The sequence below is a fragment of the Triticum urartu genome, chromosome 1A, assembly GCF_056163025.1.
Source record: "Triticum urartu cultivar PI428250 chromosome 1A, HENAU_Tu73, whole genome shotgun sequence".
Classification (NCBI taxonomy): domain Eukaryota; kingdom Viridiplantae; phylum Streptophyta; class Magnoliopsida; order Poales; family Poaceae; genus Triticum; species Triticum urartu.
The window spans coordinates 564,797,794-564,868,912 of record NC_141873.1 but is presented as its reverse complement, the minus strand read 5'-3'; the positions used below and the strand labels follow the sequence as shown (position 1 = coordinate 564,868,912).

The 71,119-nt window shown below is 46.1% G+C and overlaps 5 protein-coding genes across 5 annotated transcripts; 1 reads left to right on the top strand and 4 right to left on the bottom strand.

Annotated features, from left to right (window-relative positions):
* Window positions 1-33,222: 33,222 nt before the first annotated feature.
* Window positions 33,223-35,684, top strand: LOC125529546 (3-ketoacyl-CoA synthase 4). The gene has a single exon (XM_048693956.2). The coding sequence runs from the start codon at window positions 33,539-33,541 to the stop codon at window positions 35,105-35,107; it is 1,569 nt and encodes a 522-aa protein (XP_048549913.2). The 5' UTR covers window positions 33,223-33,538; the 3' UTR covers window positions 35,108-35,684.
* Window positions 35,685-40,965: 5,281 nt separating this feature from the next.
* LOC147992801 (uncharacterized) lies at window positions 40,966-41,754 on the bottom strand. Its single transcript, XM_087539143.1, has one exon. It carries the CDS (start codon window positions 41,752-41,754, stop codon window positions 40,966-40,968), a length of 789 nt encoding a protein of 262 aa, XP_087395269.1.
* Window positions 41,755-47,416: 5,662 nt separating this feature from the next.
* On the bottom strand, window positions 47,417-53,528 carry LOC147992800 (uncharacterized). The gene is made up of 4 exons (XM_087539142.1): window positions 53,417-53,528; window positions 52,771-52,975; window positions 52,023-52,450; window positions 47,417-48,020 (listed from the first exon to the last, which is right to left on the bottom strand). Exons 1-4 carry the CDS (start codon window positions 53,526-53,528, stop codon window positions 47,881-47,883), a joined length of 885 nt encoding a protein of 294 aa, XP_087395268.1. The 3' UTR covers window positions 47,417-47,880.
* A 4,312-nt stretch (window positions 53,529-57,840) lies between these two features.
* Window positions 57,841-59,636, bottom strand: LOC125533136 (uncharacterized). Its single transcript, XM_048696896.1, has 5 exons — window positions 59,234-59,636; window positions 59,001-59,140; window positions 58,307-58,841; window positions 58,051-58,133; window positions 57,841-57,951 (listed from the first exon to the last, which is right to left on the bottom strand). The coding sequence occupies exons 1-5, from the start codon at window positions 59,634-59,636 to the stop codon at window positions 57,841-57,843; spliced, it is 1,272 nt and encodes a 423-aa protein (XP_048552853.1).
* Window positions 59,637-66,322: 6,686 nt separating this feature from the next.
* LOC125539240 (uncharacterized) lies at window positions 66,323-69,548 on the bottom strand. The gene is made up of 2 exons (XM_048702646.2): window positions 69,426-69,548; window positions 66,323-68,898 (listed from the first exon to the last, which is right to left on the bottom strand). Exon 2 carries the CDS (start codon window positions 68,563-68,565, stop codon window positions 66,559-66,561), a length of 2,007 nt encoding a protein of 668 aa, XP_048558603.1. The 5' UTR covers window positions 68,566-68,898; window positions 69,426-69,548; the 3' UTR covers window positions 66,323-66,558.
* Window positions 69,549-71,119: the final 1,571 nt, after the last annotated feature.

Below are 71,119 nucleotides of genomic sequence, written 5' to 3'. Positions count from 1 at the left end.
ACGGTCTATATGTGATTAACTTTTCGGAGCGACCCACTAAGACCGCGACATGCCTAATGGCTAAAGTTGATGTGGGATGGCTTTGGCATCGCCGTTTAGCCCATGTCAATATGAGATCTTTGCAAAGTCTCCTCAAGGGGGACCATGTCTGTGGACTAACGAATGTTAGTTTTGCTAAAGATTGTGCTTGCAGTGCCTGTGTCGAAGGAAAGCTACATGAAAAGGCTCACCCTCCCACGACTATCATTTATTCAAAGAGGCCTTTGGAGCTCCTTCACATGGATCTCTTTGGGCCTCCATCCTTCGATAGTCTTGGAGGTAGGAAGTATTGCTTGGTGATTGTGGATGACTACTCAAGGTACACGTGGGTGTATTTCTTCAAGAGGAAGAGCGAGACCCAACAAACCGTCATTGACTTTGCAAATGAAGCACAACGTCAACACAATGCAAAGATCTTGACAATAAGAAGTGACAACGGCACCGAGTTCAAGAACTACACCTTGGATGAATTTCTTAGTGATGAGGGAATCAAGCATCAATATTCCGCACCATATACCCCTCAACAAAACGGTGTCTCGGAAAGGAAGAACCGGACGTTGATGGATGCGGCAAGTGAAGGAAATATGCCCTAGAGGCAATAATAAAGTTATTATTTATTTCCTTATATCATGATAAAAGTTTATTATTCATGCTGGAATTGTATTAACCGAAAACATAATACATGTGTGAATACATAGACAAACAGAGTGTCACTAGTATGCCTCTACTAGACTAGCTTGTTAATCAAAGATGGTTATGTTTCCTAACCATGGACAAAGAGTTGTCATTTGATTAACAGGATCACATCATTAGTTGAATGATCTGATTGACATGACCCATTCCATTAGCTTAGCACCCGATCATTTAGTATGTTGCTATTGCTTTCTTCATGACTTATACATGTTCCTATGACTATGAGATTATGCAACTCCCGTTTGCCGGAGGAACACTTTGTGTGCTACCAAACGTCACAACGTAACTGGGTGATTATAAAGGAGCTCTACAGGTGTCTCCAAAGGTACATGTTGGGTTGGCGTATTTCGAGATTAGGATTTGTCACTTCGATTGTCGGAGAGGTATCTCTGGGCCCTCTCGGTAATGCACATCACTTAAGCCTTGCAAGCACTGCAACTAATGAGTTATTTGCGGGATGATGTATTACAGAATGAGTAAAGAGACTTGCCGGTAACGAGATTGAACTAGGTATGGGATACCGACGATCGAATCTCGGGCAAGTAACATACCGATGACAAAGGGAACAACGTATGTTGTTATGCGGTCTGACCGATAAAAGATCTTCGTAGAATATGTAGGAGCCAATATGAGCATCCAGGTTCCGCTATTGGTTATTGACCGGAGACGTGTCTCGGTCATGTCTACATTGTTCTCGAACCCGTAGGGTCCACACGCCTAAGGTTACGATGACAGTTATATTATGAGTTTATGCATTTTGATGTACCGAAGGTTGTTCGGAGTCCCGTATGTGATCACGGACATGACGAGGAGTCTCGAAATGGTCGAGACATAAAGATTGATATATTGGAAGCCTATGTTTGGATATCGGAAGTGTTCCAGGTGAAATCGGGATTTTACCGAAGTACCGGGAGGTTACTGGAACCCCCCCGGAAGGTATATGGGCCTTAGTGGGCCTTAGTGGAAGAGAGGAGAGGTGGCCAGAGATGGGCCGCGCGCCCCTCCCTCCCTTGGTCCGAATTGGACAAGGAGAGGGGGCTGGCCCCCCTTCCTCCTCTCTCTCCTCTTCCCCCCCCCCTCCACGAATCCTATTCCAACTAGGAAAGGGGGGAGTCCTACTCCCAGAGGGAGTAGGACTCCTCCTGGCGCGCCTCTCCTGGCCGGCCGGCCCCCTCCCTTGAAGCTTTATATACGGAGGCAGGGGCACCCCCTAGAGACACAAGTTGATCCACGTGATCATATTCTTAGCCGTGTGCGGTGCCCCCTTCCACCATAGTCCTCGATAATATTGTAGCGGTGCTTAGGCGAAGCCCTGTGACGGTAGCACATCAAGATCGTCACCACGCCGTCGTGCTGACGGAACTCTTCCCCGACACTTTGCTAGATCGGAGTCCGGGGATCGTCATCGAGCTGAACGTGTGCTAGAACTCGGAGGTGCCGTAGTTTCGGTGCTTGATCGGTCGGGCCGTGGAGACGTACGACTACATCAACCAAACGCTTCCGTTGTCGATCTACAAGGGTACGTAGATCATACTCTCCCCTCTTGTTGCTATGCATCACCATGATCTTGCGTGTGTGTAGGAATTTTTTTGAAATTACTACGAAACCCAACAGTGGTATCAGAGACTAGGTTTTATATGTTGATGTTATATGCACGAGTAGAACACAAGTGAGTTGTGGGCGATATAAGTCATACTGCTTACCAGCATGTCATACTTTGGTTCGGCGGTATTGTTGGACGAAGCGGCCCGGACCGACATTACACGTACGCTTACGCGAGACCGGTTCTCCCGACGTGCTTTGCACATAGGTGGCTTGCGGGTGACAGTTTCACAAACTTTAGTTGAACCAAGTGTGGCTACGCCCGGTCCTTGCGAAGGTTAAAACAACACCAACTTGACAAACTATCGTTGTGGTTTTGATGCGTAGGTAAGATTGGTTCTTGCTTAAGCCCGTAGCAGCCACGTAAAACTTGCAACAACAAAGTAGAGGACGTCTAACTTGTTTTTGCAGGGCATGTTGTGATGTGATATGGTCAAGACATGATGCTAAATTTTATTGTATGAGATGATCATGTTTTGTAACCGAGTTATCGGCAACTGGCAGGAGCCATATGGTTGTCGCTTTATTGTATGCAATGCAATCGCCCTGTAATGCTTTACTTTATCACTAAGCGGTAGCGATAGTCGTAGAAGCATAAGATTGGCGAGACGACAACGATGCTACGATGGAGATCAAGGTGTCGCGCCGGTGACGATGGTGATCACGACGGTGCTTCGAGGATGTAGATCACAAGCACAAGATGATGATGGCCATATCATATCACTTATATTGATTTCATGTGATGTTTATCTTTTATGCATCTTATCTTGCTTTGATTGACGGTAGCATTATAAGATGATCTCTCACTAAATTTCAAGATAAAAGTGTTCTCCCTGAGTATGCACCGTTGCCAAAGTTCGTTGTGCCCAGACACCACGTGATGATCGGGTGTGATAAGCTCTACGTCCATCTACAACGGGTGCAAGCCAGTTTTGCACACGCAGAATACTCAGGTTAAACTTGACGAGCCTAGCATATGCAGATATGGCCTCGGAACACTGAGATCGAAAGATCGAGCGTGAATCATATAGTAGATATGATCAACATAGCGATGTTCACCATTGAAAACTACTCCATTTCACGTGATGATCGGTTATGGTTTAGTTGATTTCGATCACGTGATCACTTAGATGATTAGAGGGATGCCTATCTAAGTGGGAGTTCTTGAGTAATATGATTAATTGAACTTAAATTTATCATGAACTTAGTCCCTGATAGTATCTTGCTTGTTTATGTCAATTGTAGATAAATGGCCCGTGCTGTTGTTCCGTTAAATTTTAATGCGTTCCTTGAGAAAGCAAAGTTGAAAGATGATGGTAGCAATTACACAGACTGGGTCCGTAACTTGAGGATTATCCTCATTGCTGCACAGAAGAATTACGTCCTAGAAGCACCGCTGGGTTCCAGGCCTGCTGCTGGAGCAACACCAGATGTTATGAACGTCTAGCAGAGCAAAGCTGATGACTACTCGATAGTTCAGTGTGCCATGCTTTACGGCTTAGAATCGGGACTTCAACGACGTTTTGAACGTCATGGAGCATATGAGATGTTCCAGGAGTTGAAGTTAATATTTCAAGCAAATGCCCGGGTTGAGAGATATGAAGTCTCCAATAAGTTCTATAGCTGCAAGATGGAGGAGAACAGTTCTGTCAGTGAGCATATACTCAAAATGTCTGGGTATAATAATCACTTGATTCAATTGGGAGTTAATCTTCCAGATGATTGCGTCATTGACTGAATTCTCCAATCACTGCCACCAAGCTACAAGAGCTTCGTGATGAACTATAATATGCAAGGGATGAATAAGACTATTCTCGAGCTCTTCGCAATGCTGAAAGCTGCGGAGGTAGAAATCAAGAAGGAGCATCAAGTGTTGATGGTCAACAAGACCACTAGTTTCAAGAAAAAGGGCAAAGGGAAGAAGAAGGGGAACTTCAAAAAGAACAGCAAGCAAGTTGCTACTCAAGAGAAGAAACCCAAACCTGGACCTAAGCCTGAAACTGAGTGCTTCTACTGCAAGTAGACCGGTCACTGGAAGCAGAACTGCCCCAAGTATTTGGCGGATAAGAAGGATGGCAAGGTGAACAAAGGTATATGTGATATACATGTTATTGATGTGTACCTTACTAATGCTCGCAGTAGCACCTGTGTATTTGATACTGGTTCTGTTGCTAATATTTGCAACTTGAAACAGGGACTACGGATTAAGCGAAGATTGGCTAAGGACGAGGTGACGATGCGCGTGGGAAATGGTTCTAAAGTCGATGTGATCGCAGTCGGCACGCTACCTCTACATCTACCTTCGGGATTAGTATTAGACCTAAATAATTGTTATTTGGTGCCAGCGTTAAGCATGAACATTATATCTGGATCTTGTTTGATGCGAGACGGTTATTCATTTAAATCAGAGAATAATGGTTGTTCTATTTATATGAGTAATATCTTTTATGGTCATGCACCCTTAAAGAGTGGTCTATTCTTATTAAATCTTGATAGTAGTGACACACATATTCATAGTGTTGAAGCCAAAAGATGCAGAGTTGATAATGATAGTGCAACTTATTTGTGGCACTGCCGTTTGGGTCATATCGGTATAAAGCGCATGAAGAAACTCCATACTGGTGGGCTTTTGGAACCACTTGATTATGAATCACTTGGTACTTGCGAACCGTGCCTTATGGGTAAGATGACAAAAACACCGTTCTCCGGTACTATGGAGAGAGCAACAGATTTATTGGAAATCATACATACAGATGTATGTGGTCCGATGAATGTTGAGGCTCATGGCGGATATCGTTATTTTCTCACCTTCACAGATGACTTAAGCAGATATGGGTATATCTACTTAATGAAACTTAAGTCTGAAACGTTTGAAAAGTTCAAAGAATTTCAGAGTGAAGTTGAAAATCATCGTAACAAGAAAATAAAATTCCTACGATCTGATCGTGGAGGAGAATATTTGAGTTACGAGTTTGGTGTACATTTGAAACAATGTGGAATAGTTTCGCAACTCACTCCACCCGGAACACCACAGCGTAATGGTGTATCCGAACGTCGTAATCATACTTTACTAGATATGGTGCGATCTATGATGTCTCTTATTGATTTACCGCTATCGTTTTGGGGTTATGCTCTAGAGACGGTCGCATTCACGTTAAATAGGGCACCATCAAAATCCGTTGAGACGACGCCTTATGAACTATGGTTTGGCAAGAAACCAAAGTTGTCATTTCTGAAAGTTTGGGGCTGCGATGCTTATGTGAAAAAACTTCAACCTGATAAGCTCGAACCCAAGTCGGAGAAATGTGTCTTCATAGGATACCCAAAGGAAACTGTTGGGTACACCTTCTATCACAGATCCGAAGGCAAGACATTCGTTGCTAAGAATGGATCCTTTCTAGAGAAGGAGTTTCTCTCGAAAGAAGTGAGTGGGAGGAAAGTAGAACTTGACGAGGTAACTGTACCTGCTCCCTTATTGGAAAGTAGTGCATCACAGAAAAATGTTTCTGTGACACCTACACCAATTAGTGAGGAAGCTAATGATAATGATCGTGAAACTTCAGAACAAGATACTACTGAACCTCGTAGATCAACCAGAGTAAGATCCGCACCAGAGTGGTGCGTTAATCCTGTTCTGGAAGTCATGCTACTAGATCATGATGAACCTACGAACTATGAAGAAGCGATGGTGAGCCCAGATTCCGCAAAATGGCTTGAAGCCATGAAATCTGAGATGGGATCCATGTATGAGAACAAAGTATGGACTTTGGTTGACTTGCCCAATGATCGGTAAGCAATTGAGAATAAATGGATCTTCAAGAAGAAGACTGACGCTGACGGTAATCTTACTGTCTACAAAGCTCGACTTGTCGCAAAAGGTTTTCAACAAGTTCAAGGGGTTGACTACGATGAGACCTTCTCACCCGTAGCGATGCTTAAGTGTGTCCGAATCATGTTAGCAATTGCCGCATTTTATGATTATGAAATTTGGCAAATGGATGTCAAAACTGCATTCCTGAATGGATTTCTGGAAGAAGAGTTGTATATGATGCAACCGGAAGGTTTTGTCGATCCAAAGGGAGCTAACAAAGTGTGCAAGCTCCAGCGATCCATTTATGGACTGGTGCAAGCCTCTCGGAGTTGGAATAAACGCTTTGATAGAGTGATCAAAGCATTTGGTTTTATACAGACTTTTGGAGAAGCCTGTATTTACAAGAAAGTGAGTGGGAGTTCTATAGCATTTCTGATATTATATGTGGATGGCATATTACTGATTGGAAATGATATAGAATTTCTGGATAGCATAAAGGGATACTTGAATAAGAGTTTTTCAATGAAAGACCTCGGTGAAGCTGCTTACATATTAGGCATAAAGATCTATAGAGATAGATCAAGACGTTTAATTGGACTTTCACAAAGCACATACCTTGACAAGATTTTGAAGAAGTTCAAAATGGATCAAGCAAAGAAAGGGTTCTTGCCTATGTTACAAGGTGTGAAGTTGAGTCAGACTCAATGCCCGACCACTGCAGAAGATAGAGAGAAAATGAAAGATGTTCCCTATGCTTTAGCCATAGGCTCTATCATGTATGCATTGCTGTGTACCGGACCTGATGTGTGCCTTGCTATAAGTCTAGCAGGGAGGTAGCAAAGTAATCCAGGAGTGGATCACTGGACAGCGGTCAAGAACATCCTGAAGTACCTGAAAAGGACTAAGGATATGTTTCTCGTATATGGAGGTGACAAAGAGCTAATCGTAAACGGTTACGTTGATGCAAGCTTTGACACTGATCCGGACGATTCTAAATCGCAAACCGGATACGTGTTTACATTAAACGGTGCAGCTGTCAGTTGGTGCAGTTCTAAACAAAGCGTCGTGGCGGGATCTACGTGTGAAGCAGAATACATAGCTGCTTCGGAAGCAGCGAATGAAGGAGTTTGGATGAAGGAGTTCATATCCGATCTAGGTGTCATACCTAGTGCATCGGGTCCAATAAAAATCTTTTGTGACAATACTGGTGCAATTGCCTTGGCGAAGGAATCCAGATTTCACAAAGAACCAAGCATATCAAGAGACGCTTCAATTCCATCCGGGATCTAGTCCAGGTGGCAGACATAGAGATTTGCAAGATACATACGGATCTGAATGTTGTAGACCCGTTGACTAGGCCTCTTCCACGAGCAAAACATGATCATCACCAAGGCTCCATGGGTGTTAGAATCATTACTGTGTAATCAAGATTATTGACTCTAGTGCAAGTGGGAGACTGAAGGAAATATGCCCTAGAGGCAATAATAAAGTTATTATTTATTTCCTTATATCATGATAAAAGTTTATTATTCATGCTAGAATTGTATTAACCGGAAACATAATACATGTGTGAATACATAGACAAACAGAGTGTCACTAGTATGCCTCTACTAGACTAGCTTGTTAATCAAAGATGGTTATGTTTCCAAACCATGGGCAAAGAGTTGTCATTTGATTAACAGGATCACATCATTAGTTGAATGATCTGATTGACATGACCCATTCCATTAGCTTAGCACCCGATCGTTTAGTATATTGCTATTGCTTTCTTCATGACTTATACATGTTCCTATGACTATGAGATTATGCAACTCCCGTTTGTCGGAGGAACACTTTGTGTGCTACCAAACGTCACAACGTAACTGGGTGATTATAAAGGAGCTCTACAGGTGTCTCCAAAGGTACATGTTGGGTTGGCGTATTTCGAGATTAGGATTTGTCACTCCGATTGTCGGAGAGGTATCTCTGGGCCCTCTCGGTAATGCACATCACTTAAGCCTTGCAAGCACTACAACTAATGAGTTATTTGCGGGATGTTGTATTACAGAATGAGTAAAGAGACTTGCCGGTAACGAGATTGAACTAGGTATGGGATACCGGCGATCGAATCTCGGGCAAGTAACATACCGATGACAAAGGGAACAACGTATGTTGTTATGCGGTCTGACCGATAAAAGATCTTCGTAGAATATGTAGGAGCCAATATGAGCATCCAGGTTTCGCTATTGGTTATTGACCGGAGACGTGTCTCAGTCATGTCTACATTGTTCTCGAACCCGTAGGGTCCGCACGCTTAAGGTTACGATGACAGTTATATTATGAGTTTATGCATTTTGATGTATCGAAGGTTGTTCGGAGTCCCGTATGTGATCACGGACATGACGAGGAGTCTCAAAATGGTCGAGACATAAAGATTGATATATTGGAAGCCTATGTTTGGATATCGGAAGTGTTCCGGGTGAAATCGGGATTTTACCGGAGTACCGGGAGGTTACCGGAACCCCCCCGGGAGGTATATGGGCCTTAGTGGGCCTTAGTGGAAGAGAGGAGAGGTGGCCAGAGATGGGCCGCACGCCCCTCCCTCCCTTGGTCCGAATTGGACAAGGAGAGGGGGCCGGCCCCCCTTCCTCCTCTCTCTCCTCTCCCCCCCCTCCACGAATCCTATTCCAACTAGGAAAGGGGGGGAGTCCTACTCCCAGAGGGAGTAGGACTCCTCCTGGCGCGCCTCTCCTGGCCGGCCGCCCCCCCTCCCTTTAACCTTTATATACGGAGGCAGGGGCACCCCCTAGAGACACAAGTTGATCCACGTGATCATATTCTTAGCCGTGTGCGGTGCCCCCTTCCACCATAGTCCTCGATAATATTGTAGCGGTGCTTAGGCGAAGCCCTGCGACGGTAGTACATCAAGATCGTCACCACGCCGTCGTGCTGACGGAACTCTTCCCCGACACTTTGCTGGATCGGAGTCCGGGGATCGTCATCTAGTTGAACGTGTGCTAGAACTCGGAGGTGCCGTAGTTTCGGTGCTTGATCGGTCGGGCCGTGGAGACGTACGACTACATCAACCAAACGCTTCCGTTGTCGATCTACAAGGGTACGTAGATCATACTCTCCCCTCTCGTTGCTATGCATCACCATGATCTTGCATGTGCGTAGGAATTTTTTTGAAATTACTACGAAACCCAACAGCAAGGACCATGATGGCGGAGTTCAAGTCTCCGTACAACTTTTGGGCCGAAGCCATCAACACCGCGTGTCATGCATCCAATCGGCTCTACCTCCGCAAGGGCTTGAACAAGACTCCATATGAGATACTCACCGGTAACAAGCCCAACCTCAAGTACTTCCGGGTGTTCGGGTGTAAGTGTTTCATTCTCAAGAAAGGTGTTCGGTTGTCTAAATTTGAGGCTAGAGCTCATGAGGGCATATTTGTTGGTTATGCTACAAACTCTCATGCTTACCGTGTCCTCAATAAATCCACGGGACTTATTAAGGAGACGTGTAACGTGGAGTTTGATGAGAATAACGGCTCCCAAGTGGAGCAAAGTGGCACTTGTGATGTAGGTGATGAAATTCCTCCTCAAGCCATAAGAAGAATGGGTGTTGGTTTTATCCTACCCATTGAGGAATCCCTTGTGGTCAAAGGAGAAGGACAATGCTCCACTCAAGTGGAGCCATCACCAACCCAAGGCCCACACGCTTCCGAAGAACAAAGTGAAGGCCCTCAACCTCATGAACAAGACCAAGGGCAAGATCATACTCAAGACGGTGTTGACACACCAAGTGATGCCCAAGGTCAAGTTCTCTCCCCCGAGCAAGTTCAAGATCAAGAACAAGTTCATGACGGCGCTCAAGATGATCAAGTAACCGCTCCTCAACTCACCACCGAGGAGGAATTAGAGCGTCGTGCCGCCAAGATTGCATCCAAGCTCTCCACCAAGGATCATCTCATGATAAATGTTCTTGGAAGCTTAAGAAAGGGGGTAAGCACTCGTAGACAATTAGAAAATTATTGTGAGCATCACGCGTTTGTCTCTTGTGTGGAACCCCACAAGGTCTATGAGGCACTAGAAGATCCGGATTGGCTCAATGCCATGCACGAAGAACTCAACAACTTCGAGCGCAACAAAGTGTGGAGATTGGTGCCAAGGCCAACGGGGAACCACAATGTCATTGGAACCAAGTGGATATTCAAGAACAAGCAAGATTCCCATGGGATTATCATTCGCAACAAGTCTCGTTTGGTAGCACAAGGCTACTCCCAAGTCGAGGGTATCGACTACGGTGAAACCTTTGCTCCCGTTGCTCGTCTTGAATCCATTCACTTGTTAATTGCATATGCTTCTCATCATAATTTTAAGTTACAACAAATGGATGTGAAGAGTGCTTTTCTTAATGGTCCCATTAATGAATTGGTTTGCGTCAAGCAACCCCCCGGGTTCGAGGATCCCTACTTTCCCGATCATGTGTATCAACTCGATAAGGCGCTCTATGTCCTTAAACAAGCCCCATGTGCGTGGTATGACCACCTTACCGAGTTGTTACAAGACCGTGGTTTTGAAGTTGGGCTAATCGACCCCACTCTTTTTACTAAGAAGGTCAAAGGGGAGTTGTTTGTGTGCCAATTATATGTTGATGATATTATCTTTGGTTCTCCTAACAAAGCTTTCAATGAGGAAGTTGCCGCTCTCATGACCTCAAAGTTCGAGATGTCCTCGATGGGAGAGTTGAAGTTCTTTCTAGGGTTCGAAGTGAAGCAAAGAAGAGAAGGAACCTTCATCAATCAATCCAAATACACTCAAGACATGCTCAAGAGATTCAAGCTAAGTGACGTCAAGCCGGCTTCCACTCCAATGCCCACCAAGTGCCAACTTGACTTAGATCCCAATGGTAAAGTGGTGGATCAAAAGGTATATCGTTCCATGATTGGATCCTTGCTTTACCTTTGTGCATCTAGACCGGACATCATGTTGAGTGTGGGAATTTGTGCACGGTTTCAAGCCGCACCGAAAGTCACTATGTGGCGGTCAAACGAATCTTTCGATATTTGGCTCATACCCCAAACTTTGTCCTATGGTACCCTAGAGGATCAAACTTCAAGCTTGTAGGGTACTCGGATTCCGATTGGGCGGGAGACAAAGTGGATAGGAAGTCCACTTCCGGAGGGTGCCAATTCCTTGGTTGCTCTTTGGTAAGTTGGTCTTCCAAAAAGCAAAGTTGTGTGTCTCTCTCGTCCACTGAGGCGGAGTATGTTGCCGCCGGTAGTTGTTGTGCTCAACTCCTATGGATGAGGCAAACTTTAAAGGATTACGGTGTCACTTGTGACAAAGTGCCTCTTTGGTGTGACAATGAAAGTGCCATCAAGATCTCTCTCAATCTGGTACAACATTTCAAGACGAAGCATATTGAGATCCGGTATCACTTCATCCGGGATCACATTAGACGAGGAGAGATCGAGCTCAACTATGTCAACACTCATGACAACCTTGCAGATATTTTCACGAAGCCCTTAGATGAAGCAAGATTTCGCGAGTTAAGGCATGAGCTAAATATCATTGATTCGAGCAATGTGGCTTGAACCCTTGCACACCCTACCACGCTCAATTTCTTGTCTAGTTTAGGTGTAGGCATGGACATAGGGGGAGTGTTGTTCTCTCAATGAACTCTCCCTCCCCCCATTATGCATAAATTGATTGTGTCTTTCACATTAGCCATATTTGATGGTACTTGTGCTTCAAAGACGAGTTTTGGTCATGGACCCAAGGATAATTCTTCGCGGTGCCATAGCAATTGACTCAAACATAGGTGGCCTCGGCCACCGTCCTCTCTTCGGGGAGTTGAAGTTAGCCTTGCTGCTCTCGTGTTGTTTTCTCTCTTTCTCTCTTTGCTCTGTGTGTTAGGTTCTCCTAAGGTGTTGTTTCTCTCCTGTTTTTGTGCCCCTTCTTCCTCCCTTCGTATTGCACTCATTTGATCTTGGCTTGGGCTTAGGTGGTCGGGCGGTACAACCGGTACCACGAGCGGTTCTACCGCTGGTACCGGGTTGTGTTGTCCCTAGGGTTTCCGTTCGGTGCCTGGGCGGTTCCACCGCACACTCCCACGGTAACCCACGTCCGGTACTACCGGTTGTTGCCGTGCGGTACTACCGCTGCCTTCCAGGCACCGGAAGTACCGCCTCCATCCACCGGTCTGTACCAGATGAGCGGTACAACCGCATCCCTAAGCGGTTCTACCGGGGCGTGCGTACGGGCCTATATATACTCGACGGGGCTGAAGGGCTGTCTTTTTTCCCTTCGTCCTCGTTCCTCTTTTTCTTGCCCTAGCCGCCGGCCATCTCAACCCCGGCCCCGGAGTGCGTCTCGCGCTTCGGATCCTTGGCTCTCCGTGGATTCTCTCCGTGGAGGCCTTCCGATCTCTTCCCATGGATGGTGGTATTGCCTCGTGCTCTTTGCCTCTAGTTTTTTTGTTTAGGGTTATTCCTTGCCTAGGGCTTTTCCCTTCTTTCTGCGTTTAGTGTTCGTTCTATGGCTTAGAAGAGTTCTTTGTTAGCCTCCTGTCTTGTTTGCAGCACTTAGAATTTGGAATATTACTTGTGTGATTCGTATGACTCGGTTAGATCTATCTTCCCTGGTAGTGCCACTGTCAGCGGTTCTACCGCCCCTACGGGCGGTACAACCGCTGGAGCGGTACTACCGGCGGAAGATCCGGTACAACCGGAGTATATCAACCACTAAGCACTGTTCTATCTTCTCTGTTGTTGCAACTTGTTCCTTTTCTGCTAGTGGGTGCAATCCTCTCATCCTTGTTGGGTTTTTGTGTGTTCTTTTCGTGTGTGTGTTCAGGTGGTTCTAGTTCTCGCTCTGCTCCTTGCAAGACCAAGAAGAGGGCATGAAGGACCTTGCGACCGGTTGTGTCAGATGATGAAGAAGTTGTGATTCCCACCAAGCCCACTCGTCGTGAAAAGTCTGCAGTTGCTAAGCAACGTGTTGTCATGCCGTTGCATCGTTGGAAAGCCACGGATTGGGAAGCCTACCGCTCAAAGAATCCGTATGAGGTTCCCATTGCTCCCCGTTGGACCACTGTTCAGTTTCAGAATGAGATGCAAGTGCGGATTGTTCATGAACTCTTTGAGAACAACAAGAACAGATATGCCAAGCAGTGGACAATTGATTTTGATCATTGGAGAAACAACATGGAGTATTTTGGTGAGGCACTAGCTCTCCGTGAGGAGTTTGATCTTGTCAAGATCATGTCAGTCAACTGCGACTTTGATGTTCAACTTATCCATTAGTTCTATGCCACGATTCATTTTGGAGAAGATGATGCGCGCACTCTCACCTTCATGTGTCGCGATGAATTGTTTCACGTTCCCTGGAGGGCTTTCTGCAATGCTATTGGGTACGAGGATACCGGTCTGCAAGGAAGGGGTGGCATTCGCCCTCATGATTTTCCTGAGTCCATGCCTAAGGAGAAGCTTGCCCCTCTGTATATTAGGGGCCGTGGGATTATTGAAGAATCCAAGGATTTGGAGAAGTTCTATGACATCATGCACCGAGTGTTCTGCCATGTGCTCTTGCCCAAGGTGGGCAATCAAGATGAGATTCATGGCTATCTGGTTGATTTGATGGTTGCTATGAAGACCATGGTGGGGACAGGGGCAACATTTGATGTGTCCAATTGGCTGTGGCATGAGATGTACAACATGGTCATCTACCGTAAAGTCCCAATCTACGCTCCATTTGTCATGTGCTTTCTGAACTCGGTGTGGGTTGTTCATCGTCCTGGAGAGCTCCTCACTTCTCCAGACAACCTCACTGTTCATGAGGTCAAGCTCCTTAAGAAGAAGAAGCATGCCGAGCCTCGCTTCACTGAACATGCTCCTGAGGATGTCTATGCTACTTCTGACGATGAGGACTTTGAGCTGGAGCCAGGGGCCAAGCCTTCATGGGTGGCCAAACTTACTGCCAAGGTGAAGAAGACCTTTTGTCTCCAGGCTGACATCCAAAAGAAGATGTATGAGGCACATGTCAATGAGAAGCTTGCACGGCGTCGCCAAATTGCAATGATGAAGCACCTCAACATGCAGGTTCAGAGTGGCTCTGAGAAGAGCATCACCCCAGAGGAGCGTTGGATCTCTACCCATAGCACCTGGACTGATGATGAAGCCCCTCCCCAGCCATCATCCTCATTTGCAGCACCTGACAATGCCATGGAAGAATCTGATCACGACGACGATGATGACTCTGATGATGAAGATCCAGATGCGACTGAGGAGTCAGAGGAGGACGCCTGAGCTTTGGATCGCTAGCTTCGCTCTTTTTCCTTTTTGGTGTCTTGATGCCAAAGGGGGAGAGGGTTCTATAGGTCTCGGGGATTTGCTTGGGTTGTTTTCTCTTGTTCTCATGTTTTTGTGTTTGTTTGTGGACTTGTTTCGTTCCGTGCTGTGTGTGAGACTTGCTAGACTTGCTACTTCGTTTATTCGTAGGTCTTTATCAGTATTATTGCCTCTAAGTATTTTATTGTCTATCCTTTTGAGCTCAGAGTGATGAGTCTATAAAATCTAGGGGGAGTCTAGTCCTGAAAGTGTGCCCATGCTTTCTAACAGCTAGTACTTGTTGGGGCACACATTCAGGGGGAGTTCCGTCTAGATTTCATTGACTTATCTCTTGCAAATCGTGTTGTTGCCATCATCCACCAAAAAGGGGGAGATTGAAAGGGCATTTCCCTACTTTATGTTTTGGATGATGATGACAACCCTTTGTGGTCTAAACGTGTGCCATATGTTTCAGGTTCTCGATGCTTAGGCTTACATCGGATTGCTATTACCTCTCGAAGGAAAAGATCGAAGACGTGTCCTCTACGGTTTTATTTTCCTTGGTCGTAGAGTACCCGTACTATCAAGAGGGAATTCTCATTAGGAAGCTCTGGGGGAATCAGTTCACGTACACTTTTCTCACCCTCTCTTTGCCTTCCTCAGGTGTGTGTGTGAGAGAGAGTTTTCCTTGCCTCTTCCCCTCTTTTCTTTCCTGCTCACTATTTCTGCCCAGCGGTTGTACCGCTCTTTGGAGCGGTTGTACCGATGGGTCTTGTCGCTCACCCACTTTTGCTCGAGCGGTTGTACCGCTGCCTCCGGGCGGTGGTACCGCCACCATGCTCTGCAACAGCTAGGGCAGTGGTTCCGTCCATGTACCACTCAAGTACCGCTCTCGCCTCTGGTTTGATGCTGTTCTTGGGCGGTAGTGGCCCGGTTGGTCCGGTCGTTCCACGATGACCGGTACCACCGGTGGTCCGAGCGGTTCTTCCGCTCGGAACTTAACCGCCCAAGAGCTCAAGGCCATGCGGTTGTTCCGGCCAGGCACCGCCCAAGTACCGGTCAAGCTCCTGTTTTGATGCGGTGGTTGTGCGGTAGCCAGGCGGTTAGTCCGGTTGTACCGCTTGGTAGGGGTCTGCTGTTACACCGTGAGTCCCGGTTGTACCGGGACGAGGACCGGTTGTACCGCTGCAGTGCAAAAACGTAGTAACGGTTGGAAATTGAGGGTGAATATATAAGGGAGCTTCTCCCACCTACCACTTCTACCTTTGACCTCTCACACTCCACCATTGATGCCCTTCAAGCTCTCTTGCCCGATCTCTCTCTCTAGCCACTCAAACTTGTTGATTTGCTAGGGATTGAAGGAGAGACCTAGATCTACACTTCCACCAAAGGATATTTGGTTCCCCCATACTTTCTTGTGTGGATTTTGTTACTCTTGGGTGTTTGAGCACCCTAGACGGTTGAGGTCACCTCGGAGCCATATTCCATTGTGGTGAAGCTTCGTGGTTTTGTTGGGAGCCTCCAATTAAGTTGTGGAGAGAGCCACAACCTTGTTTGTAAAGGTTCGGTAGCCGCCTTCAAGGGCACCAATAGTGGAATCACGGCATCTCGCATTGTGTGAGGGCGTGAGGAGAATACGGTGGCCCTAGTGGCTTCTTGGGGAGCATTGTGCCTCCACACCGCTCCAACGGAGACGTACTTCCTCTCAAAGGGAAGGAACTTCGGCAACACATCCTCGTCTCCACCGTCTCCACTCTTGGTTATCTCGTGCCTTTATTTAAGCAAGCTTACTTGTTTCATATCTCTTGCTTGCTTGTGTACCTATCCTCGTTGCATGATATAGGTTGCTCACCTAGTTGCATTTCTAGACAACCTATTTTAATGCAAAGTTTAACTTGTTAAAGAAAAGCTAAAAATTGTTAGTTGCCTATTCACCCCCCCCCCCTCTAGTCAACCATATCAATCCTTTCACCAAGGATCCCGCGTCTGACGAGGAAAAGACAGGGAAGGGAAAGAAGAACGGCAATGGAAAGGGTCAGCAGCATAACCCGGCGAGTCAAGGAGGCAATAAGCGTAAGGAGGACAGTAACCCGGAATTTGTGGCCAATGCACAGGGTAACAATCAGAAGCGCAAAGGAAAGCCACCCGGTTTGGTGGGTCAGGTCCGTCTCTCGAGCAACTACTCAATGAACCCTGCCCGAAACACGGCACCCGGGAACGACCAGCGACTCATTTATGGAAGGATTGCGCAATCATGAAAGCTTTCAAGAATTCTAACACATTTGATGGCAATCAAGGCCCAGGCGGCGGTTCAGGAGCCGGCGGCTTTCATGGCCCAGGCGGTGGTTCAGGATCCGGTTTTCAGGGAAACCAGGGTGGTTATAATCAACAGCAGTCTGGTCAAGGAGGTCAGCAGCAGCAGCAGTCGGGTTATCAGAGCCATCCAAAACAGTTAAGCAGTGGGCAGTATCACGTGTTCACCACAAGTTTGTGTAAACATGATCAGAAAGTTCATAAGAGGGCTGTGAATTCTGTTGAACTGGCAGTCCCTCGTTACTTGAGGTGGTCAGAATAGCCTATTGTCTGGAGCAGGGAGGATCACCCTCCCCGGGTTGATAATCTAGGTCAACTGGCCCTAGTGGTGGCACCGCAAGTTGGTGGTTATAAGTTTACTAAAGTGCTCATGGATGGAGGTAGCAGCATCAACATCCTCTATTACGAGACCTTTCGGCGCATGGGCTTAACTGACAAGAATTTAAAGACTTCCAACACCGTCTTCCATGGAGTGGTGCCCGGTAAGTCGGCGTATCCTGTGGGGAAGATTGAGCTAGAGGTGGCCTTCGGAGATGAGCATGATTCTAGGGCGGAAAAGTTAACTTTTGAGGTGGTCAAAATCAAGAGTCCATATCACGCTTTGTTCGGGCGGCCGGCCTATGCCAAATTCATGGCACGGCCGTGTTATGTGTATCTACAACTCAAGATGCCGGGTTACAAGGGTACCATCACTGTGCATGGAAGCCGAAAGGTGGCCCTAGAGTGTGAAGAGGGCGATGCGGCTTACGCCGAGTCTATCTGTGCAGCAGAGGAGCTCAAATTTTATCAAGATAATGTTGACCCGGCAGATATGACTTCTCTCAAGAAGCCGACCACGGAGCATGACCCGGCCATGCAGTTTAAATCGGCTGCAGAGACTAAGCTTGTTGATTTCACTCCAGGCGATTCATCTAAGCAATTCAGCATCAGTGCCAACTTGGATCCTAAATAGGAAGTGCGCTCATCGAGTTCATCCGTGAGAACCGGGACATCTTTGCATGGAAACCTTCTGACATGCCGGGTGTACCGAGAGAACTCGCTGAGCACACTCTTAATATTGATCCAAAGTATAAGCCGGTCAGGCAATTTCTGTGGCGATTCAATGAAGAGCGACGAAAAGCTATAGGAGAAGAGGTCACCCGACTCTTGGCGGTTGGGTTTATTGTTGAAGTTTTTCACCCAAAATGGTTGGCTAACCCGGTGCTCGTACTCAAGAAAAACGGCACCTGGCGGATGTGTGTGGATTACACGGACCTAAATAAGGCTTGTCCAGCTGATCCTTTTGCTCTCCCCCGTATTGATCAAATCATTGATGCTACGGCAGGTTGTGCAGGTTTGAGTTTTTTTGGATGCTTATTCTGGCTATCATCAGATCAAGATGGCAGTTAAGGACCAGGAGAAAACGGCTTTCATCACCCCGTTCGGAGCCTTCTGCTATGTGTCTATGCCATTTGGGCTCAAGAGTGCCCAGGCAACTTATCAACGGTGTGTACAGAATTGTCTTCACGATCAGATTGGGCGCAATGTTCATGCTTATGTGGATGACATAGTAGTGAAATCCAGAGAGGCGGAAACCTTGATATCTGATCTCAGAGAAACCTTTGACAATCTCCGGGTTTACAAAATGATGCTTAACCCAGAGAAGTGTGTATTTGGTGTGCCTGCAGGCAAGCTTTTGGGATTCTTGGTCTCAAACAGGGGCATCGAGGCTAATCCGGAGAAGATTAAGGCAATCACTTCTTTGGCTAAACCGGCATGTATTAATGATGTTCAGCGATTGGCGGGTCGTGTTGCCGCTTTGAGCCGGTTCATAAGCCAGTTAGGTGAGAAGGCCCTACCGCTGTACCAATTAATGAAGAAGGCAGACACCTTTGTCTGGAGTGATGCCGCTAATGCTGCTTTTGAGGATTTGAAGAGGCAGTTATCTGAGCCGCCCGTTCTTGCGGCTCCCATTGACAAAGAGCCTTTGCTGTTATATGTGGCTGCTAATTCACGAGCCGTCAGTGTGGCGATTGTGGTAGAGCGCAAGGAGGTTGGTAAGGAACACCTGGTTCAACGGCCGGTTTATTATGTCATAGAGGTACTCATCGAGTCAAAGCAAAGATATCCTCATTGGCAGAAACTTGTTTACGGGGTGTTCATGGCAAGCCGGAAGCTGAAGCAATACTTCCAAGGTCACCCTATCACTGTGGTAAGTTCTGCCCCCTTGGGAGACATTATTCAGAACAGAGAGGCTACAGGACGAGTCGCCAAATGGGCCATCGAGCTCGGGCCTCATGGTCTGAAGTACGTGCCGCACACTGCCATTAAGTCTCAAGCTTTGGTGGATTTCATCAACGACTAGACAGAGCTACAGGCACCCGAGGAGAAGCCCGATAACACTTATTGGATTATTCACTTTGATGGGTCCAGACAGTTGGAAGGCTCGGGGGCTGGAGTTGTATTAACTTCCCCTCGAGGTGACAAATTTTGTTATGTGCTCCGGCTTATGTTTCCTTGCACTAACAATGCAACTGAGTATGAGGCTCTGCTCTATGGTCTTCGGATGGCCAAAGAGATGAACTTGAGCCAGGTAAGATGCTTAGGAGACTCAGACCTTGTGGCTCAACAGGTGTCAGGCAAGTGGGACTCTAAAGATACCCTCATGGCGGCTTACCATCGTGAAGTCAATGTTGTGGCTGGATATTTCAAGGGTTACATAGTGGAACACATTGATCGAAGGAAGAATGAGGCAGCGGATGCCTTAAGCCGGCTGGGGTCTCAGCGTAAGCCGGTGCCGCCTAACACCTTTCTTGATGTTTTGCATAATCCTTCTGTTAAGTTACCTACAGAAAAAGATCTGGCAATTCCAGACCCAGAGGCACAGCTGGTGGCGGCTCTCCACGTTACCCCGGATTGGACAGTGCCTTACTTGGCTTACATGACCCGGGGAGAGTTGCCGGAGGACGAGACCTTGGCAAGACAAATCGTCCGGCGGTCCAAGTCCATGACAATTGTCAATGGCGAGTTACATCATTACAGCGTCACTGGAGTGATTCAACGTTGCGTGTCACCTACAGAGGGTCAGGAGATCCTTCGTGAAATTCATGAAGGTGATTGTGGTCATCACGCCGGCTCAAAATCTCTTGTGGCCAAAGCCTTCCGTCATGGGTTTTATTGGCCGACGGCTCATGCTGATGCGGAAGACCTGGTCAGTAAATGTGACGGATGTCAGAAATTCTCACGACGAGCCCATGTGCCGGCTCAAGAATTGAGGATGATTCCAATCACCTGGCCGTTTGCAGTCTGGGGGCTTGATATGGTCGGGCCTTTCAAGAGATCTAAGGATAAAAAGACTCACCTCTTGGTGGCGGTTGACAAGTTCACAAAGTGGGTGGAGGCGGAGCCAGTCAGTAAGTGTGATGCAGCCACAGTAGTCCAGTTTATGAAAAAGGTGATTTTTTCGCTTTGGTTTTCCACACAGCATCATAACTGATAATGGTACTAACCTTTCCAAAGGAGCTATGGAAGAGTTCTGTCAACAAGAGCATATCCGGCTTGACGTTTTAGCTGTAGCTCACCCTCAATCAAATGGTCAAGCAGAACGAGCCAATCAAGAAATCTTGAAGGGTATCAAGCCTTGGCTCTTGGTCCCTTTACAGCGGACGCCGGGTTGTTGGGTGGAGGAGTTACCTTCTGTACTCTGGAGCATCAATACTACACCTAACAGATCTATGGGTTACACGCCTTTCTTTATGGTGTATGGAGCAGAGGCGGTCCTGCCAAGTGACATCCGTCACGATTCACCCCGTGTGGCGGCTTATGTTGAGGAAGACAATGAAAAAGCTCGGCAAGATGCACTTGACCTGTTGGATGAAGAGCGAGACTTGGCAATAGCCCGCTCGGCGATTTACCAGCAAGACCTGCGTCGCTACCACAACTGTCGGGTTAAGTCCAGAACCTTTCAGGAAGGCGACTTAGTGCTCCGACTCATCCAGGATCAATCTAATATGCACAAGCTATCCCCTCCTTGGGAAGGACCCTTTGTGGTCAGCAAGAATCTGAACAATGGATCATACTACCTTATCGACGTTCGAGAGCACAAAGACTCACGTAAGTCGGAGGAGGAGACCCGTCGGCCGTGGAATATCGCTCATCTTCGGCCTTATTATACTTGAGTCGTCGGCTCTAATGTGTATATACTTATACTATGTATATTATATAAAGCAATAAAGCAGGACCTCTGTCCTTTTTTCCACTCCCAAAAAGGTTTATGTGTTTTTCCTTGTCAGGTGGTGGAGATAACCAAGGAGAAGCGGATTATATCTGAATCCGGCTTTCCTTTGGTCCGGCTTATGATCATATCTGAATCTAGCCGTTGATTACTTGGGGGCTTCCTGTTCAAACATAGGTTGTATTCGAACCAAAGAGAACATAGCTGTCGATACCCGCTTGATCGGCATACTGCCAAACCCACTTGGGGGCTTCTTGATCATATCTGAATCATAGCTTAACTCCTTTTGGGTCTGACGTGGATCGTATTCGAATCAGCATCATTAAACAACTCTTATGGTCACTTGGGGCCTTCCTGTTAAAACATAGGTCGTATTCGAACCAAAGAGAACATAGCTGTCGATACCCACTTGATTGGCATCGCCACAGCCACTGGGGGCTAACAGACCGTATCCGAATCTTAGCTCAATCCCTTTGGAACGGGTCACTGATCGTATTCGAATCAGAAACCCTTGAGTTTTGTTCATCATATTTTACAAGTGCCAACATTAGGTATCTTGTGACCCTCTTGAAGATACAATGGAATACATTACAATCTTCCAGAATTAATGTTAGTTACATCAGGTTGTTAAGAACCAGGTGAACTTATATGTGCCAATTTTCAGGAGTTAAGTTTACCCTCGGGGGTTGGTTTATATAAGCCCGAAAAAACAGCTGTGAGCACTACAGGGTAGTGCAAGACATTTTTTGCAAAGGACATAACAGATTCATACAAACTACAAAGAGAATAATGGCGGCTTATGCAAGTATTAAGGGCCATAAGCATGCGCAGAGGCATAGCAAAACTCAAGGTATCTTCTACTTTGTTACAAGACTCCCCGAGTCTGAATGATGCATTGTCTACGATGACATAAGCAGGTGGCGCCTGACAAGCTACTCTTGGGGTTGACTTGAAGCCCCCGGGTTATCCTTCTCCGTCTCTCCGCCGGCTGCTTTGTCCTGGAAGGATGATGAGGCCCAGTTAATGCCACTCAAGGCTTCAAACTCAACTTCATCATCTATTAAACCGGTTGGGTCGACTTCAGGAGCAAAAGTGTGCTTACGGGTTGGAGGGATCAAGCTGACATCATCGTAATGCGGCATGGGGATTCTCCAATTCTCCTTGTCATAACCCGGCTGACACTTGGTGAGGTCAGTATCGTTCCCAATAAGAGTAGCCACCGGACGTATATCCTTCACATAGGCGGTGAAATCCTTATCATTAGACACGGTGCCATCTTCCTTTAAACTTGGATACCCAAGAGCAATATCAGCGGGGTCTAGTTTTGGAAGCCACGCCTTGGCCCGGCTCAATGCGGCTATAGCTCCGGCTCTTGCAGATGCTCGTCTTAACTCTTGGATTCGCTGAGGTAGCACAGCAAGCCGCTTCAGCACATCTTGCAGGAGATAAGGAACATCGTTTGATAAAGCCACAACGGCCAGAGCACGTTGTGACCCGGTGTAGAGTTGTTCCACCAGAGTATAAACCGCCTTCAGCTTGATCACCATGTTCTGCTTAAGATTTGTGCTCCTGGGGCCTGCGTTATTAAGCATAAGGTGAGTCAGAGGAGACAACTGAAATGGTCATTCAAGGAGTTTTGCAGTGTTTAAGGTTTGAGTAAGTCACTCACCGAAGATTGCTGAAACCATTCGAGATATCTGGCGCTTTAAGTCGGACAGTTCGGCCGTTGCTTCCGCAAGCGATGCCTCTGCTGTCTCGGCCCGGGTCACCAGTGCGGCCTTTTCATCAGCCCAAATTTTCTTCTCCGATTCAAAATTTTGCTTCAACTTCTCTTGTTCAGAGACGCTGAATTCAAATTTGGAGTTGGCCTTTTCAATTTCACTTTCCTGGGTTGCCAGGCGATTCTTCGAATCAGCAATCTCCGATTCAAATTTACTTATGGTGGCCTGCATTGCACCGGATAGTAGTAAAAGTTACGGTAAGTACTATTAAGTCCCAAGCACTTTGCAAGCAAAGATACTTGACACTTGGGGGCTAATGTATACCGAAGCTTTCTAAATTATTAAGCCGGTCCTGAATATTAAGTCCCAAATACCTTGCAAGCAAAGATTTTTGGCACTTGGGGGCTAATGTATATCGCAAGTTAAAGGTATTGTGTTACATCCGGTTCAATTATTTTTTCTTTAAGCTGGGCAAGTAGCTCTAACAATTTTTCTAAGTCTACAGCATATTTATTCATAAGCAATAGACTTGGGGGCCGGTACAGTAAGTGCGATTGAAAGTAAGCTAGCATAAGTCATATCTCAGACTTTTGCTGTATCTGCTTCACCATGTCAATTTCTAGGTCACGACTGCTTTGTACTTGATTGATATAGCCGGAGACAATCTCTCCAATACTCAAATGAGTATAGTCAGCGACGTCCAGTTTGGCCTTCCGGCGTTCCACCAATTCCTCTTTAGAACACTTGGCAAGTATAGACGGCTGAGCCGGCTAACAAACTGAGTCTTGAGAATTTCAACTTCCCGATCATTTGCCTTGGCGGGGCTAGGAGCCTCCGGGTTACCAGAATCGTTGAAGGTTTGTTCAGTAGGCGGGTCAGAGGAAGATATAGGAACATCATGAGACGGTTGAGGCGGCGGCTCGTGAGCAGAGGCATCAGGAGCAGCTGTGCCCAGCTCTGGTTCAGTCACAACCGGCTCTTGGGGTGGCTTATTCTTTTTTGCCCTTTTGCTGGGCTTTACTTGCACACTGTGGAAAAGGTAGACAGGTTAAATACAGTAAATATGAGTAAAATAAAGCATAAGGTACAACAAGTTTATATTACCCGGGAGCAGTTTTGAAGGCTGGCATGTTGGACTGCATAGACTCACCAGAGGAAGGTGAAATATCCTGATAGTTGGAGTCAGAATAGTTGAGAGGCTAACAAATGAAACCCGCCAAAGGAAAAAGAAGGTGTAAATCGGAGATAACCTCAGTCTGGCGTTTCCTGGTCACATCAGGTAAGCCGGAGGAGAGTTCCGCGTCTTTGCTGGTCCGGGTCTGCCTCCGGCTCTCATAAATCTGTCGCTTCAAAAGAAAGTCAGGATCTTGGTAAGCCAAAGGATGTGAAAATCTTACTTTCCGGGTTACTCTTCGAATTTTCTGGCGCGGCTGAAGCTCGGAGTCGGAGGAGATTACAATTACCTCTTCCTCGACGGGTTGGCTGTTGCCCGTGTCTTCCTGAAAGAAGGTTAGCATCAGTAAGGTAGAAATAAAGGAGAAAGGGAAATTCAAAGGTTACCTCTTCCTCATTATCATCAGTATCATCAAGCTGAAACAGCTCAGAGGCGCTTGGCTTCCTTTTCCTTGAGGTGGTGGGCTTGGTGGTTTTCTTTTTGGCTCTCTTGGCCGCCCTGGCTTTCTTGGCCGCCTCATGATCATATTGCGTGTTCCAGAAGCTATCATTTGCCTGTAAAAGGTTATAACTGGTTATGCGTAAGAATACAGCCTAACATGATAAAACATAACCCGATGGCTGGGAACTTACTGCAGGGGCCGGGTTCTTCTGGCAAAAAGGTAGTAAGCCGAAGGCGTTACTATTCACTGTGCCCTCTTTTCAACAAGGACTGAGTTGTAGCTTCCACTACGTCATCTGGTAAGTCGTCAGGGTTATGACATTGAGGGTCATCCTTCTCGCCTGAATAATTACACATTAAGCCGGGGCGGCGGCTTAACGGAATTATTCTCCAAGCAATCCAGACCCGGACCAAGTCAATGCCATCTAAGCCGTTCCCTAAAAGAGCTTTAATCCTCTTGATTTTGGGGGTGAGTGGCAGGCGTTCAATAGCTGTCAACTTATCCGGCAGCGGGTGAGTAGGTTCAAGGCGCAATGCGCGGAAGCCGGGCAGTGGATTTTCGCCAGCCGGAGAAGTATCTTGGCAGTAGAACCATGTCTGGTTCCAGTCCTTTGGATGACTCGGCAATTCAGCATAAGGGAACAGGCAGTCTCTCCGCCTTTGAATTGATATGCCACCAAGCTCCAGACTGGGCCCGTTGGCCCGTTCATTCTGCCGGTTCAAATAGAACAATTCCCGGAACATAAGTAGGCTGGGTTCTTCTCCAAGGTAGACCTCACAGAAAACTTGAAAGTTGCAGATATTTGACACGGAGTTGGGCCCGATGTCTTGAGGTCTTAAGTCAAAGAAGTGCAAAACGTCTCTAAAGAATTTTGAACCGAGAGGAGCAAATCCCCGGATCATGTGATCGGTAAAAATGATCACCTCCCCTTCCTTGGGTTGAGGTTTCTCTTCAGACGGGTCAGGAGCATGATAAGACATGACGTCCTTCTTGGTCAGATGGCCGGACTTCACAAACTCTGACAGTTTGCTCTCCGTAACAATGGATGGGACCCAGTTGCAGGTAATCGGAGGTTTAACAGCTTTGGGTGCCATTGAGTAAATTGAAGCCTGCAACAAGATAAAGGAAATTTTCCGGTTTATTATAACCCGGAGAATAAGCATTATTGGGTTGTCTGAGATGGCGGCTTAAGTAGGGGCCTAATGACATACAGGTGGTTGTGTGATAATGTTTAAACAGCTGCAGGTATTAAAGATGATGAAAATTGTCTTAAGTCGCCAAAAGCAGGCAGTGCTGAGAGTCAGTATTATCTTAAACCGGTCACATGAACTACTATGGCTGAAACAGAGTCAACAGACGCAGTTTTTGGTTAAGTGTGGAACAAACAGGTTTCACAAGTTGCAATCATTTTTTTGGATCAAACGATGCTCTGGAAAGGAAAAAAATTCTAGACCTAAAGCAGTACAGGGAAGTTCATATACTCGAGGAGGGCTTCCAAAAACAAGGAAATGAGATCTGTTTTCATACAGAATAAGCACAAAACATCCTCCGCGGCAGTTCTATGTTATTTTTACGATCTGAGCAAGGGATTAGAGGTGAGAGCTAATGGAGGTTTGCATCGGGCGGCGGTGAACGTCGACGAACTAAAGAACAGTACCAATGCAGATCTGAGAAAGGGGATAAAAAGAACTCACAGATGCGGACGAGCTGCGGAGGGTCGCCATCGTTTTCTGGTCCGAATCAGGGTGATGCAGCGGCCTGAGTCGATGAAGACGAGGGGTTCGATGGCGGCGGCGGCAGATCTTGAGCGGCGAAGGAAGGAGGTGCGAGGAAGAAGACGACTGAAGAAGGAGAATGGGAAAGGACCTAGGTCGCGCCTATGTATAAGGAAGGACCGACCAAGACGGCGCAAAAAACGAGGAGACCAAAGCATCATTATCCAACGGCCCCAACGCCTCGATTCTCGGGATGGTCAGTAAAGGCAAAGATTCGTTGGAGGACATGATGGATTAAAATATGAAATTTATTGAAGATGACATCACAGAGATTTGACCCGGATCCAGATGATGACGTCACGGCGGGTTAGAATTTCCGCACAAAACAGAGGACTAAGGGCTAGTTTATAAGGTTTTTTAAGATTGATATGAACCGGTTCAAATCAATCTGGGGCCTAATGTTGGGGATATAATTATGTACGTAAGCCGGCCAGGAGGGGCCGGGTTACGCAAAGAGAAGCCCATCTGAAGCCCAAGACCAAGATGTGAAGATGGCGATTCAGTAAAGGGTCTAAAGGCCCACAGACGATTTAGGGCCCATGGTGATAAGCCACCATGAGGGCGCAACTTGTATTGTAAGATAGAAATAACTAGTCACCGAGCCGGACACTGTTTATGAGCCGGCCGGAACTCTGTAAGCCGTAGGGCGTCAACCCGTGTATATAAGGGGATGACCCGCTGGCGGCTAGGGACAAGAAACAAGAGATCGAGAACCGGGCATAGCGTATCTCGCTCCCTGGTCATCGAAACCTCAAGCAATTCCAACCCAACTAGACGTAGGCCTTCCTTCACTGTAAGGGGCTGAACTAGTATAAACCTCGCGTGTCCTTTGTCCCGATTAACCCCTTTAAGCTTCCTAGTTGCGATGGCTCCACGATCAAGTCTTTGCAAGAGGACATCTGCCGTGACAATTCCACGACAATAAGTTTTAATGAAAAAAAAACTAAAGTTCGCATAAGTTTTACTAAAAACACTGAAGTTTGCATAAGTGTATTTGTTTGTCCAGCAGATACATGGCAATTGTAATTTTACATGAGCATTTTCATACCATCCTTATCTACAGTTGAGTTAACATGTTTTCCTGATAGAAAACTTGGACTACATAGAAGAGAAGCAAAAACTGCATGTTGATTATGATGATGATGAATGTAGGATATTTTGTGGTCATGGTAAATTTCATATCATTTAGTACATAAACAATATTCACAATTTTATTTTATTACCATCAATTGTGTTGAGTTTCTTTCATATATATGTATTGACCCTCTTCTTTAAATTAGATGTGACAGATGCGGAATGAACTCATACCACATGATCGCATACGAGCAATTCAAGAGGAATTGGCGGGATTCTTTCTTGACCATGTCATACATAAAGACGGAGAATGACATGTGGAAGTTCAAATCGATTTTAGATGTTAGGAATTATAAGAGATGTTATATTGTATATATGTAGTAGTGTCGGATAGATATATACAAAAACTTGTTGTTCGATCAATCTCGGAGAAAGAGAGGTCACTTCTCTCTGTATATGTTCATGACGATCTTGTGTAATTCTTGACTGGAATTTGTTGGCACTGAAACGGTTCCTTAGCTTGTCCTAAGTGACATTTTCATGTGTGACTATAATTGCATAAATGTGTGCATATGAAAAATCATGATGAATCTTCTAAATAATTTTGAATTTTATACATTGAGAAAAGTGGGTGGTCTTTTAATACAGGAGATATGTTGATTAAGAAGAAACGATATTTCAAATTATTTGTACGAGTTGAAAATAAGAGATCGTGTACTTTATAGGGAAATTTTAAATTTATGAATAAATTGTCTTGTATTAAGTTTAGTTTAATCTAAATAAATGCGTATTGAGTGTGCACACTTATTAGTTCAAATAAACGTGGCTTGCACGTGCATACTTACTAGTAACTCAAGTTTAAACTCTTGTGGCTAAACCAAACCGCAATGATCACCTTGCTCGTGATTCCGATTCCGTCTCGTCACGGACGCACGCACGCACGGGCAAGCAGTAGCAAAACCACGGCAGACACAGCGTGGGAATCTTTTTGCTCTCTTGTCGCGGTTGCCAGTTGCCACGGGCATGGACTATGGAGAGATCACGGGCATGGGACGGGGTGGGAAGGGAGACGCCTTTCGTCGCTGCTCCGTCCAACTTGGCGCGCCGTGCCGGAATTTTTTTTGGCGTGCCGTGCCAGAATGTTCCGACTGTTTTGCTCTTTAACTTTGATTGATGAGACGAGCAGAGCGGTTCCGTCTACGTACGTACGGCGCGGCCGACCTCATCTCACCCGAGCCGAAAACCCGGGACAGATGAATCTCCTCTAAACGAAACCTCCGGTTTATTTCATGCCACCCTGTCCGCCGTTTCTTCTCTTTTTCCACCTTCAAGCTTCCTTCATCGTTCCCGTAAACATCTTCCTCTGAAATCAGTCAATTTTTTTTCTTTTCAATTTATCATTATAAACTAGCATACCCCCTTCCTCTGCAAATAAGTGTACATCTAGCTTTTGTTCTAATTCAAACTTTTAAAATTTTAACTAACTTTATAGAAAATAGTAGTAACATACATGACAACAAACTGAAACTTCATGCGGGAGAGGGAACTTGCTTCGCACCAACTTTATGGGAAGGTTTACGGGTATGCTTTCTTCTTTTCCTAGATGTACAAGAAATTGGGCAGATTATACGAGATCCTGGTTTTTTTTTCGTGTTTACGCAATCTGTTGGAGCGATTTTTTGCCCAACTTCCCATAAACCAGGTATATTTTTTATGTATGCACGAACTGTTGAAAATGCTCTTAGGCGGCTGTTGTTAGAAGCTTGTGCGGTTATGAGGGTGTAGTTACGTCAGGGTTTTCTAATTTGTACATGTCGGCACACCACAACCTGTCAAGGCATTGTGATTTAAAGACTTGCCATTTGTCTTACTATTTCTGTTTCAGCTACCCGACTCTTGTAAACATGCTCCCTGATAGCCATTGGCTTCATTTGCGTGTCGTCTTACCCGTCTCGCCATTCTCTATTCCCTTCCCCCCTCCCTAGTCTTATTGATAAGACCACGCGAACAGCACACCCATACTCTAAATTGAAATGTTGATGTGTGTTTGTTGGGTTTTTTCTAGAGAAAGGAGACAATATTCTCATCCCGAATGGGTGTAACAACTATATGCAAACGTTTCTATGAAAAGACATTGGGATGAGCTTAGCGTGTATTTTATTTTAGAAATAGCGCTTTCCTAGCCTATATTGGTGGTTATTATCTCATTTGTCTTTGCACAAATCTCATCTCCAAATCACATCTACGATTAGTTGTGTTCCTAACTGCACGAGCAATAGCTAAACAATCAAGAAAAAATGCATTAGACAATGCATACTGAGATCATGTTAGTAGCATTTTAGTTGTTTGAAAAAAAAATAAGTTCAACCAGAAGCCAATGCACGATGAATCGAGTTTTAGAAATTACTCCCTCCATCTCAAAATAAGCGACTCGACTTTGTACAAAGTTGGTACAAAGTTGAATCACTTATTTTGAAATGTAGGGGGTATTTTACAAATGAAAAAAACCATCAAATCAGTAACCAAAATGATAAGCCCATTTTAGCAAAATCATAATGAATTGTGTTAGTAAAATTTTAGTTATTGTCGGATTTTAACAACCAGCTGAGGTCGCATGATCGGCCAATGTAGCACTAGTGTAGTACTCCCTCCGGCCGAAAATACTTGTCATCAAAATGAACAAAATAAAATGTATCTATAATTAAAATATATCTAGATACATCTTCTTTTATTCATTTTGATGACAAGTATTTCCGGACGGAGGGAATACTACACCGTGGCAAAGCCACGAGCCCTACCACTAGCAGTCATAACTCAACTCGCAGTGGAGACCGAAGCACTGTACTTACTATTCTGCTTCCTGACAGGAACATTCTCTCTCTGGATGGTTTTGTTCAGTTACTAGTATTATTGTTGGACATTGAATGAAGGAATGCCATTAAAGCCAGGATAAATGAAACATTCAATGCCCGAGCCGCTGCTCCGTGAGAGCAAGTATTCCTTCCGTTTTTTTACTCCCTCTATCACAGTTTAAAGGGCGTATCTCCAAAACCAATTTTTTTCACAATTAAAGAGAAATAGAGCGCAGGTCATTAATTAGCCCGCTGAAATTACTTCTTCCGCTTGCCTTTCTGGTGCGCATGCATGGATTGAACTGAAACTTTATGTGGAGGTGTGAATCGGTTTTGTTTGCATGCATGGCTGTGCGAGGCCTTTTATTGGACGGGGAGGTTACTATGCGTTTATTTGGCGATTAATTAGGCACATATCCTTAACTACCGCAGCTCCAGCGCATCATTTATTCCTGCCAATCGCTAGCGACCTTGGGCCCAGAGAGATGTGAGGTACGCCCTTTAAACTGTGATGGAGGGAGTACTCCGCATATAAGATTTATGACGAGTCAAACTTTACAAACTTTGACCAACTTTGTATCAAAAAATATCAACATCTACAATATGAAATGTACATAATATGAAACTACATTCAATAATGAATCTAAAGATATTCATTTAATATTATAAATGCTGATACTTTTTTCTATATGCTTTATGAGAGAGGGATGCGACCCATGTATCAACAAAGTAGTACATATTTCTATACAACAGTAGATGATGTGGCAAGATCATGTAGCCAACAACTGGTTATATTATTAACCATGCTCTTAAGTGGACACGGGAGAGAGGCGTGACATTTGCAGGCAGCATGATCATCGTCGGCTGCTCGGTGGACATAGGTGGCCATTTGATTGCCGTCCATTAAATCATAGTATTGGAAAGAAAGCCTTGGCTCAGTGGTTGGGCACGCATACGGTTGTGCGGTCTAACTATCCGAGTTCAATTCTTAGAATTGACAGGTGATGCACGAGGTATCCCAATATTTATATCGAGGATCAAGTTTGATGTGTGATGGAACCACTCATAGAAAATATGTTGATACTTATTTTAAAAATTCCGAGGAATCATGTTTATCTTGGTACTTCATACTAAAATGGCCGTATGCATCTCTGGTTGGTGCAGAGGCCGGGGATGTGAGATTCTCCCTCAATTTTTAAGGCCGGGGATGCATCCTCGTTTTCAAATAAATAGATTAAATCATACTAGTACTCGCCCCACAATTTAGGACGGTTTTGCAGCAACAGAGACACGGAAGCGGCAAGCAGTGATTAGCCGGGACGGGATAAACATTGAAGCACAATGATCATCTTGGTTGCTCGGCCCGTGATTCTGATTCCGTATCGTGACGGTTCACGCACGCACGCACGGGCAAGCAGTAGCAACCACCACTGCCGCTCGCTGGCTCCTCCTCACCGTCTGCGCCCATCCAAGGCGTCAGCCACCCTGCTTGTTTTTCTCTCTTCCTTCCTTTGATCAGAAGAATCAGCAGAGCACGGCGGTCTACGTACGTCGCGGCCGACCTGACCTGACCCGAACCGAACCGAGCCGGGATCCCGGGACGTCGGTCGCCACGGACTGGAGCACGCACCGCCGCACGTCGCCCGCCCGCCCGCTGCTCGCCGCGATCGCGTCCATCCACCAATCCACGTCGGGACGACCGCGAAAACAGATGGTTTTCATTTCATCGATTGATTGATTCCGTTTGTGCCTAGCGAGCCGTAGCAAAGCGCGCACGGGCACGAGGGGCCAGCCTAGTCTTGCTGGCTTGGGCCGCCTCCAGATTCGTTTTTTTTTAACCTTTTGTTTTGTTTTGTGCCTGCCGCCCTTTCTCTTGCGCGAACGTCCTGCTCACCACGCATATTTCTATTTCCGCGCCTCGTGCCGTCGTGCGCGTCCCTGTCCGCCGGTTCTTCTCTTCTTCCACCTTCAAGCTTCGGTTATCTCTCTCTGTCGTTGCGGTTAAGCCAACCAAGTTCCTGAGCTCGGGGTAAAAAAAAAGACTGCACATGGAAAAACAAATGCTCCGATAAGCTGAAACGGAAATCCTCAGAAAAGAATAAGAGGCTGAAACGGAACATGAAAGTGGTTCCTTGCCTTCTTACATTGACTTGGGGGCATCTATGGCGGCTCCTAAGGTCGCAAAACTGGGGGTTGGGTGGTGGTTCTTCAACTTGGAATTGCTTCCGGTGTTGGCCAGTTTCATTCACCGTGGATCCTTTTCCCGTGTGAGTGGTCCTTTGGGTATCTTAGCAAAAAATGAGCGATGCTCAGAATCAGTCCTTTTTATTTATTATATATGTAAACAGAGAGTTGATAATGTTTTTATTTTGCCACTCTACCTTTTTTAGGGAAAGTCATAGCTTTATTGCTCGATAGTGTTCATACGGATGCAAAAGGTGTCGTGCGGAGCATCAAGCCACAAATGGCGATCCTGATCAAGCGAAGGTGAGTACTTATCCAAACTATGAGCATTCAGGTTGTTCTCACGTGATCAGCTAGCTTTTTTTTTTTCCGTGGATGGGCTTGTGAAGGCCCGTCCTGCAAGTTAGCGATGGTGCGTTTCTACAATGTTTAACATTAGGTTGTCCTTCTAATATAGTTAAAAAAGCATTTGGCTTTTGGCAAGACGGAATTGTTGCCTCTCAAGTGCCATCGATCCAGAAAGTGACCAGCATCTGCGAACATTCCTACGCAAGTCGATGTGGCTATAATCTTTTTTAAAGGTATATCGCTCGGTGCAGTGATAAATAACGCTTTCTCAGTACGTATATCGGTGGATGTATGATAAAAGGTGCTGTTATCTCATTTTGTGTCCTCACACGAATCTCGTCTTCAAACCACACTTAGGAATAATATTTTGTATATATTTGCATGAGAAATAGCAAAACAATTAAGGAAAAGTCAAATAAAAATGTACTAGATATTCTTAGTTGTTGAAAAGAAGAAGTTCAACTCAAAGCCAATGATTCATTGTGAATAAATACTTTCAAAAAATATTATTTTACAAAAGAGAAAGTCAGTAAATCGGTAACCGAAGTGCCAGTTTCCAAAAACCAAAAGCAACCGAAATAATACCACATTCTACGAGGGTGCCCCTGCAAAATCCCATCCAGCGAACAGAGCCAAAAAAACCCTCCTCTGGAGTCTCCTCCCACCTCGCCGATTATTTATCCCCTCCCACTCTGCCAACAACGGCCTCCGCCTCCTCCTCCTCCTCCTCCGCCGCCGCCGGATCCTCTCCCTCCGCCGGCCGGCACCGACCATTCCCCCGACGCACCACCGCCTCCCTCCCCGCCGGCCACCGTCGGCCCCCTCCCACCCCCACCCCAACTCGCACGCGCCGTCAAACACCACCAGTAACGCCTCCCCCCGCACGAGGTCCACGCATCGGCATCCACCCATCCATCCGCCTTTGACTGCCCAGTCCAGATTCCGCATCCAGATCTAGCCGCGCGAGCGATCCGGGGAGGGGGGCGATGAACGGGGGCATCGCTCCGCCGCCGGCCGCGGCCGCGCCGACGGAGGCGGCGACCACGCCGAGCCACCGGCGGCTGCCGGACTTCCTCCAGAGCGTGAACCTCAAGTACGTGAAGCTGGGGTACCACTACCTCATCACCCACCTCATCACGCTGCTGCTGCTGCCGCTCATGGCCGTCATCGTCCTCGAGGCCGGCCGCACCGACCCCGACGACCTCCGCCAGCTCTGGCTGCACCTCCAGTACAACCTCGTCTCCGTGCTCGTGCTCTCCGCCGTCCTCGTCTTCGGCGCCACCGTGTACGCGCTCACCCGCCCCCGCCCCGTCTTCCTCGTCGACTTCGCCTGCTACAAGGCGCCCGACCACCTCAAGGTCGGCTTCCAGGAGTTCCTCCGCCACTCGGCGCTCTGCGGCTTCTCCCACGACGCCCTCGAGTTCCAGCGCAAGATCCTCGAGCGCTCCGGCCTCAGCGAGGAGACCTACTGCCCCGAGGGCATGCACGCCATCCCGCCCGAGCCCACCATGGCCAACGCCCGCGCCGAGGCCGAGTCCGTCATGTTCGGCGCGCTCGACAGCCTCTTCGCCGCCACCGGCGTCAAGCCCAAGGATGTCGGCATCCTCGTCGTCAACTGCAGCCTCTTCAACCCGACCCCCTCGCTCTCCGCCATGATCGTCAACCGGTACAAGCTCAGGGGCAACGTCCGGAGCTTCAACCTCGGCGGCATGGGCTGCAGCGCCGGCGTCATCGCCATCGACCTCGCGCGCGACATGCTGCAGGTGCACCGCGGCACCTACGCCGTGGTGGTGAGCACGGAGAACATCACCCAGAATTGGTACTTCGGCAACCGCAAGTCCATGCTCATCCCCAACTGCCTCTTCCGCGTCGGCTGCTCCGCGGTGCTCCTCTCCAACCGCGGCGCCGACCGCCGCCGCGCCAAGTACAGCCTCAAGCACGTGGTGCGCACGCACAAGGGCGCCGACGACAAGGCCTTCAACTGCGTGTACCAGGAGCAGGACAGCGAGGGCAAGACCGGCGTGTCCCTGTCCAAGGACCTGATGGCGATCGCCGGCGGCGCGCTCAAGACCAACATCACCACGCTGGGGCCGCTGGTGCTCCCCTTCAGCGAGCAGCTGCTCTTCTTCGCCACGCTGGTGTCCAAGAAGCTATTCAACGCCAAGGTGAAGCCCTACATCCCGGACTTCAAGCTGGCGTTCGAGCACTTCTGCATCCACGCCGGCGGGCGCGCGGTGATCGACGAGCTGGAGAAGAACCTGCAGCTGCAGCCGGTGCACGTGGAGGCGTCCCGGATGACGCTGCACCGGTTCGGCAACACCTCCAGCAGCTCCATCTGGTACGAGCTGGCCTACATGGAGGCCAAGGGCCGGGTCCGGCGCGGCGACCGCATCTGGCAGATCGCCTTCGGCAGCGGGTTCAAGTGCAACAGCGCGGTCTGGCATGCCCTGCGCAACGTCAAGCCGTCGCCCAGCACCCCCTGGGACGACTGCATCGACCGCTACCCGGTGGAGCTCGTCGACGGCTTCCCCACCCACACCCACACCCACAAGTAGCAGCAGCAGCAGCAGCAGCAACCCATCGCCATTGGAGCTCTCCCTTCCTGATACAGAAACCTCATTGCCATTGGATCAATTCAAATCCATTCATGGTCAATTACCAGAGACATAATTAATGGGTAGTAGTACCGCAAGAAGAATCTCCAGGCGTGGTGCAAGTCTGCTCTGCTCTGCTCTCCGATCTGTATGAATGCAACTCTGTGCTCATCTTGAAGAAGATTTTGATTGCTGGTCTGTGACTCTGTGTACTTGAGGTATCTGGACCATCCTGTCCTGACCCCGTGGTAAGTTTTACTGGTACTTCAGTAGTAGTAGCAGAGTGGCGATGAGGAGGTCAATGAGATATACTACCTGTTGTGTTTGTTGTTGTATGTACATTTGTCTCTTTTAGCCATTGCTGCCGATTTGCCATTCACTATTTGACAGTGAGCGGTACATAGGAGGGGACAATCTTTATTTTTGGTTACATGGGAAATTAAGGGATCAACTCATGCTGATTACAGACAGTGTACTGGTTCTGTCGACCCAACTATGGAGCATGTATTTGTCATGTTCAATTGATTTTTCTTCTTCATTCTGCTGTATTACTGACCTTGATATTCAACCTGAAGTGGGTGGGTTTATTCCTTCAATATTTTTCATCTTATCTCTGTCATATGGGGCTTACTAGCTAGCAATACTTTTACTTTAATCTTTTGAGCAAGAAGGTGATGCTACCGATTGTGATCTTGAACAAGAACAGACCATTCCAGACCGGCACCGTTTGATCTGACGATGATTCTGACGATGATCATGCATGCCAGTCAACGTCCCAACAGCGCAGCAGGTTGGGCATGGAATGCTTGGTGGATTCAATGGCGTTCATTCAATGTCGAACAATAATAACTGAGAATGTTCTTGTCAGGAGCTAGATACTGGTACTGCTGCTCCTACTCTGCTCCACTGCAAGTCGATTTATGAAGGTTGGTAGGTTGAACAGACTGTACCACGTGTAGGGCCGCCGCCCGCATCCTCCTTTGAAGTTACTAAAATTCAGTCCTGGCATTCCAGATGTTTTTCTTTCCTTCTGTCTTTTGCAATGCGTTTCAGCGGCTGAATACTACTCCCTCGGCTTATGATTCTTATAAGATGTTTTAACTTTTTTTCTTCTGAATCGGATACATATAGACGTGTTTCAGTGTGATACTCTGCCCGTTTCTTTTCACTCTGCGTGCACGATTTGTCAAAAATCAATCTTTGTAAAGTTTGAGTAAATTAATATTAGAAAATATCAACATTTGCAATGCTTAATAAATACATTATAAAATATACTATTTGATGATGGTTCTAATGAAAACTTGGTCGAGCTTTGAAGTAATTTTTTTTTGCGGGAAACCAGAGAGCTTTATTCATATGAAGGTGTTCTTGGGACAATCAGCCAAAAGGCTGGTCACCAAAAAACCCGGAGTCTCCTCAAGCCAGCTATCGGTCACATTCAGAGTGCAAGCGTGCTTTGCACAAAGATGCGCCGGGATATTAGCTAACCTGTTTACATGCTAAATATCAAAAAGAGTAAAATTATTACATAGTTCTCCTATCTCTAACAATAAAGGAGCCATAATTGACCGAGAATTGTGGCGAGTGTTCCAGAGCGTCACCATCTCCAAGCAATCAGTCTCCATTACCACATGCGAGAATCCTCGAAGTGATGCAAAACGAACTCCGTCTCGAAGTGATAAACCCTCCATAATTAAGGGATCAGAGATACCCAAATATGGTTTGCACCATGCTCCCAGAAGCGCCGAAGAGGATCTGGCCACCCCTCCTGCACCGCCCTTGCCATCTGCTAAGTTTAAAGCATCGTACGTGGTGATCTTGACAAGTCCCTCATCAGGCGGTCTCCAACCGAAGCCAGGCAAAATCATTGCATCTCGCCGTGGAAGATGAAGGAGGGCAATCGCCTCCTTGGTGGCCCTGAGCGTTGCTGTTGGATTCTTTCCCTCTTCGCCGTGCTTGATTTTGTTCCGGGAGTGCCATATAGACCACATAATTGTTGTGATATTTGCGCGATCATCATTAGTGAACCGGGGATCACATGTGATATCCCGCGCCCATGAGTCTGGATGAAGACGAGGCAGTCTGAGGCCGAACCAAGCATGCGCTTCTTCCCAGAAGCTTTTTGCGTGTGAACAATGTATGAGTGCATGCTCCAGATTCTCGTCCATAGCCAAACAAACATTGCATCGACGGATCTCTGCAATATGTCGATAGTTAAGAGTGGCCTCATCTGGGAGAATTCCACGAAGAACCCTCCACCAGAACACCCTAACCTTTGGGATGACATTCAGTTTCCATAGAGATTTCCACAACTGTGTATCTTCCTCCGAGGTTCCGGTAGCCGTCCCTTCCTCTAGAGCAACTCGCTCTTTCTGAGTCACGAGAGCACGGTACGCCGACTTCACAGTGTAGTTCCCCGATCTTTCGAACGCCCATGCAAGAAAATCATCTCCTCCTCCTTGCCGAATAGGAATATTCAATATTGCTTCAGCATCAGGAGCAATGAAAGTATGTCGAACAAGTTCTTGTCTCCACGACCAATTAGATGGATCAATAAGCTCGGACACATGCTCGACGGTCGTATGTTGTGGCCGGAAAATAGGAGACATAGATATTGTACCTGGAATCCACTTGTCGTTCCAAACCGAGATGGAGGAGCCATCGCCCACGCGGGAAATCAGTCCAGACCGTAGGGCCTCCCTCCCAGCGATGATCGCCCTCCAAGTGGCCGACGCCGACTTGGGTACAGAAGCCCGTATGAAGTCAGTGTCGGGAAAATAGCGGCCTTTCAAAACTCTTGCACAAAGGGAATTGGGATTGGTGATGAACCGCCACCCGTGTTTGCCCAACATAGCAAGATTGAAAATGTGAGGGTCTCGGAAACCCATACCACCCTTGCACTTGGGTGTAGCTAGCTCCTTCCAGGACACCCAGTGCAGTGATTTCTTGTCAAGAGAGCTACTCCAAAAATATTTAGCCATTGGTGAAGTAAGACTCTTACAAACTTTTTTGGTCAAAAGAAAAGTGCTCATTGGATATGTAGGAATAGATTGGACGACCGATTTGAGTAGAGTCTCTCGACCTGCACATGCCAATAATTTCTCCGACCAACCTTGCATTTCCCCCCGAGCTCTTTCGCTGATATGATCAAATGTGCCACTTGTGATCCAACCCACAACGGTAGGTAGCCCCAGGTATTTCTCGCTGAATGCTTGCACATGGATATTTAATGTTGCTTGCATAACCTGCCTCAACGAATCAGGAGTGTTAGAACTGAAGTAAACGAACTTTTATCACGATTAACACTTTGGCCCGAGGCCTCTCCATAGATTCTGAGAATTTCATTAAGTCTGAGAGCACTTGGATTACATGCGTTGATGAAGATCAGACTATCATCTCCAAATAACAAATGTGTGACCCATGGTGATCTATAGCTCACTCTCAGACCCATGTCTATAGTTATTCCATTGTAATATTTCAACAATGAGGAAAAACCTTCTACACAAAGCAGAAAAAGATAAGGTGAAACTGGGTCTCCTTGGCGGAATCCTCTGGTTGGTGTGAAGTATGGTAGCGGCTCTCCGTTGACACGCACCGAAAACCGAGCCGAAGAGACACACTTCATTATCAATCTAACAAAGCTCATACAAAAGCCCAGCCGAACTAGTATAGCTTCCAGATAATGCCACTCAACGCGATCATATGCTTTCATCATATCAAGTTTGACCGCGCATGAGTAATTCTTGCCCTTCTTTCTTCTCCTCATTGTATGTATGCTTTCATAAGCAACTAGAACATTGTCAGTTATGAGGCGTCCAGGAACAAAAGCACTTTGCTCTTCACTGATTACCTCGTCCATAATGCATCTCAAGCAATTAGTGATTGCCTTAGCTGCAATCTTGTATAGAACTGGGCACAAAGCAATAGGACGATATTGAGTTATTGATTGGGGGTGTCTGACCTTGGGAATTAGAGTAATAGAAGTGTCATTCAGACCCGATGGTAGCTCGCCCCCATTTAGAAAATCAAGCACTGCCTGGGTTACATCATTACCAAGTAAGTCCCAATGGCGCTGATAAAAACCTGCAATAAAGCCATCAACACCCGGTGCCTTGGACGGAGCCATTTGAAATAACGCCACCTTGACTTCCTCCGGGGTGTAGGGTTTGGAAAGATCGGTGTTCATCGCCTGTGACACCTTGATCGGCACATGCGATAACAAAAACTGTGGGTCGGCAAAGCCTTGTGATTCGTACAACTGTTGGTAAAAAGTCTGCACCTCCACTTTATCCTCATCTCCACTAGCACACACGGTGCCATCAGCTCGTCGCAACTCTGTGATTTTATTCATTCGTTGGCGCTGCGCTGCTTGTGCTTGAAAGTAAGATGTGTTGCGATCACCCTCACGAAGCCACGAAACTCTCGACCGCTGTCGAGTCCACACTTCCTCTTGATGCAGGGCCTCTTTCAATTTTTTAACAATGTTTTTCTCCTCATCCGATGGCCCCGTTCCTATGGCCTGACACCGAACACGGTTCAGACGCTTTTGGAGTTGTCTGACGGTACGTGTCAAACACCCAAACTCCTTCAAACTCCATGGCTCTAAGGTTGACTGCAATGTACCAAGTGCCGAAGCAATGCCTTGGAGACCAGGAGTCCGCGGTATACCTCGCCAAGTCTCAGCTACGAGGCGATCATAATCTGTATGGGTCTGCCATACGTTTTCATACCTGAATTGTTTCTTTGCCCTAGGCTGATTTGTCAAAACCTCCTTGATTTCTGCTATCACAAAGCAATGATCAGACTCAACTGAAGGTAAATGTCTAACCCGTATGTGACGAAAAAGCTGACGGGATTCCTCATTAGCAAAGGCTCTGTCTAGCCGTGCCTTGACATTGGCATCTCCCGATTGATGGTTATCCCATGTGTAAGCCGTGCCAGACCAGCCCAAGTCTTGGAAGGAGATCTCATCCACAACCTCCCGAAACGCTCTCATGTGAGTTTCAGACCGAGCTACTCTGCTGAAGTGCTCACAAGCAAACAAGGTTTCGTTAAAATCTCCCACGCACAACCATGCGCTATGGGGAATATTGTACAAAGTACGCAAGAACCGCTAACTGTGATGTCTCTCTTCCGCCCGCGGTGCTCCGTAAAAGCCAGTAAAACGCCAAACATAAGCGTTCTGATTAGTATTCTGAACTAGTGCATCAATATGGTTCTTACTAAAATTCTTCAAATCAACGGTCACATCTTGGACCAAAACAGACCTATGCCGCCACTGAGGCCGACACTGTTAACAGCAAAACTGCCTGTAAAACCAAGCGTATACTTCAAATCCTCAACTCTTTTTGCCTTGATTTTCGTTTCCATTACAAAGAGAAGGGAGGGTCCTTCAAGCTTCACAATACTGTGAAGCTCCCGAACTGCCTCGGGGTTCCTAAGCCCCCGGCAATTCCAACTTAAAACACTCATTGTGACGGGCAGGACCGCGCCGCGGTCTCTGCCGAGTTTTCTGGGGTAGGCTTCTTCTTCTTTGGATCACGAGCAAATTCACCCCCTTCTATTTCATTACTGGCTGAGGTTGGGTCCTTGATGCTTGCACTTGTATCCCCAATAGGATAGTTCACACAGCCATCGGTGAGCAGCAAAGTTTTACCTACTGGTTTGTAGACTTGATGTGGGGCTTCTTTGGGCTTTGGCTGCTGCTTGCTCTTCTTAGGAGAAGTCACTTCCTCTCCAGGTTCCTTATTAGTACTCGAATTTCTAGTGGCTGGCTTGTTCTGAGTCTTTGGTTCCCTGGTGGAACTGTCGCTGGCCGGCTACTTCTTTGCATCATCCGAAGCACGAAGCTTGGAACCAAACGGTAGCTCACCCTTGGCATCGCGAGAGCCCGGGGTAGCACAATAGAGCTCTGAATGTCCTAGTCTGCCACAGGAGAAGCAAAAATAGGGCAGCTGTTCATATTGAATTTCATACGCATCCATCTTCTTCCTCCTGGCAGAACCAATCAAAATCCACCTCCTCAAAGGCTTGTCTACCTCAATTGATATCCTTGCTCGTAGATAACCGCCATTGTGATCAAACCTGACAAGTTGAGCATTTTTATCCATCTGCTGAGCGAACGGCATCCACCACGCCTCATCCCTTAGGTTATAGGGAAGATCCATAACCCTAGCCCAAATCTGCAGACGATCAAACTGGACCTCATCAGGCCGCATGCACTCGTCAAACTCCGCCAACACCACGACGTTTTTGCTGATGTGCCATGGCGAGCCACCCCACACCCGATCTCTGTCTCTCTGAGTCTCGAACTCTGCAACAAACACGTTTACTCCCGCCGATCTGAACTTCAGACCGCGTGGATTGCCCCATGCCGGCCGGAGTGCATTAGTGATGGTCTGGATGTGAATATGGTTCCGGTGGAGCATTTTACCGGCCAATAGCCACTCCTCCGGCCTTCCCTCGACGCGATCGTCAAGGATCAGAGGATTAGCCTCTTCCTCGGATATATCAAGCTTCCCAAGGGCCTCCTCAAGTTTCCTCCTGGCAGCGCTATCCGCCTGGGGATCGCTCCCCTCCCCCGAGCCCGCGGCGCTGGGAGCAGCCATGAGCCCGGAGAACTTGCCGCTTTTCTAGCTCGCTTGCACCGGCGACGAATCGTTGGGCAAAGAAGGTTCCACGTCAAACCCTAGTCGCCACCAGCGCCGCCAGAGGTTTTAGGGTTTGGGGAAAAAAGCAGTCGTAAGCATGCAGGTGTCTACGCGGTCCCCTCTACGCGAATAATACACTAATTAACTGAGCTTTGAAGTATTTGACTCCAGACAAACCTAACACGAGGTGTAGAAAGATGCGGAGGGGGTACTAGTAGTTGAATAAAGGATGGTATTTTCCCTTTTGCTTAAGAAAAAAAAAATCAACGATGGGATGATGAGAACTCCTCTTCTTTGCCCCTGCACTGGGACCCAATCATGCCTTGTTCAAATGGATCCGGCTTGCCTGCTCCCATCTGTGCTCCCACTTTATCCTACGACTGTCTTTTTTTTTTCTTTCTAATCTAATCATCTCCTCCCCTGATTTTAAGGGGGTGGGGCCGGGCCTTATTTTGTTCCAATCAAATCAAGCCACGTACGCGGGAGCACGGATGGGCACACGCGCGGGGAGCAGGCAAGTCTCGTCCTGTTCAAATACCACATGTTGTATGTTATAATCTAATTTGTTCCCCGGAATACTGCAAGTCATTCCTGTAAGAAAAAAGAAAAAAGAAACTGTAAGCCCTATTTCAAATACCACGTGTTGTGTTGTACGTTATGATCGAATATTTTCCCCATCTGGATATGTCGCCGTCGACTGAAGTCGGCTGGAAGTGAGAAAGCACTAGGCAAGAACCATGGGCGTTAGTCAAGACACGCACATATACACGGATAACCAATTGAGTGTGACTCTCATTCTCTCTGGATACTTTGAATCACGCCTTGATAACTTTATTTTATCAAAAATGGACCGTTGAAACCCCCAACGTTAGTTTAAGCTACGCCACGCACCACTGAAAAATAGGACCGGCAAAGGGCCACGAGGCGCCCGGCCCAGGTGCGATAATCTGTGCGTGCAAGAACGCTGCTATACACACGACATATTCGGACGACACTACGCATCAAGCCGTTGATGTGTTAGACCAAAATCAGACAACACCGTTCATTCTTGCATCGTGTGGGGTTCGGCTGGTTAGTGTCGTCCGTCCAGTAGTTTCGGTGCGTGCAATGAAAGAAAGGCACGCACAAACACAAACACAAACACAAACAAAGGTGCAAAGGGAAGAAAAAAATCTCGAGGCAGCACGGAGCAAGAACAGGTCCCACTCCCTCCGTGCTCGTGCACTGCAGACAGTCGTACGACCGATCCATTGGAGCGCCGAAGTGTCCACGAGACGAGAAGCGGGCAACCTGTGATGGATGAGCGGCGAGAAGACGTCGTCACGGCCAAAAAATGAGACTGACGGGGGCGGGGCGGCGAGCATGGTTGCGGTCACCGCGAATTCGCGAGCGAACAGTGGTCGACGTGGTGGCCGGCGAGAGCGAGAGGGAGCCTTGCGTGTCGCCGTCGGTCGTCGCCGGCCGACCGGGCTCATTGGGGTCGAGGCGGAAAGGCACCGGCAGCTTTGGCAAACCGTACTGGTGCAGGGATGGATTCACCGCGCTCTTCCTCGCGCAGCAAGCTCGACACGGTAGAATTCAGACATGGCAGCCTCGCTTCAGCTGCCGAACAGCCGTCCTCTTTCTGTATCGGAATCGGAATCGAATCCTTCATGAACCTCCGGTTGCTCCCAGGAATAAAGGAGCCGGGGGGCCATGGCATCCTCTTCTCCACCGAAAGCTTGTAGTAAAAGAGGATTCCCCTACCGTGTTATAATAAAGGTCAGCTCCAGATCAGAGCCGGCCTGGGATAAGTGTCGTTGAGAAAACACTATGCACAACCCCGTGCTTTGGTCAAGAGGAAACGGCAAGCAAGCCAATGACGCATATCACAGGTACACTCCCTTCTCACTGAAGATCGACTCTGAATCGTACGATCAGTTTATCTATACATATTGACAGTTCACGTGCCATGGAGCGCCCTCGTCGAATAGAAAAGCGAAATAGAGTGTTCGTGAAGTGAATGACATGCATTCTCCTGATAATTAACGCTATGACGATAATGATGATGATGCGATTATTATGTATACAAATCGTAGTAGACTCTGGAGATCTCTTGCGTCTGAGGCTGCTTTCAGCAGGTGCACGGCCACTAACTTTTTAATAAAATGGCTGCATGCATCATTATGATACAGATGCTTCATTTTCAAAAAAAGTAATTTATCAGTATTTTTAACCAGGCAGGCACATCCTGTGAAGCAAAAATATACTGTATGTTCAGTCAAGATCTCTCGGCATGGAGTAGAGGCTGGTTACGCGAGCAACTAAACCATTTGCTTTGTTCTTTGTTTAAGGGCGATCTCTGCTTCGGCGCTGCGCCTGCCTTTTTCTATGTAATCTAGACAGAGAGGGACAGCTCGATCATGCCACAAGCTGTCTGATCGCCAAAACTTATTTTATCTCCAGCAGGCAAGCATGTGTAGTCGTGTCTGGTGTGCCTTTGCAAGATCGATGAGGCATCCGTCATCGTCTCCGACAAGGTAGTAGACCTGATGCTGGCGGCTAACGGAACCGCCCGCGTATCTTTGGATTTTGCCCTTCGGACCGCGAAATCCATTCAATACGAGTCTGTATGAATTCGAGGATGGCCTGAACATGTTTTCTTCCGTAAGCCGTAGATGAATGTGGGGTTTTACACGCGTTCAGATCGCTTCCAAGCCCGCTTCTGATCACAATGGCCACCCAAACCTCACCCGTCCCTTTCGCGCTTTTCATCCCACGCGCCGTGCCACTTGCCGCGCTACATTCATGCCAGCTCACAGCATGCAGCGGCCGACATTGAAAGCCGGGATTTGACCTCACGGAAGGGCGCCGTAGGCGGACGCGGCCTCTCACTGCCGCCATTGAAGCGACACGCCAGCCGAGAGAACACCGCCCGCTGCTCGTCCGGTTGATCACACCTCCTTGCCACATTCAAACGGCCGCAGACTGCCCGCCTTCATCCATTAAAACACGCGCGTGAATCTACTCGAGCCACACGTCCGTTCATGAAGTGTCCGTTATTAAACACAATGCCGGCTGGCTCCGGCAGTCCCCGCGCTATTTAAATGATACCAGACGCCAGGCAAAAATCACACCACACTCCACTCTCATCTCCTCGTTGCACATCATTTTCTTCACAAACTCCATGGCATTTGGCGAGCAGGAAGACGAGTTCTCCGGCATACAAGCTTGCTGGGTGGCCCGTCGAGCCCGCCGGATACGAGCAAGGCAACTCTCTGCTCCGCCTTCGTCGACGGTCCAGGTGGCTGGAGGCCAGCTCGCAGAGGCAAAAACTCCAAGCCGGCGCGTCGTTCAGCAACTCGCCTGCTCCAAGCCAACTCGCCGAAGAGTGGCGTGATGCTCCAGGCCAGCACGTGATGGACCACGGTGGCACAGGCATCGTGCCTGCCATGGACGACGCCGTGTCGCACCACTTCTTCCGTGCTGTTGCTGCTCGCGCCATCCATCGTCAACGTGTCCGTCACCTCACCCTGCCGGTGGAGGTCGGCGACACGGCGTCTTGCACATCCGCGCCCGTCGCCATCATCGAGGAGAAGTAGAACACGAGAGGCTGCCGCAGCTTGGATCCCATGAAAGCCATCGCCGAGGCGACGCCGGTGTCTTGCCCGGTCGCAGGCCATCGTAGTCCCCTTCCCCTCCGGCTGAAGCACATCACTGGGATTACCGGCGAGAAGACGTGACCTCGGTCCGGCCAAAAATGGGAAATCGACGGACGCGACCACGCGGCGAGTAACGTCGCGGTCACCGCGCGCGCAAAGGCGTGGGCGGCGAGTGCGCTAGCGAACAGTGACGCGGTGACCGGTGAGAGGGACGAGAGAGCCTTGCCTGTCACCCGTCGCAGCCAGGCCGGGCCTCGCTGGATAGCTCAGCTCAGGTCAGGTCGGCCGCGACGTAGACGACAGCCGATGATCGATACCAGGGATGAATCGATCGAGCATAGAAACTCCAGCCCCACGCAGAGAAGTTTACAAGCAAGTAAGCAGCGGTAGGGGCACACGGGCGATGATCGTGCCTGTCAGTATCACAGCGGTTCCCGTGTCCACTTGACGCTACACTGCAGCAGATGCTCCAACAATAATGCTTCTATCTACGAAGAATGTTCTTGTCAGCAAGTAGATACTTAGTGGAACGTCCATTTACTACCATCGACTGGCGTGGCATTTCAGATGCCTTTTTCTTGTTTATAATTCGAATTTGAAGATGTTTTGCCTTTTGCGACGTGTGTGTGTTGTATGCTCGCTTGATCTGTGAGCTTCAGCTGACGAATAGCCCGTCCTCTTTTCCACTACAAAATCAGTGGATGATGCATGGCCCCTCTTCCATTTCCTTACCGGTCCACCCCACGTATATCTGATTTGGAATCGAATCCTTGGTGAAACTCCGCTTGCTCCCAGGAATAAAAAGCCCCAGATCCTCTTCTCCACCGAGACCTTGTAGAACCTAGATTTCTCTACTTACAGCGTGTTGTACGGTCAGCTGAAACAGAGCCAGGGACAAGTCTCCTTCAGAAAGCACTATGTAGAACTGTTGCAGTGTGTGTGTGTTTCAAGGTCAGCTGGAACAGAGCAGGCCTGGGACAAGTCGCCTTGAGAAAGTGCTAGGCAGAACCCCATGCTTTGGTCAAGAGGGAACGGCAAGCAAGCAAGCTACTGACGCATACCACAGGTACCCGTCCTTCTCTCCCAAGATCAGCTTAGAATCGCACCATAAGTAATAAGTTTATCTACGGATATAGACAGCACAGTACGTGCCATTGAGCGATCTGATCGACCAGGAGCTACAGTACCACTGAAACCTACTACAGCAAAAAGTTTAAGAGGCCAATAGACAGACAGTCTTGCTAAACCTTAGTCGACTGAGACTTAACAAAGTCATAGTCGATGCTATATCGGTAAGATATTACACTGAGATCCGCGCAAAATTTATTTTTAATTTTTTCGTTTTTCCTCTTAAATGTTATACCACTTGACTGAGACTTGATTAAATCTTAGTCGACTGAGATCTAGCCACACCCATTGACAGTTGGTTAGTTCGTTACTCATCGATGAGTTTGCACCTTGACGTAAAGGCCAACTAACTGCGCCTGAAGTGAATCGTATATATCTCGTGATAATTAACGGTATGATGATGATGCGACATGCGATTCTATAAAATCATAGTGGACTCTGTCTGGAGATCGCGAGGTGGTTCTGTTCTGGACTGGCCTTTCTTGTGTCTGATGCTGCTTTGAGCAGGTGCGCAGAGGCTGACTAACCTGTAAAAGTCTGTAAGCACGCACGCACATCTCGAAGCAAAAAATATATTCAGTCGAGATCGCCCTGCGCGTACAACCTAGCGAAGCAAGCAACTAGTAAACCATTTGTTTTACGGGCTCCACATGCACGATAATAAACTTTATTAAGATGAATCAACTGCAATGTTTAACGGGCTCCACATGCAGAGATATCTTACTTTAACTGAAGAAAAATCTCGATGGACAGATGGATGGAGTGGACAGCTCGATCATGCCACATGCTGCATCTTCTGGTCGCGTAAAGTTACTTTATTTCCAGGAGGCAATGGCATGTGTAATCGTGTGCATAAACAAAAGATGAATTTGCCTTTGCGAGATCGATGAGGCATCTGGCATCATCGTCTGCGAGAAGGTAGTTCTTTTTTTTTTTCCAACCGGGCTCTCACCTCTTTCCATTAATTTCTCAATCAACGAAAATATATCAGTCTAAATCCAAGTTTTGTCAATTAACCACTAACCAACAAAAGGAAACTAGACCGAACTGAGGAATGCAAAAGGAGACTGAAAGGGCAAGAGCGAGCTGGTGCACCACCAGGAAACCCACTGCATGATGATCCTAGAGCGGACCACCCGCTGTGGGGCGAAAACCTGATGGCACTCACAAGCAACTGCCCAACGACTAAGAGTTCTACGATAAGACTACTGGATAATAGGATTTGCCGCAGCAAAATACTACCAAAAGACATCATAACCAGCGGGCATCAGACCCCAGTGGTAGGCCAACTCAGAGAAACACCAACGGAGTTCAACTAGCCAATCTGGATCCCATCCTTGTCGCCGAGAAGGAGTCTGCCACGGGGAAAGGATCTATCCGCCAAAGCAGCAGCCGCGTGAGCCAATCTCTTCACACCAGTCTGGAGCTTCACCTTGTCATCTTCTTTAAGTAAACCTGCCCAATATAGCATAAAAGAACATGCAGTGAAAACAGCCTCCAGTGGAGTGCGAGCAATATGTTTATCAAAAGTGACTTTATTTCGAAGGTTCCATATCCCCCAACAAACAGCAGCAATAATCATCATATAAAAGTGTTCCCCTCCTGGAAAAAACCTATACAGCCACGCCCAACTTTGCCAAAGCGAACGGGGGCAGCAAGATGCTCCTCCCGTCATTCCCAGCACGCCCCAAACCGTGCGGGCAAGTGGGCAATTAAAGAATAGATGGTTTGCTGTTTCAATATTTGTACAAAAGGAACAAGTAGGATCCCCAGGCCACTTCCTAGCCCGCATATTGTCTCTTGTAAGCACAACATTTTGGAAAAGCTGCCACAAAAAAAACTTAATTTTTAGGGGGATAAGGGCCTTCCACACCCATTTATAATTGGGGCCAGATAGGTTCCTTTCCAGCCACTCATAAACTGACTTAGTAGTAAATTTTCCATTACTATTAAATTTCCAAGAGATAGTGTCTGACGAGCTATTCAGGGACAGTTGCCTGGCTTTCTCAACCATCCAAGCCCATTGGTCATTCAGCTCTCCAAACAGTCTGCGTCTAAAGCCCAGATTACAATCGTTTGCAACCCAGGAGGCAACAGTGCTCTCTTGATCATGGCAAATATTAAAAAGATCTGGGAAGCGCTCACATAGAGCTGTATCATCCATCCAAGGATCGTGCCAGACTCTTGTCAAGTTACCACTATTGATATTAACTTTTCTACCAGCCATGTAAGTGTCTTTAACTTTCATGATAGCTTTCCAGCTCGGAGAATCCGAGAAACGGGTCTGTATATCAGCTATTGTTTTGTTTCTAAAATATCTGGCCCTCACAATACGCTGCCATAGGCCATCACCCGTTTCGAGTTTCCACCACCATTTAACAAGCAGACTAATGTTCTGCTTATGAAGATCCTTGATCCCCAAACCCCCAATTTTCTTAGAGCGACATACTCTATCCCACTTCACCATATGGTATCCATGTTTCTTATTCTTTTTTCTCCAGAAAAATCGTCTGCGATGTTTATTCATTTTTTCAATAAAGGTTTTATTGAAAAGAAACATCGACATAAGATAAGATGGAATCCCATCCAGGCTGGACCCCAACAAAGTAAGTCTGGCTCCTGATGATGCTGCATACGCAATCCAGGCATCCAATTTTTTAATCATCTTCCCTTCCAGAAAATCCAAATCTATGTTCTTAAGAGTAGAATATGTAACAGGGACACCCAAATATCTCATGGGCAGGGTGCCCACTTGACAATTAAACATGTCCGCATAAACTGAGTCAGTCTCGTTATCACCTCCAATAATAAAAATCTCACTTTTGTCAAAATTGATTTTCAAACCTGACATGAGCTCAAATAGATACAGTAAAAGTTTGACATTGATAGCTTTATCAATATCATGTTCAAAACAAACCACTGTATCATCCGCATATTGGAGGATACCAACACCTCCCTCAATAAGGTCAGCAGCTAAACCCTTAATGAGGCCGTTTTTTGTGTGCTGAGAGCACCATTTTGGTCAGGCATTCAGCCGCCATGTTGAATAGAAAGGGGGAATGAGGGTCACCCTGCCGTACCCCCTTAGCACTTTGTATATATGGGCCGATCTCATCGTTAATCTTGACACTCACCGTGCCGTTCTTAAGGATTTGAGCAACCCACCCGCACCACTTAGAATTAAACCCACGTTTCTTATGACAGTCAAGCAAAAAATCCCAATTTACTTTGTCATAGGCCTTTTCAAATTCAAGTTTAAGGACCACACCCACTTGCTTTTTGATATGAGTATAATGCAATATTTCTTGTAAGGAGAGAATACCATCAACAATGTGTCTCCCTTTAATAAACGCATTTTGCTGGACACTAAACAACTTATAGGCATATTTGCTCACTCTAATATCCATAGCTTTAGTGATAAGTTTATAGGGGCAACGAAGTAAGCAAATAGGCCTATATTGCTGGATTCTTGTAGCATCTGCCGATTTGGGTAAAAGAGTTATAATGCCATAGTTTAGGCGTTGTACATCTAACTTGCCTTCATAGAACCACTCGAAAAGACAGAAAAGGTCGTGGGCAACCACCTCCCAGCAATGTTGATAGAATTCAATAGGGATATCATCTGGACCAGGGGCACGATTGGACCTCATATCAAAAAGGGCTTTTTTAATCTCCTCAAGAGAAAAAGGTCGAGTTAAGTCTTCATTATCAGCATATGTCATCCTCTCTTCCTGTGACCATAAGTCTGCATCAATTTGGCAAAGGTTACCCGGAGCCGGCCCAAAAAGTGTTTTGTAATATTCTGTGGCATGGGACAACAGGTTTTTGGTCCGTTCTATAGTCACCGATCCGCATTCAAGGGATTTCATGGAATTTTTCCTGCGACGTCCATTAGCTACTTTATGAAAGAAGTCAGTGTTATTGTCTCCTTTCAACAACCATCTCTCGTTAGAAAGTTGATGCCAATGAAGCTCTTCTTCTACATACATCTCATTGAGCTCTACTAGGATATCGAGCTTCCTAGTATAAGCCTCCCCGCACAGCCCAGTGGACTCCTCAATCGCCTCCAATTCTTGCAATTCTAGTTTAATAAGTCTCTTCTTAATCTTATTGTGCCCAAACACATTGGACCCCCAACCTTTGAAGAATTTCTTACACCTCTTCAGTTTAAAGTTTAGGACATCAATGGGATTGATAGTATACACTGGCCTAGCCCAAATATTAGCCACTAATGGAAGGAACTCTGGATTATTAATCCAAGCATTATCAAATTTAAAGCACCTATTCCCTGGTGCTCTAGATGAGGCGACCCCACCATCCAATAGTAGAGGATTGTGGTCAGATAATTCCTTAACTTGCTTGCTCACCGAAGCGAGAGGAAATAAATCTTCCCACTCTGGAGACATTAGTACTCTATCCAATTTTTCAAGGGTGGGGTTTTCCTGCTTATTGGACCACGTATAGCATCCCCCAGCCATGTGAATTTCTCTTAACCCCAGCAGGTGGATAACAGAGTTAAAAACATCTGAAAAATGAGATAGGGGTGTTTTTTTGTTTTTCTCACCACTGTGGCGAATAATATTGAAGTCCCCCCCACCAAATATGGCCTATTGATATTGTGACACAAGGAGGATAGTTCTGCGATGAATTCAGGTTTATGCTCATCGTGAGCAGCACCATATACTACTAAGAGAGACCAACTACATTTCTTGTTTTTATCAAACAAGTCCATTTGCAGGATGTACTGTCCTTGTTTAGAACCAAGAACATCAAATTTATCTTTACTGAGGCCACACAAAATACCTCCCGACTTCCCCCTCGAGGGAACCCATTCCCAATGAAATTTCTGATATGGGTCTATTTTCCTAAAAAAGGAAAGTTTATAGGATTCCTTCATGGTCTCTTGTAATCCAATAAAATCTGCCTCATTGGCACATATCATATCCGAGAGGTAAGTAGACATGCCCTTCTTACTTGCCCCCCTGCAATTCCAAAAGATGCCTTTCATTTATATCGCTCAGGCTTATTCATCACTCTGGGGGATCTGCCAGGATCCACGGCAGCCTTACCCTCTTCTTTTTTCTTTTGACTTCTCGTCATAGGCCTAGCAGATCCAATGGGGGATACAATAACACCCGATCGTCTGCGTTTCTCTTTCCTTTTCCTTTGTTTTGATTGAACAAGAATAAATGGTTCCTCTACATTACTATTATCATCATCCCAGGTTAAGGGTAAAGGGATATCATTACCCAAACCATCATTAATAGTGATACTAGTTTTTTTTTGCATCATTGTTTTTATCATTTAAAAGACTTCTAGAATGCTCTAGTTCACGAAGAACATCTATAGTAGAGAAATCATCATCAGAGATTTTAACCCCCATAAGAGTAGTGCGTAAAATAATGGCATTGTCAGATAGAGCAGAGAATTGGTTTTTAGAGTTGGGTATTTTCATACCTTCAACGTTTCGCTTCTTTCTGTTGATGGCCACTTCCTCCACTCTCCCCAATTTCTGCATTTGCCTGCGTGGAGCTTTTTCCTCATGAAACATAGAATCATGGATAGGGGACCCCGATGGAGATTCGCTAGTATAAGTGCTGCATTTCTCTCCCTCTTCTGTGGAACCCTCTTCAAGGGGCACAATATGAGGTAGGGAGGGCCAAACCACATAGTCTGACAAGGAAGGAAACATGCTCCCGTGAGTATTTTCATCATGACAGAGGTATAATGGTGAGGGAGGAATAGGAGTAATAATCCCCCACGCACCTTTCTGATTATTGCTCTCAGAAGTGGGAGACCCACCCGTTTTCTCCACCTCCAGCACCTCAAAATTTTCCCCATAGGATGTATTGCCAGTCTGAGAACCATAGTTATTTTTTCCCCATCTTCATGCTCTCTAGTCATGGTTTCAATCAGCAATTCAGTGTGGTTTCCCTCCTCACTGTCCTCCTCTTCTTCACTTTCAGCAACAGCAGCAAGTCGCTGCGTCCCTTTTTCATAATTTTGGGATGAGTAATTACCAACCACAGATGCACTAGTTTCTCCTTGCCCAACAGAAGAGGAAGGAAATAAGTCTATCCTTGCTTTCTTGGGGAAAGAAGGGGATGTGCTACTGTCTACAGCAATAGAAGATTGGCTCTTATCTGCTCCCACTGTCACAATTTTTTCAACTTCGTAAAAGAAGTCATAATATTGCTCACCCAACATTCCTTCAGCTGAGGGAGGTATTTTCCTCACCTCCATGCACCCCAGCAAGGCTCTAGCATATTCAGGTTTGTGGATCGTGGCCTCATCCACTTCCAATGTTATCCCCACCAGCCCTCCGACATATGCAATATGTTCAGCACATCTTTTTTCAATAGGAATGTTACGAATCTTCACCCATGCTTTTTCCATGACCCCTTTGGCCCCTGTCAAAGCAGACCAAGGAGTAATGCAAACCACAATAGCTCCCTCCTTCAGAGGCATACGCTTCCCATAGCAGCAAGCTCTCTCCACTTCGCTAGCATTTGGAAAGCGCATGACAAACTGAGTAGGGCTAATAGAACGAGCCGTGCAACGCCATTTTTTCTTTCCAGGTTTTCGGGCAAAAATGGCATTAAATTCTTGTTCTATCTCTTTTACTGAGGCACATCCTTCCACAACAGTAATCATCACATTGTTTGTTTTTTCAGAATTTTGCCTAGATGCACACAGATCAGGGATATAGAAAAAGCCTTGTCCCGGAGATTGAAATCCACACAACGATGGAACACATTCCCAGGGCCTCAAAGTCTGACACAATTGAGCCATATGACCTAATTTGTTGCATTTTTCACACCGAATAGTAGGGCAGCGAGGAGCGAAGTGACCTGGGAGGTTGCAGTTGATGTAGAGTTCGCTGGTGTTCGACGTTGGTGCAGATGGTGGGGGTGGCGGCGCCGTTTTGGTGGTCACCACCGTCTCCTTGGCCGCCCCGCTCATCACGCTCGCAGCCGCCTCCCATCTGTCCCCGACTTCACCTCCTCCAGATCTCGGGGCCCCAGACGCTGCCGGTGGTGGATCTGGTCGCTGCCAAACCATATTGCGAGTTTGATTTGGTAGCGGTGCCTTGTGCCCGCCATTGAAGCCGCCTCACGCCGTGTTGTCGTGCCATCCTCCGGATCTTCCTCCACCTCGATCTCCCATCGCCGCGCTTGACGAGCCTCCCGCCCGCTCCGCCGCAACAACTTGAGCGAAGGAGCGCCCATCGCCGTCGACCTTGCCGCGCCACCAGCCGAAGGAATCGCTCGGGGAGTGGATCTGAGGACAAACCCTAGCTCTCCCCCACAGGTGCTCGAAGAGCGGGGCGAGATGTGTGTCTCGTGCGCTCGCTGTGGTGGGGTGGGGAGGAGATGTGGTTCCCCCCGCCTCGCACGCCCAAGAAAATTCCACGCCCGGGGCGCAGCTGGGGCCCTCCTGGCAGTCGGTGCTCACACGCCGCCCATCCGCCATTGGCGGGCAGTGGGTGGGGCTCAAGTCTGCCTCGTCACGGTTCGGCTCACTCGCCCGGTGAACCGCACTTCTCCCGTGAACTGCGCCATGAACCGGACCGCACGCCGCTGTTGCTGACGACGACCACGTCGCCGGTAACCGCTCCCGAATCTTCGCGAAGTGACATGGCAGCGAGATGACGTCACCAATGTCGATGTGCTCCCCCGCACGTAGGAACCGTGCGTCGACCGTAACCCCGCGCCCATCGATCAGGACGATCCTGAGGGCCTCTCGCCGCAGCACCAGTACGCCGTCGTGGAACGAGAGAGACCGCGACTGCAGATCGGCGACGAAGGAGACGTGCCATCGCACGTCAGGCGTGTCGCATGGTGTCGCCATCCTCTCCCGGGCTACCGTCATCTTTCTCTCAAACAGACTTATCCTCATCCTCCTTTAACTCAAGAGAGGAAAAGGTAGTTCTTTTTTTTGGGGCTCGAAACGGACCATAAACTTTGTCTCATTCATAACTCAAGAGAGGAGAAGATAGTTACACAACCCTTATTGCATGAAACCATTAGTCTACCACTATGATACGACTCAAAAAATTTCAACCGCAATAACCCAAAGTCTCACTTCCCTATTGATGCCGTTGAAGATGATCAGAGGTGGGGTTGATTTGTCGCCCAATACCAGCACGTTCTTCTCATTCCAAATAGACCATCCAACGAGCATGGTGAGGGAGGCATCAGTACTCCTATTGGGAATGTTGTCGCTTGACATGTTGCTCTACCATTACTTGAGCGAGTGCTCCGCCATCCAAGATGATGTGTCAATAGCATGGAGCCCCAAACATTCTCTGATCAAGTTCCAAATCCGGACAAGGAAGCGGCATTTGACGAAAAGACGCGCACCACTTTCTTGCACTTGTTGGCAAAGCGGACATAAGCCAGAGTTTTGGCAACCACGTCTGGCTAATCGACTAGACGTGCAAATACGGTCTTTGGTAGCGAGCCAAGCAAAGGATTTTGCTTTAGGAAGAGCCCAAGGAGCCCAAATGGTGCACCGGAGGGTTGTGCTAGTTCACCCAATGAATTGTGTTTTATAGGCCGAAGCCGAAGAGTAGTGACCACTCACCGTGTGATTCCAAATAGTGTTATCCTGCTCATCTCCCTTAGTTGGACCTCATGAAGGCACGTCCAGTGTTTCACAAATTCCCCAAAATGCTCAATGGAAGTGAATTTCGTAAGGATGATCTTTGTAATCCAAGCGTTCTCCATCAATGCTTCTTTCACTTTCCAATTTTTTTTCGTGAAGAGGCCATGTAAACTATGGGTGTGAAGTCCATTGGTTTATTGCCAAGGGGAGTCCAAAAAGGGGACGCGATCATCGTTTCGGATGGTCATGGCAACATATGCGTAGAAGAGATCGAATCCAACTTATCACATGGGTTTCCCATCCCCACCCAAAGCTTGGTATGCTCTTTCCATTCGTACCATAGCCAATGCAAGCGCAAAACACACACGGAATTCTTGAGGTGAAGTACCCCAAAGTCTCCAAGATCCTTCAACCAGCAGACGGTGGCCCAATTAACTTTGCACTTGGCTCTTGTAACCTTGTCGGTCCCTGCCGAAAAAAGGCCCTCTAAATCTTATTGATGCTCTGGATAACGGGCGGTGGAATAATGAGGGGTGTTCCATGGTAGATCACTTACGAGGTGAGTACCGCTTTGACAAGGGTGCCCCGGCCAGTGGTGGTAACATTTTGGTTGTCCCAAGGGACAAGCTTGGCAGCCACTTTGTCTTTTAGGAATTGAAGGTCGGCCCTCTTGAGTTGCCAAATTGATAGGGAAACACGAGCCACAAGTTTGTGGAGGATGCCCTCGAGGTTACAGTTTGAACATCGAATGGGAACAAAAGACCTTTTTTGGAAGTTGGTTTCCAATCCTGTCACCTCACCAAAATAGCCTCAAAATGCAAGAAATTTTTTCTATCTTTCTTTATGGCCCCCAAGAAAACCACCACATTGTTGACATAGAGAGAAATACTGCAAGAGGCTCCATACCTCTTATCTTGTGCAGCAAGCCATGTCTTGTGGAAATGTCGTAGCGGATCAATGACAATGATGAATAGGAGGGGGAGAGGGGGTCCCCTTGACAAATTTACCTTTTATTTTCCATGGCCAGTATTGTCATAGCAAATTTACTTTCATCACTCATTGCAATTTTTGCTTTTAATGGATCATGGTAAATTTACTTTCATCTCTCATGGCAATTATTATTAAACAATAGTATATGTTACGCTTTTTGTGTTCCGCAACATGATCGCAATCTTACCTTTTTTGTGTCTTCATTAATATAGTAAAAATACCTTGCAAATTTAATCCACATTTTTGCCAGAATGTATAGATGCAAATTGCCATGACTTTTCCTGTTGGGCCATCAATTTTTTTCTTTTTCATGGACCATGGTAACATTTGCTTTTAAATATGATGCCTAATTTATTATTTGGACCATGACAAGTTTTGTTTCAATCATGAAAATTTTTACTAACAATCCATGATATCTTGTTTTCTATTCTCTATCACGACAAATTTATTTTCCTTTATTTTTGGATGATGGCAATGTATTCCCAGTTTTTCATAGCATGCCAAATTTTATATTTTGCTCCATGGCACATTTCATTTTTTGAGCACCATAGAAAATTTAAACACACTATGGCAATTTTGTTATCATGACACTCTTTTAAAACCTTTTCCATCTTTTGATTTTTTGGATCATATCATGAAACAAAATGGCAACTTAGGTTAGAATGACAATTTATAAATTTTCATGCATGATTTTTTTTAGATTTTGTTTTCCCTATTTTAAGTGCTTTTTTTGCAAATACAGTTTTGAAGCCATTTTTCATCAGATCCATGCTAAATTTGATGGGAGTTTTACTATATAATCATTGGTATTTAATTTTAGCTATTTTAAAGTCATGTCCGAGTACTAGTTTTAAGCCTTTTTGTATTAGTAACATCAAAAACTGGGCTTTCTTTTTCAGGGGCCTATATATAGTGATGTTTGGGGGTCGCGGTGGAAGCTGATCAAAGCAATGCTTCCCATCTTTTTGGATCAAGGTGCTTTCAAAAATCATTATTGGTAATGTTCGTGCGTATGAAAGAGTGACAACATCGTTGCTCCAGTCCAATTGCTGCCTCTTTGCCGAAGTCTTTGTATTATTTCTTCTAGCAAAGATTGATACCGCGAAGAAGGTGTTTTCAAACGATTTCATTGTAATTCTTAGTCATAGGAGTTACTTTGTATTTTCTTAGATCTTAGATCCAAATCAATGTACCTATAATTGTAATTGAAGGTGTTATATGTGTTTCTAAAAAAAAGGAAACAATTTCGTTTACTCGAAAGATCGGTCCCCAAGGAACGATTTGTTCGATCTGGGAGCTCCCAAGATCAATCGTCAGCGCCATATTCGGCTCCTTTAATCCTTCATAGCTGACCAAGAAATACAATAAACTGATGAAGGATGTAGTAGAGAACCGGTATTTTTTTAGACGTTATGAGCAATGCAGTAAACAATCAGCAAAAAAATGCCTTGCACCCTAGAAGCCTCGCTTCTCAAAAGCCACAAGTTGCTTAGTCAAGCAAGGAAATCCAAGTGAACTATGAATACAGACCACCCTACTGAGATAACAATCACAATAGCAACAGTTTGGCTATTCTGAGAACCCAAAAGACCAACCATTACGCACCCACAACAGGTTAACCAAATTAAGAGTAATACTGCATATTAGTGCCGCTAAGCAGCAACGTTGCTAGGAGCTGCTAATATAGACCGAAGCTGTGGTAATGCAGCTTCTTGTTGATCTTGGCGGGCAGAAGCACGGTGCTAAGAGCTCTGCGAGTCACCAGGGCAGCTTTGAGTAGTTCCATAACCTGTTCAAAAATTAGCAACACCTAGAGCTGGTCAATCAAAGGCTAGTGAGTTTTATGATCTGTGAGGCAAAATGTGTATATTTTGACAGAAATAACAACCTGGGGTTTTGTAAGGGCGACTTCTTTCTCTACAAGGTCCTTTCTCTGAAGTTTGGCTTCAATAACAACTTGCAGAGTGCTTGCTAAGGACAGAGGAAGAACATGCAGATCATCAGTCACAATGAATTTCTGAGGTCCGTGCTTTACATATGCTCCTCCGTTGTCAGATCCTCCCTTTGGCGACTTTGCATCCAGCTCACAGAGGTTCGTGGTTTTTACACTTACGTTGCAATATTGATGATAACTTTTTTTGTACCAAAATTTCCCATGACAGTTGGAAGATTCGCAAAACCACGATCCTTGATACACTTCAAACAAGCATTGATCTCTTGATTATCTGGAGCTAGTTCTTGCACTTGAAGCATCGTGCTAGCGCCACAGCCAAAGAAGGGCGCCAACATTGGGGACAATAGCAAGTTCTGGCATTCTGGCCTCAAGCATCCTTGAGCACTTCCATCTATGCTAGTGTAAAGATTGTCAAAACATCCTTTCGATGCCGATTTCCCGTATCTTTTCACTATGGATCCTAGAGGTATGGTCAGTAATCCGAGGAGAAGATCCACAAAATCGCCGTTAACTTCGGCGTACAACACCTTGGAGTTGTTCTTTGTCTGGAGAACCCTTAGGCTGGCATTAACTAGTGAGTGCTCAGCCTCAGTATCTTCTTCTTTAGGATGCAAGTACTCAGGAAGCATATCCACTACTGAATCATCAGGCGCGACAGCGACGTCAAGATAGTGATCAGTTAACGGGTTCTGCGACGTTAATGACCTCCTGAGCAGGTCAATTATCTGTAGCAGATGTATCATATCAGTTAAATAGTGTATGTTGCATGATTCGGCATAATGCTCAAACTAAAAAGTTACTCCCTCTGTACAGTAATGTTGAACTACAAAAACGTTTTATATTAATGTACAGAGGTAATAGTTGAGAACTTGAGAGAGAAAAACCTTGTCAGAACTGAACCGGAGAATCCTCTGCTCAAGACTGGATGGATCTGGCACTTGAAACTCGTCCAAAAGGGTCAGCATGAGAGAAGTTGAGGCCGGTGCAACTCTGAGATCGTCGGTGACGATGAACTTCATGCCTCCTTTGACAAAACCGCCATCCTCAGGAGCACCAGCAGCAGCGGCATTACGACCATTCATCGGCCTCTCCCCGGCTAGCTTCGCCATGACCTTGCCGCAACGGCAGACGACGCCGGGGACGGAGCTGAAAGCAGTGACGCTGCAGCTCGTGTCACCGCAGACGTAAACCTCCCTGTGCTTGGTGTCGTCGACTCTGACCTTCAACTGGCAGCACTGCTTCGCTGCGGCGTTGATGGGCCTGAGCAGCATCGCCTTGCATGCCTCGGTCCTGAACAGGTCGGTGGAGAGCCCCTCGACGCTCCCGTACAGCTCGTCCAGGCATCCCACCTGAGACTGCCCGCCGAGGAGGCGGACGACGGTGCCGAGGGGCAGCGTGAGGAAGCCGAAGAGAACGTCGACGAACTCCTTGCCGGACTCCGCGAAGAGCACCCTGTTCCTCTCCTTGTCCACGAAAACCTTCACGTCGATCGTCGGTTCTACTCCAGTCGACATGGACATTGTCGAGGAGGTGAACGGGCGAGCGCGTATTGAGTGTGTCGTCTTGGATAAATACGGACGGAGCCGTGGGAAGGTCACCGGACGTTTTTTGGAGCTCAAACGACGGATAGCTCGGCGGCCTTTGGCCCAAGAGTCGATGTAGCAATTATATTTACCTCTTCGTTTTCCACAACGAGTTCTGTGTAGCGGTAGAGGGGTTCTCCACTTCTCCCTCTTTCATGGCACTGATCTGTGTTCTTAAAGTTTGAATATAGTCCCTCTGCCCATGGCTATTTTGTTTGGATTTGTACGGAAATCATAACAGGCGCCGCCAGCTAGGAGGCTGATGCGGGCGACCCCCCTTACTACCGATAGATCTGGCCGCACAGATCTCAGAGCAGGGTCGTTGCCATGTCAAATTTTGAACTAGGTCGCTATATACCATAAAACCCAGCGAACGCTTTACTTTTAAAATCAAACCCGTGCAACACACTGGCAGCAGTGCGAGTTTTGCACATGGTAGACCTGGTTTGAATTCCAAGCCCTCATTTCTTTTGCGACATTGCATTTTTTCCACATGGTAGACCTGGTTTGAAACTTTGAATCCCAAGCCCTCTTTTTTTTGCCACATGGCTTTTTTTCCGGAAAATTTGCCACGGCAGTTTTAACTTTTTTTTTGCGAAATATGTTACATGAAAACATGGCAGATTAACCCTGATGACATTTTTCTAGAAAAATTAGCATGACTGTTTAACCATGATGGCGTTATTATATTGAGAGTTGATATTTTCTTAAGAGATGACATTTTTTAATTAAGAGATGGCATTTCTTGTTTATTAAGAGATGGAATTTTTATATTAAGTGATGGCATTTTGTGTTTATTAAGAGATGCCATTTTTTTAGAAGATGATATTTTTCTATTAAGAGATGACATTTTTTGTTTACTAAGAGATGTCATTTTTTATTTTAGGAGATGACATTTTTATATAAAGAGACGACATTTTTATCTTAAGAGATAGCATTCATTATTATTAAGAGACGATATTTTTTATTTATGAGGTGGCATTTTTATTATTTAAGAGATGACATTTTTGGTTTTTTAGATGTATTTTTTTGTTTATTAAGAGATGGCACCTTTTTTATCATGGCATTTTTTATTTTGTGTTCACAGGCATTGTTTTGTTCATGGCATTTTTTTAATCCAGAAGACACACAGGCTGCTTTTCTGGCCCAGTATATGGTACGCTGGCTGGGCTCGATCGACATAAACTTTCACAGGGTGATCCTTCTGGTAGCGAACTAAAACGTTCGATGGGAAAGGAGGGACCGGGCGAACGATTCGATCGCCAGGACCAGCTCCGCTGGCGATCGATCGCCCGATATTAGCGTTATTATTTTATTGACATCTAGAATACCAAATCAGCATCATTAGATTCATCCTATTTTTTTTTCCTATAGCGTGTATTAACGGTGTAGAAGTTTCTAATCTGAGTTTATGTGCCATCGGCAAAACTTACAAACATTTTAGCTCACTGCGACATACTCCCTCGGTCCCAAAATAAGTGTCGGTGAGCAGTGACACCTATCTTGGGACAGAGTGAGTATATATGAACACAACCATTTGCTTTTTGTCCAGGCACATAAAGTTGTATCTTTCCAATCGCTCTGCTAGAACATCTTACATTACAGTCTTAGTCTTACACTATTTTCCATGATTTTTGGGAAGTTCTAATCCATCAAAATTTCAAACAGGTTATGTGGTTACTATTGATAGAAAACCTCCAAGCTACTTGATATTATAAATATAAATAATTTTCTCTACAAACTTGATTAAATTTTGACGTTCACAAAAATCAATATGCACTATATTATGGGATGGAGGGAATATTTTTTCATAGCAGCATTGTGTTTTTTAAGGTGTGCTCGTTCCTTCACAGTTGCCATGAGTTTGGTTGCCGAGAGGTCAAGGCAAATTCGTTACACGGGTTACTAGGTGTAGGGATGAAAATAGAGCAAAATCAAAGTGTTATCACTTTTTTTTTGTAATTTTTTAGGGAAAAGCAAAACAGATGGAGAAACACTAAAAAAGTACAAAATTAAAAACTGATGAAAGTAAATACTCCCACCGTCTCAAAATATAAGACATTTTCTGACACTATCATAGTGTCAAAAGGCATCTTATATTTTGATACAGAAGGAGTATAGAGCAAATACGACGCGGACATGGTTACAAAATAAAAAATATGTCGGAACAAAGAAAACCCTTAAGTCGTACAGAAAAACATAACCAAACCAACGTACTTGTTCAATTATGACCCAACAACAAAGTAGCAATAAACTTTCAAAAAAAAAAAGTAGCAACAAGGTGTGCCGGTGAGTAGGCCTAGATGGTGGAGGTGTGTAGTTAGAGGGACAATGATAAATATAAGTACGTGCTGGGCTGAAGTGGGCTATACAATTTTGATTTTTATCGGGCAATGTTGTATGTACGGATAATTAAATTCCATTTTTGCAGGATTTCCACCAGAAAATGCAATTCCATTTATTTACGTTTATGTGAGAAAGTTTTTCATTACCGTTTTTCCTTTTTGGAAATTTGCATTTCATAATTGTACTTCATTTCTACAATTTCTGATAATAGATGGGAAGTTTCCGCTTTGTTTACATCTCTGGTTGCGTGTGTGGCTCCTTCATTCGTTTATTTCCTATTTTCTAAGAAGTGTAGTACTCAGAAGAAAACAATTATACGAAAATTCTAGTGGACAGGAATGTAGTATGATAACTCAAAAAGGCCCATTTGTTTGGTCTAATACTTGCAGGCCTGAGATAGAAGGAGGACTGGGAATTAAAGGTCTATTTGTACAAAATAAAAGCCTTCTCATGTCCTCCACCTAGATAATTTATATGAAATATGGAAGTACGATTTCTTGAGTTCTCAAGGCTAAATGTTTTCATGATAGTTCTTTCTACAAGCGAAAGGGAACCGTCCTCCTGCTTACGACATTTCAATCTTGAATACTAAAGATAAATCTAGTGCTAATTGCACTATCCAAATTGCTGACGACAACTCTAATATTTAGTATACCATGTGGTGTCCTTTTTGTGAACACATTCGTAGTCATCTTAACATCCAAGATCAAATTACTCGTATCCTAACACCACTTGGAACCTTTGGCTTCCCAATTGAAAATCTTGGAACTTGTCTCATTTCCATCTCGTTTTATCGGGCTAATAGTAATTTTCTTCTATTCCTATCTTTTTTGATTAATCATGATGACATAGTTGTTTCGAAACATCCACCCAATGTTATTTATTCATCGGGAAGTGTTTATCAAACTTTGACTTCTCTCTGGCTTGCACAAATCCAGCTGCCAATGTAGTTTTAAGGAATCACCAAGACCGTTACTTTGGCAGCCTAGAAGTGCAAGCATAAATCCGGCTGCCAATGTAGTTTTAAGGAATCGCCAAGAACACCACTTTGGCAGCCTAAAAGTGCAAGCACAAATTTGGCTGCCAATGTAGTTTTAAGGAATCACCCAGGGCCAAACTTGTTTCGAGTCTCTTAAGGAAGGTTATTACAACTGGAGGCATGACCCGTTCAAAACACAATGATGTTCATTGGAAAAGATGTAGCCAAATGGAAGATGACATACATATTTCCTTCTCTTTTCAATATGCAAAGATTTTTTTTCTATTTTATGTCTAAGGGTTGATGGACTTCTTCAACAAGGATGTACAACCATTCCAGATACGATGGATCGATTCCTCTGCACTTGTTATCAAGAGTGTACTCTAGAGTTTATTATTAAGGTTGGATGCTTTGGAAATACATAAACCATCCAAGCATAAAAATTCTTTGTGGGTCATACATGGAGCAAATGCATAGCAATTGAAGAACCAAACAAGCAACCTGAAAGACTTGCTGAGGGAAGACCCTCCTTATAAAATCGTGTATTCTAATGATAGGGCAAGGATCCTACAAGGGCCATGGAACACGCAAAGCTCTGCCATTTCTCCTCCTGCAAGTTCTACCAAGATTGCAAGACTTGGGTCTTCATGTGTGCACTTCGTCATCTTGAACACTCAACAACTTCTTGTGCAGGCACTCACTCATGGAAACTCTCTGTTTAGGCATGAGCTCTTGCTTTGGATCTTGCGTCCATGGTTGCCTCCAAGCTCTGGCTTCATCAACATGCAAATTACTCGGCATATAAGGAAACTCTTGCCATGGTGGCATCGACCAGAAAACCAAAAGAAAAGCCGGGACATTGGAGTATCATACCAAGTTTAGAGAGGCTCCTTTTGAGAACTGAAGGGGTTGACAATTGGGATTACACAATCAAAAGAGAAAGAAATAGGAATGCCCATAGATAAGCTTAAGATGCTATCTATTCAACTCCTCAACACACTTGCATGTACACTCGTAGTGAAGCTCACTCTTTAGCCTATTGCCGAACTAAGGCTGCTCTATGTAATCCAATTACGCACAATGTTAATGTTTTGGTAGTGACTTGTCTTTTATAAATGAAATCTAGAGTTTACACACAAAATAGACAGACTAGTAAAGAGCAACACACCATAAAAAACCATACAAGACGGTGATTCCAGTTTTTTCTGGTCAAACCACCAGTCCGGTCAGGTTTAAAACTATGATTTTGTTTACTTTAAGGTAAGCTTTCGTCCCTCACAAAGAAAGGACAAACAAAAGAGTTAGCCCGTTTCTACTCCATTCCAACTCGACCCAAAAACATCATGGGCCATTTCCATTGTTCATGGACCAACGATGTAGACTAGGAAAACAAACAGCCGCATGCCATATTTTTTCTCATTGGCTTTGATGTGTACCATTTTATGCTCATTTTTCGTTTGAAACTTTTTTTACTCGAAAAAATTTAGTTTTGTTCCAATAGATCAACATATTTTCTCCTTGCCAAATTATAGTGATTTTTAGTTTAAACTCACATACCTAGGACGGAGCAATTATGTTGGATTGTTTATGTTTCATGCATTGGCTCATGGAGCCGTTGGTCATAAGTACTGTTGCATGTATTGGCTTGTTGTGACTCTATTTCTTAAAACCGAAAATGATGTTCTAATCACAAGCTCACATGAGCTCAGGTGAACAATAAAAAAATTAAAAAAATTCCAAGTTTTTTTTGTATGGAACTTTGACAAATGTTCTGATAACCTGCAAAATTTCATCGTCAGATGACATTCATGTAAAATGTGGCAAAAAAAAACAAATTGATGCTCCAAAATGCGTTTGAAAATAAGATTTTGGAGCATCGATTTTTTTGCCACATTTTATACCAATGTCATATGGTTATGAATTTTTTTGCAAGCTATCAAACATTTGTTAAAGTTTTACGCAAAAAAATTCAGAAATTTTTAATTATTTTTGATTTTACTGTTCACCCAAGCCCATGTTAGCCCGGGATTAGAACAACTGCGTCCAAACTCTTAAAACAAAACTATAATATCAAGAAACATAAAAAAGTTAATAAGATGCACTATAAATTTTAACGATGGAGTAACTGAAAAATATGTAGACACCATAGAATTCTGAGCAAGCGCATACCTGATTATTTTTCCCGATTTTTTCACTTCATTTGTCAGTTTTGGTAGTTTAATTCTTATTTAAAAAAATCATGAATATGATTTTTTTACACAAATTTCAAGAAAACAATTGAAAGTCTTAAAAAAGTTATCCCGAATTTTGAAAATTGTTCATCAATTTGCGAAAACATATGCAAACTTAAAAAATGTTCGTGAATTCACGAAGTATTCGTGAGTTTAATAAGTGTTACGAATTTGAAAAACTGTTTGTGAATTATAAAAAATTCACAAATTTGGAAAATGTTCATGAATTTGATTTTTACATAAATTTATAAATGTTCACAAAATTTCAAAATGTTTATGAAATTGAAAAAGATAAAAAGTAAAAGGAAAGACGAAAAAGAAACCACTAGAAAACAAGAAAACCGCTTCTAAAACCAGTGTAAAACCACCGCTTGTTGCATCTCTCACTCTCTCTTTGCATAGCTGGGCCTCGGCGCATTTCTGACCTAGCGTGGTGATCACCCGATATGTGTTGCTATACAAATGAGTTGAGTGTTCCTAAAAAAACTATCAGTTGAGTGATTCTAAAAAAAAAACATATCGATTGCGATGTAGTACATCTGCCCTAACTAGTTTTTACGAGTTAGGAACGAGATATGCTCTTTATGTAGATCGCCGATTTTTGTGTTGTTGTATATACAAAAATAAAGAGAGAGAAGTTCCTTTCCTTGACGGAAGTTGCAGAGAGTGAAGAAACCTGCGGCCAGAGCACTGGACATTGGACCCTGCAATCCATGTGAAACGTTGCAATAAGCCTCTCTTCTACCTTATTGTCTACTAAAACAGGATCTTGCCAATTCTATTCTGCAGCATACTGAGCTAATACGTACTCTTTCTGTCCGAAAAAGGTTGTCCCTCAAATGGATGTATCTAGCATCAAGTTATTGTTAGATACATCCATTTGAGAGACAAGATTGTGACAAGTTTTTTCGGACGACGGGAGTACCAAGGTGTATTTGTAGCATAACTGTCAGTATTCTTCTAGGCCGCGTATGACAAGTTTGTAAAAAAGTTCACATGTATAAAAAGCTTACATCAGTAGTTTACCTTCACACAACACACACTTTATCATTTCATTCCGGTGCAAAGTTAGCAACAAGCGGGATGAGGAGCAAAAACAAACGAGTCATCGACGAATTAGGAGGTGACAAAAAAAATTCCAGTGAGACTTTGAATACTGCTCATCCTGGTGAGATGACAGTCACAATAGCAATAATTAACGGACTCTTTCTGAACACTAGAAAGAGCATTACACGCAACAGCTTGCAAGGTAGTACCAACCAAATGAAATGAAGAGCAAATACTACTGCATAACATAACACGATTAAACAGCATCAGGAGCACCATAAGTTGCAGCGGCATCGGCGGTGTCGTCGTCGACGCTCCCGACATGGGCGAGCAGCGCCCAGAGGAGCGTTACCAGCTCCCCGCCCCGGGCGACGGCCTCTGCGTGGTCGTCGATGTTGTCGCAAGCAGCGGCGACGGAGACGAGTGTGTCCGACCAGAATTCGGCGAGGGTCTTCCATGCCACCTCTTCTCCTGCCGGCAGCTCCGCCAGCAGCCGCCCGAGCTCCGCGCCATCCTTGAGCACACGGTGCTTAGACTGCTCGCTCAACAGCTTGAGCAGCTGCTGATCCTCTACTTCGGGCGTTGCCGTCGACACCCGACCACCGCCGTCCCGGAGGACGCGCGCGGCGTCCTTCTTGACGGCCTTGTACAGGCTCCTGCACCACGCGGCGTCGTCCGGGAGTAGCTCGGGACAGTAGGCCACCAGGTAGGCGCAATACTGCGATATATGAGTAGCGGCAATCTCATGGTTGGAGAGAGGTTTGTTTTTCCGTCGTGATCTCACTTGAAGGATACTTGTGGCGACGTGACACACGAGCATGGCATCAGCAACTCCCTTGGGTGCCTGGAATGTCCAAAGAAGCTCGTTGTTGTTGACTCGTAGTTGTAGAGGCGTCACGCTGTTGCTTCGGAGCCTGCTTATTCTTGGATCGAACCTTCTCACCGCACTGACGACGGCAGTCTTCACTGCTTTCGGCACCTTCTTCTTCTCGTCGGGCCGATGAAGGAGACGCCGAAGAAGAGCCACTGGCTTTCTCCTTTGGTGGAGCAGCAGCACGGAGCATTGGTTCATCTCGTCCACCCAGTGCTCGATGAGGTTGCATCTGGTGCGTAGCACATAGCCAACACATTTACGAATCGTCGGAGATTTTTGCCAACAAGTATTCCTTGTGTAGCCGCAGATCAGGGCCACTTTGGCCCAACTGGAGCAGATGTAAGAAGCGATCTCCCTCGCTTCAACCAGCAAAACTAGCATAACAAGTATATACACTTCCACGGCATCAAACCACACTGTTCCAAAATCAACCTCAGTATATACACTCCCCCTCTGAGTCGGATCTGGTTGATTGCAGTGCACAGGAGAACAACTAATCTGCTCAGTATAAAACCCTTGAACCAGAACTGTACGAGTGGAACCCACCAAAAATATGATCAAAAATAAGCAGTAGCCGATGCTTGAGAGTGAAATAGATACGCTCAACATGGGAAGGAAACTCTGTGAATATGAGACTGGTAGGGATGTATAATAATAATCATGAAGAAATGAAAGCTCATGGGCGATCACCCCAAGTACCCTTTCATCATCACTATCCTGAAGCAACATATGCCGCATAAAGTTGCCGACTTTCATAAACCCAGCCTCACTGACTGTGTACCTTGCAAATCGACACCGCAACAGCTTGAACAATGCAAATGAAAGGCACAAATCCTTGTGCTGCGCTGCTGGCTCCGGAAGCACTGTGTCATCCAACTCCCAAACTCGATCGATGGTCACTAAGCCATCATTGTTCATCCCTGTCAAGCTGTAACCATGAGGTTGTTTTTCTACCAAAACAGTGCCCTCTCTCATGACTATAAGTGGAGGAGGTACATAGTGACTTGCTAGCTCAGCATGATGAGCTCCATATTGTAGTTGCTCCATGTATCCAACAATGAGACGAGGATTGCGTCCAAGTGCTAATGATTGCGTGGCCTTGTACCATGCATAGTACTTGAAAAGCAATTTGGCCAAGATAAGAGCATATGGTAGTCCCAATAAGAGATATAGCTCCTGACTAAGCATAGTATCTCGAGACCATTTGACATATCCAGATGGTTGTAGACCTGATTCCAAAACGATGTAGGCAAGGTAGGAGGTCCACATTGCTTGAACAAGCTGCACTGCAGGGGGTGCCATGCTTCGACCTTCTCTTGAATCACCGTCCACTGTTGCAGTGGCATTGGTACCTATGATTTGAACAAGACCAATCCACAACATGACCATGCCTACGTAGTCGGCGCTTCACAAGTTGCTGTTACGACTCGGTCTTGTTCTGTGTAAATGGTGAAGGTGTAAGGATTTTCTAAGGTGGAGACGAGATAAGAGAGGATGGGTAGGAACAGGGTGGTGGCTCCTAGGTAGAGGAAACGGATCAAAGGATGGTGGCGATAGCGACGCCCGTAGGAGCCTATCCCAGCTATGACTCCCATCAAAATAGTGTTCGCCACTAGGAGAGTGTTGACACGGAACAACAACCCTCCCACATGTTTGGAGAAGAAAGCTATTTCATCATTGGAGCACTCTTGGGTAGAATTTCCACCCATGATATGTATTGACCTGGTTGTCAAATTTGAACATTAGTATACAATTTGTTTGTTGGGGCAATTGTCTATATACAATTGCAAAGATGCACATCACTATGACCACGCTCGACTGGTTTGCACATCAGTAAAATAATGCTCGACTGGTTTGACCTTAGAATCTTAGATAAATGAATGAGAATGACTATACCATCCTTTCAACGAATATTATATTGCAGAGTACTCCCTCCGTCCTTTAAAAAGTGTACTTCCAACTTTGTTGGAGGTCTCATAGTTTGACCGAGTTTTTGCAAAAATATATCAATATTTATGAAATCAAATGGGTATATGATGAAAATATACTTTATCATGAATCTAGTGCTACTAGTTTGATGTCATAAATGTTGATGTATTAATGTGTAAATACGGTCAAACATAAAAATGTTTGACTTTCCACTCTTCAAAGGACGGAGGGAGTACTCCGTAACAACGAAAAGCCCAATTGGAACACTTGCAAATTCTGCTTATAAGTAGACAAATAAACAAGAGGTGATTAAGATTTACCTCACACAGTTGCTCCTGGTGGCTCCTGCTGCCTGGGATGGTGTTGCTGCATGTGTCTCGAGAATAGATAGCCTGATCGCACAAGCGGTGCCTGTGCGTGCTGTTTGGATGATAATATATTACGTAGTAGCTTGCAAAGGAGTACGTTCGCTTTTGGTCTCGTTATATACTTCATTCATGTGGAGTAATACCTTGCTTCTTTCAGCGGCAGAGTATCTGATCTTGAACCACTTCTTTCTTCTTTTGAACATCCTTACGGGCTGGATATATGCTCCATGTCGAGCCTGCTTTGCTTTGCTACCCGGATGCATGTTGCTTTGGATATTTATTTCCTTGGGCGCGGTTAAGGAATGGCGGGCTCTGTCGGCACCGTGGATTCATTACTTGCTTTGTGCCGGCGGAACTACCAGCTGCCATTTTTGATTTGAGAATCTCCCAGTTCTGCACGCAGAAGTAGCCTCTCTCCCCGAGTGTGTGTGTGTGTGTCAGCCCGTATGCAACGACGCTGGGAGAAGATGAGTGAGCATGCTCTAGCTAACAGAGCCGAAGCAGAGCAACGCCTGAAGGAGAACGAGCCTGACGAAACTGAATACAGGGATGACAGTGCTATTCAGGCGAGAAGGGATGCAGGCTGAACTACAGAAGCAAGCTGTTGAGCCCCGCAAGTCTGTGAGACTGAGACCGCATGGCCCCTCCAAGGGGTAGTACTCGGGTAAGGAATAGGTGCGATACTAGAGTGGGACCTGCTTGTAAGCGTGTCAAAAAGCGTCTTACGTTATGAAACGGAGGTAGTACCATTGATATTGTTGTAACTAGAAGCAGCTGATTTTCCTTGGTAGAGCCACCCGGGAGTAGATCAGAATTCTGGACCGAAGGACCCTGGCAAGGGCGACTCCTCTCTCCCTAAATCCTTCTTCCTCCTATAATTTGTGATTTCAGAAGTCGTTCCTTGTTGTTGTGAGATTTGTTCCCTACCTAACTTCCCCTTGGCGGTCCTCCGCATGGCCACCTCGGAGGCCCTCCCGCGCAACGCCGTTCACCACGCCGCCGCCGGAGGAGGCCGGCCGCCCGCCGCCCGGCGGACGGCGGCGGCGGGGCATCTCCGGCCTCTTTTTTTCCTTTCTGTTCTTCCCCTTGGCGGTCAACTTCCGATCTGGCCGCTGGCTTTCTGATCTGTCCATGGCTTGCCTCCCGATCTGGCGGCTACCTCGTGATTCTGGCCTTCCGGTCTAAATGAAGTCCATGGCCTGGAGTACGGGGCTGGTGCCTAGATGCATCCACACGGCTGCTTAAGATGTGCACGTGCATGCAGATGCTCGGCGGCCGTCCAAGCGGCCGGTTACACATGGTCATGGCTGCCTGGAGTCTTGCTGTGCAGTGGCATGGTCGGGTCTTCACTGCTAGGCGGAGTTCCTGGCTGAGTGCGCCGGCGGCTAATGGTCGCAGTGTGGCAGATCTGCTTTGATTGCGTCACCGGGAATTGGATCCGGTATGGCGGCGGCCTCGCTGCGGATTGCGGTCACCATCAAAAGATTTTTTGAGAGCTTCGTCTCCGTAGATCTGGTGGTTGACTTCGGCGGCGAGATACAAACTATGATGAAGTCTTGATGCAGAGGGATGGTTGTGCGGCCGCGGTGGTCACATCACATGTAGCTGCTGGGATTCTGGAAAAGTGGTGACGACAACACATGAAT

Bases quoted from the DNA above. Each gene is read 5' to 3' on its own strand.
- LOC125529546 (XM_048693956.2), top strand. From the start codon at position 33,539: ATGAACGGGGGCATCGCTCCGCCGCCGGCCGCGGCCGCGCCGACGGAG.
- LOC125533136 (XM_048696896.1), bottom strand. From the start codon at position 59,636: ATGTCCATGTCGACTGGAGTAGAACCGACGATCGACGTGAAGGTTTTC. The intron at 59,141-59,233 runs GCAAGGTCATGG...GTTTTGTCAAAG, and splicing joins CGGCGTCGTCTGCCGTTGCG to GAGGCATGAAGTTCATCGTC. The intron at 58,134-58,306 runs GTACAAAAAAAG...CTCTGTCCTTAG, and splicing joins AACTGTCATGGGAAATTTTG to CAAGCACTCTGCAAGTTGTT.
- LOC147992800 (XM_087539142.1), bottom strand. From the start codon at position 53,528: ATGAGCGGGGCGGCCAAGGAGACGGTGGTGACCACCAAAACGGCGCCG. The intron at 52,976-53,416 runs GTCACTTCGCTC...CTGCTTTGACAG, and splicing joins CATCAACTGCAACCTCCCAG to GGGCCAAAGGGGTCATGGAA. The intron at 52,451-52,770 runs GTTGGGTGAGCA...GAGAGCATGAAG, and splicing joins CCTCCCTCAGCTGAAGGAAT to ATGGGGAAAAAATAACTATG.
- LOC125539240 (XM_048702646.2), bottom strand. From the start codon at position 68,565: ATGGTCATGTTGTGGATTGGTCTTGTTCAAATCATAGGTACCAATGCC.
- LOC147992801 (XM_087539143.1), bottom strand. From the start codon at position 41,754: ATGGCTGCTCCCAGCGCCGCGGGCTCGGGGGAGGGGAGCGATCCCCAG.